The sequence below is a fragment of the Danio rerio genome, chromosome 16, assembly GCF_052040795.2.
Source record: "Danio rerio strain M-AB ecotype USA chromosome 16, GRCz13ab, whole genome shotgun sequence".
In the NCBI taxonomy this organism is placed as follows: domain Eukaryota; kingdom Metazoa; phylum Chordata; class Actinopteri; order Cypriniformes; family Danionidae; genus Danio; species Danio rerio.
Genome location: NC_141036.1, coordinates 6,776,317 through 6,848,405, shown reverse-complemented (window position 1 = coordinate 6,848,405; position 72,089 = coordinate 6,776,317). Strand labels below are relative to the sequence as shown.

The following is a 72,089-nucleotide window of genomic DNA, read 5'->3' as shown; positions in this document are numbered from 1 at the left end:
GGCGTTTCACCAGTGAATCAAACACTGGTTACAGATAGACAGACAGAGAGAGACAGATGATGAGTGAGGTTGAAATGGACTTGTTGTGCTGCTAATTACTGCAATTTTTAGGATGCGGGACATTGATGAGTGCTGTGTTCATTTGCGTTGGGGCATGTTGTGCGCGTGTGTGTGCTTGGGGGGTGATTAAGAGCAGGATTAGCCGGCTGTCCTGAAGAGGGGGGCGGCGCATCCAGAGACCAGCCTGACCTTCTCATTTCATCCTCATTAGTATCTCATGTCAACACAACAGCGGCTCCTTAATCATTTGCTATCATCATTGGCCCCAGTTCAAACACACACACACACACACACACACGCTGCTCCTTAAATTCCCTGACACAAATATAAACGTACACAAACACAGGGCAGGCATAACCAAACATCCCCAAAGAGCAAAATGATGAAAAAAAGGTACATGTGACACAGATTTAGCATTTTACACTATTTTCATGTGTTGATCATGGCTTCTTGTCTTAGAGGTGTGTTATTATTAGTGTTGTGCTGGTAAACGGGAAGACCGCCGCTCGTCTGTCTGTGTCAAAGTGTGTGCCATGGCCAGTCCCACGCAGGCCACAGCAAATGAGCTCTATTCATTTCCCCCTGTCGACATATGGCGGCCTATTGTTTGTCCTGCACATGTGATGCTATTTGTTGGCATGTTGTGTCATTTCACAAACCCCACCAGAGGAGAAATTCAAATGGTCAAGCTTATCATTACTATAGGTTTAGATTCACACTGTGATTTAGCAAAATAATAAATGTTTAGTATGATTTACCATCAGACATTTTTTTAAAAAAGGGTTATGTTCCTTTTTTTTTAGAGTTTATGTAAGCTTCTGGTTTCAACTGCCTATATACAGATATTCTAAGTCTTTCCCGAAGGTTCTGCAAATGCATAGAGACTCCCGGGTGCCCTCAAATGAATTATCATCACCCAGAAATTGTGCACCTCCCACCAACACAATTAAGCCTGGTTTATACTTCTGCGTCAAATGACCGGCATGACTCACGGCGCATGCAACGCCCATAGCTGTGCATTTATATTTCTGCGCGCTGTCTCTATTGGTCTGCATTAACACTTCCGAAACGCTAGTTGGCAGTGAGGTGTAAATTTTATTCTGTGTCTTTATTTGCTGCTGTTTTGCTTTTCCTGAACACTTCCTGGATGTACAAGTGGCTCAAACTCCCTCATTTTGAGACAGGAACCGGCGGACGTGCAACAACTTTATTTATGAAGTAAACACAAAACAAAACTTTCCATCCGGAGTTCTTCCACGGGACTCCACACTTGTAAACAATCGCTCCATTGGGCTTGCGCCATTTGCGCGGCTCTCGGTCCCGCCCAGACTCGTCAGCTCTCCCAAGCCGACCAGTCACAGAGCTTGCGCTACGCGTTGTTGCGACGTGTAGTTACATTTTTTGAGAGGTGCACGTCAGTGACGCCAACGGCCACGGAGAAGGGCTATGCGTCAACGCCGTAGCATACGCGTGCGTTTGACGCAGAAGTATAAATCAGCCTTTAGACACGCTGATAGCAGCCAATGCACAGAATCTCCAAATTTATAAATATTTTTTAAATATATATTTTTATTTAATTTTTATGTGTAAACTACGCAGTTGAGATCTGCGCAGGACTGAAATTTTAATCCCCCTCCCGTGGGGGTGGGTGGTTGTGGGGTTTGTACAAAACCAAAAAACAATTGACAGTTGACTATAAAGCTGACTTTGACTTTGACATACAAAAGCAAGCTCGCTCACTATGGAGTAGGGATTGATATTGTTAGACCGCCCGCTCCCGTTCAATTTACACAAGAGTTATCGACCGCTCCCGTTCTTTATTCGGAAATTTATTTCCGTGGCGCAAGAAATCTGGTCGGGTCCCGCGGCTCCTGCAGTACAGGTGCGGGAAAGCAAACCTCTACTGCGCAGTTGCAATCTAAACAGCTACAATCTCTCCTCAAAAAGCCTCAAAAGTACATTATGTTGTCCAACAGCAGCAATATTTGTCAAACTGGTGTCCTCTGCTTGTCGCTGTATGTGGACAGAGTAATACACAAGGGTGAAGGGGCTGTATTAGTTTGAGTTTCTGGACACTCAAAGCCCTTTACACATTTTTAGGGGGAATCTCCTCATCCACCACCAGTGTGCAGCATTCACCTGCATGACACAACGGCAACCATATTGCGCCAAACCGCACAAAACACAGCAGTTGATTGGTGGAGAGGAGACAAAGTGATGAAGCTTATTATGATATGCGGAGGGTTAGGAGATCCTGATGGACAAAGGCCAGTGAGCAAATTTGGCCAGGATGCCGGGGATAAACCCCTAACCTTTTTCGAAGGAAATCCTGGGATTTATAACGAACACTGAGAGTCAGGTCCCCGCTTTAACATCTCATCTGAAAGACAGAGCTCACTGAGCAGTATAGAGAGCGCATCAATATACTAGGGCATTAGGACCCACTCAGACCGCAGGTTGAGCACCCTTCTGCTGGCCTCACTAACACAATATAAAAGGATCCAAGTTTAGTACCTTAGTGTACAAGCTAAGTAAAAAACAAAAGTTAACATGCATTTCAATAGAACTATTATTATTATTATTATTATAAAAAAACAATAATGATAAAAAGAAGGAATAAAGGATGTTTTGAAGCATTTATTAAGCGTTAGCAAATAGTGAATTCATTATTTGTTGAGCATTAATTCTACATTAATAAATGTTAGTGAGCAGTTTATAATTGTATTTTCATACTTTGTTAATGATTCATTTTTCATTACTAATTTAAGTATTGCATTATTTACAAACCAGTTATTTAAGTGTAGATGTTGTTCTTTTAAGACCATTCAAAATAGGTTAGTAAATGAATATTAGTAAAGTTAGTAAATTTCCTTATTAACCAGGCATATATTAATAGTTAATTTTTATGTTAATAAATGTTTTTATAAGTCAACTTCAGCCAGTTTTGTGACCTAATCTAAAGTGAAGACTATTTATGCTTTATAAATCCCTTTATTATTCTTATAAAATCCCTTATGAATGACAATTAAAGGCTCAGTTATATTCCAAGCAGGAAAAAATAAATAAAATAAAGGACTTTATTCATTTCTATTCATTTGAAGATGCACAAATGAAACTGTATCAAATAAAAATGTATATTTGCAACCTTAACTAAAATAAGATTACTGTACAGTTTAAACATTGCATCCTATTATATTGTTAAACTGTTATATTGTTGTTGTTTTAGCCAATTTTATGTTGTATTTGACACTTCTGTTATTCAGCAATGTTTAAACTTTACAGTAATTTTACTTTTAAGATAAGATTGCAAAGATTATTGTCCATTTGATACCAAGCCTTTAATTGCCTACGATAAGGGATTTATAAAGCATAAATAGTCCTCATTTACTAATCATTTACTAATCTTTTCTGAATGGTTGTACTTTCATAATTTGTGACTTTTTTATCTTTTATTATATATATATATATATATATATATATATATATATATATATATATATATATATATATATATATATAATAAAAAATAAAAAAGTCACAAATTATGAAAGTACAACTATTAAGCACAATATAAATGTGCTTATAAGTCAAGAACACAGCATTTGTAGCTGCAGTTATAAACTGCTTACTAACATTTATTAATGTGGAGTTAATGCTTAATAAATAATGATTTAACTAGATGCTAACACTTAATAAATTATTCATAGTGTGTAGTTATTATAAAGTATTAGCTACCAATTTTTTTATGATTTACTGCAGCAGAAATTCTCTTTCTGTCTGCTACATTAAACAGGAAGCAAAAAAAGTTCAACTTCCTTGAACACAGAACTTTCACCAGGTTTTAGACACTAACAAGCAGAAAAAAAAAGAGGCTGTCTAGACATAAAGAGGAAGTCTGATCAGACGTCTGTTCGAGATATCACTTATGACTGACAATTTTGGAAACTCTCTATTTCTAAAAATAAGTAGTAAAAATAAGTTAAAGGAAAAAAAAACAGAACTTAGATATGTTTTAGACTGCTTTCTGCTGATTGCAGTTTTTCTTTGATGCTGGCCTGGTTATGCAATGATATAGATAGATAGATAGATAGATAGATAGATAGATAGATAGATAGATAGATAGATAGATAGATAGATAGATAGATAGATAGATAGATAGATAGATAGATAATATCAGCAAAGTATTAGCTTTTGCCAATGTGTCTATAATCAACTGAACTATTCATTCATTAATTTTTCTTAAGCTTAGTTGCTTTATTCATCAGGGGTCGCCACAGCGTAATGAACCGCCAACTTATTCAGCATGTATTTTTACACAGGGGATGCCCTTCCAGCTGCAACCCAGTACTGGGAAACACCCATACACACTCATTCACACACACACACACGCACGCAAGCACACACACACACACACACACACACACACACACACTCGTACACAACAGACAATTTAGCTGTTCAATTCACCAATAGAGTATGTCTTTGACTGTGGCGGAAACTGGAGGAAACCCACAACAACACGGGGAGAACATGCAAACTCTACACTGTAATGCCAACTGACCCAGCCGGAACTCGAACCAGCGACCTTCTTGCTGTGAGGATAACAGTTCTAGCCACTGACCCACTGTGTCACCCCTCAACTGAAATATTCACATATAAACCATATGTTTTTAAAACAGTGGGTCCCATATGTCCTATCCCATCTCTGACGCTCTGCTCTGTCACTCTTCAGCTTCTCATGCCAATCACTGAGTGATGTATGAGGTTAGAGGTCGCCAGATCCTCTCCCAAGAGTCCACATCTCTGACCTCCAGAGACAATGTCTTCCAATGGCTCCTTCAAAGCATGAAATCAAAGTCTCGCTGTTCAAGCAGGCATGCTAAATCTACCTAAATATCTACATGAAGAGTGGGGTGCAAAAACATTAACAGAACAGTTCACTTCAGATACAGAGCTGAGTCTTTTACAATGAATAACACATTTCTTGTTACAAGTTCACTACTTTAAACAACATAGGCTCAATCAGAAAACATTGCCCTATATACATTTCTGGAGATCGTGAATTATGTAGCCAGAAGTATGTATGGCTGCATTTCATCTTTAAAGCAAACGAAATGGGGCAGTATGACGCCGTTCCTTTTAACGCTTACATGATGATCACTTACCTCCGGCTTCCCTGCTGTTGCCAGATTGTCCAGTGGCTCACCATGTACGTCGGTGGATGCAGAGAGGAGATGAGCAAGACGACAGGGTTCGAGTCTAGCAAAGAATGGTTCCAGAAAGCGGGTAAGACAAAAACAAAAGGCAAAAAATTAAATAAACAAGTAAACAGCAGGGTGAGAAAGTGGTTAAATTTGAAAAAGGTGGTTAAATTCAGGCGAGGGCTTTTATTTTTCTGGGTTGCTTTTTAAAAAAGTGTTTGTGTTTAGAGAAGTGAGTGGGTGGGTCAATCTGTGCTTTTGAAAACACTATTGGTTGGGTTTAGAGAAGAAGGAGGGTGGGTCAGTCAATCAGTCAGTCAGTCAGTCAGTTAGTCAGTCAGTCAACTGATGGCAGAGAACAGGCGCGAATGGCACTCACGAGAGAAATTTGAAGTCTCAAAAACAGTGGTCTCTGGTAGATTCACACAAAATAAAAAACTGCAAAACAAATGTAGCTCCTGGGACATATTTGGCACTCTCCAGAAATATGTATATTAGTAAGTTTTCTTAATGAGCCTGGGTTGACTTCAAAGATTTTTGTGTATTTGTATAATGTTTTAGTTTGTTTGTTTGTGTTGTTTGACAGACCCTATATCATTTTATTTCAATTATATAAAGAAGAGTGTTCAAGATATAAAATGTTTTAAGAATAAATTTTTAAGAATCTAAGAAAGTAAAACAAGATTGAAAATGAAAGTGTGTACATGTTGATTATAATTGTTTACCTATTCTGTTATAGACCATTTGAGGAATGTAAACAATAACAATGATCCTATTCTATTTCATGTTTTAAATTTTTAATTTTCATAGCTTCTGAGAATCCAAAATGGTCCCCGTATTGATAAATAATGTCATAATAGCTGTTAGTATGTTAAGATAGGATTAAATTGCCTCTTGTTACAGTTGTAAAATAGTTTGACAGCAAGCAGGAAGCGTTGGTGGCATCGTCACATTGAAATGGTATATAATAGTGTAGGTCATTTAGGTTTTATAACCTAAAACTCTACACATTTTATATATCTCTCATATCAGAGACATCCTCTCATATCATCTCATAAAGTACAGATCATAAAGTCAATAAGCTAATGATTAATGCTAATAAAGAGTATTAAAGGGTTAGTTCATAAAAAATACTGCTATTAATTGCAGGGTATCAGAACAACATTCACTCGAATGTTGTTCTGATACTCTGAAACCCTTTCAGAACACAAATGAAAAATTTTAGATTAAATCCGAAAGCTCTCTCATCCTCCAAAGACGGCAACTGTCCAACATAGACTCATTCTGAAGACATAGCCCTATATAAATTTCTGGAGATCGCAAATTATGTAGCCAGAGGAATGTATGGCTGCATTTTGTCTTAAAAATGAATGCTAACGCCCCATTCACACGGGTCTTCAGCATCAACGCTTGACTGAAATTGGGGCTGAAGCTATCGTCATAGAAGTGGCGCCTACAGATCCACAATGCAGTTTGGCAATGCTTGACGTCACCCATTCAAAGTGAATGGGAAGCGTTGATGCTGATGCCCCGTGTGAATGGGGCGTAAGGGGCGGTATGGCTCTGTTCCTTTTCTCGCTAACAGCTTACCGCTTGCCTCAATATGGACAGCTTTACCGCTTTTTTGTTTGTTCAGTTAGCTCGCCATGTACATCAGCCGTCTTGAGACGCAGAGTGGAGTTGACCACGATGATGGGGTTCGAGTCTAGTGAAGACCAGACAAGTAAATAACAATGAGAATGTGGTAAAATCTGAAAACATGGTAAAAATCAGCTGAGGTTTTTTTTCCTGGATTGCTTTTGAAAACACTATTAGTTGGGTTTAGGGAAGTAGGTGGTAAAGTTGATTGGTCAGTCGGTCGACAGTGACCTCGGGTGGATTTACGCGAGACGGACAGGTGCAAATAACATTCGCAAGAGAAATTCGAAATATTAAAAAGCATACACAGCAGCCTCCGGTGGATTCCAAAAACAAAAACTGCAAAAAATGGGATGTATTTGACACCCTCCAAAAATGTATACAGAGGTACATTTTCAGAACGAGTCTGGGTTGTACTTGTCTGTTGCACTGCTGAATGTAAATATGACTTATTACCTCTTTTAAATGTGTACCTTGATGACATGACGAACACAATAAGTAATTTTTAAAGCTATTTTAGTGCACAAAAGTGTTCTTGAAACTTTGTGTGTTACAGTTGAACCACTAAAGTCACGTCAACGTTTTTGACAATCTTTTGGTTTCTTTTTCTAGACTTGTATTTGGACTCTACGGAGTATTTGGACTCTTGACATCTATGGAGGATAAGGGAGCTCTCAATTATTTTTTTAAAATTTGTGTTCCAAAGATAAACGGAGAGCTGAGAAGATTGGACCAGCATAAGGGTGACTAATTAATGAAATCATTTTCATTTTTGGGTGAACTGACCCTTTAAATGAGGTAGATTTATTAAGCGTTGTGTTATCAGGACTGGAGATTAGCATGTTTAGCTAAACTACCTGACCAAATAAACAGTTTTTATATAATCCAGACATGAACTAAAGCACAATCAGCCTCACACACACAAAGAAATCATCTTATTGAATCATCTTATCTCATTTTGAGCAACAGGATATTCAGTCTCACACTACCCACTGCGCAAGACACGTCCAAATGATGTCCAAACAACATTTATTACACTGAGCGCAATATAGACATGATATGCATGTAATAGCCAAGTAAGCAAGCTAAATTATTTACCGTTAATCTCTGAAAGAGTTCTAAAATACACAGTTCTGAGTATAAAATACAGAGTAACTAAAATCTCCACAGCATATTTTGCCTCAATATGACAGGTTAACAAAACACATTGATCTATGACAAATATGCTGCTTTTGCATTGCTACCTGAGACCCTGTAGTTACCTTAGAGATGACATTAAACTGTGTGAAATTGCCTTATTATAAGCCATAAAAGCGTAGAATTATGATGTGCTGCACCCAGTAAGGATATCTAAGAAATGAAAAGGAAATGTCAAGTATGTCAACAGTCCCTGAAGACTGTGCTTATAGGGGAACATAACACGTCTCTGACTGGTTGCAGGACTAAAGATGAATGATATGTTGGCATGGTCACTCAGTGCGCGCGCGTGTGTGTGCGTGTGTGTGTGTGTTGGCATGGTCACTCAGCATCAACTCCAGGCATGCAGATACCTACTGGTTTCACTTTATTTTGATGATCACTTTAACACCTATTGTTGATTTTAAGTTACATTGCATCTACTTGCATACTAATTCATTCATTCATTTTCCTTCAGCTTAGTCTCTATTTCAGAGGTCACCACAGTGGAATGAACCACCCGCTATTCCAGCGTATGTTTTGAGCGCCTTTCCAGCTGCAACCCAGTACTGGGAAACACCCACACACACTCATCCACATACACACACAATCATACACTATGGACAATTTAGTTTATTCAATTCACCTACAGCGCATGTCTTTGGACTGTGGGGGAAACCGGAGCACCCGGAGGAAACACACACCAACACAGGGAGAACATGCAAACTCCACACAGAAATGCCAACTGGCCCAGTCGGGACTCGAACCAGCAGCCTTCTTGCTGTGAGTTGAATGTGCTAACCACTAAGCCATTATGCAACCCCTTCTAATTATCATTAAAGTATTAATAGACTGTAAGGTGAGGGTTAGTGTAAGTCAACATGTACTAGCAAAGTTTCCTATTGTCAGGGGAATGCATTGGTGGAGCAGCATATTAAGCAGTCAGTCTATAAAGAATCTAATCAGAATTAATTTGCACATAGTTATAACTATATAACTTAATATAAATATAACTTAAAGTCAACAAAATGTGTTGTTCGAACCATTAAAATAAAGTGATACCCTTACTTTTACTTACTAAGTTTATTTTGTAAAGAGCCCTGATACAGTTTCAGTCCGTGAAGTTGGAAACTGAAACCAGAGATGTCTCTAAGCTAATTTATGCTTAGCTTAGCATAAATCATTAAATCATATAAGACCATTAACACTCAAAAATGACTAAAAAGGCTTAATATTTTTCCTATTTATGCCTTGATTCTTCCATAATTGCATCATGTTACTCAGACCGATAGAAAGGCATACTGATATTGTACATTTTTTGGTCAGTTCTGAGCAATGATCTAATCCACAGGCGCCCAAACTCGGTACTGTAGGGCCGGTGTCCTGCGTAGTTTAGCTCCAACTTGCTTTGACACACCTGCCTGGACGTTTCTCATATAAATATAAAGAGCTTGATTAGCTGGTTCAGGTGTATTTGAATGCGCTTGGAACTGAAATATGCAGGACATCGGCCCCCCAGGACCGAGTTTGCACACCCCTGGTCTAATCTGATTCAATAAAGCTTAAAAGTGCTCCTGACAGAACTGAAAACTGCCTGAATGGATTGAAAATGTGTAAAACTCAACTGTTTAACTCTAGAAAAATCAATAAAATCAATCAATTTTAAAATTAGTGAAGTGCTTCTTTAATATCAGTATGAAAGACCATTGAAAATATAAGGTATGCAGGGTTTCAATTGATGTTTGTTCATCTTTATTCCTATAGCGCTTTAACAATGTAGATTGTGTCAAAGCAGCTTAACATAGAAGTTCTAATAAATTGAAACTGCGTCAGTGTCAAAATGCGACCAATTGAATAATGATTGACAGAGAGGTGGAGAGTGGACCTGGAGGCTGTGTGTGCTAGAGAGCATCGGAAGGAAACACTCCGCCACGTCCAAACACACTTATAATGTTTTTATATTTTTCATAGTTGGCCTACTACACTGCAGCTGAAACATTAGAAGCACTCGTTCGGAGCATCACACATTTAATAGCTTGGGTTCAAAATCCCTTGGGTACATTTTCACATTTGCTCTTAATTGAGAGTGTTCTGGAAAAATCATTACTATATTAATGATTTAACACAAAGTAAGTAGCTGCTGTTTTCTGAGCAGAGGGGAGATTTGTTTCAGATCAATAATCACGTATTATAAAGTTACTGTAATTAGGCAGAAACTGATAACTTTAAATTATCTTTGGTTGGAATTGCATGTGGACGAGATCCATTTTTACCAGGGAAAAAATGCTTTGTTCGGTTATTTCACACTTTTTAGTACCATCTCCCATTCTCATAAGTAAATAATTGCGTATGGGTAAAGATATCAGTTACCTCATTAATTATTCTCCCTCATTTGTTTTTAAACCTTTATGATTTTCTTTCCTCTGCTGAACAAAAAATACGATATTTTGAAGATTATCGTATGGCCTATGGGCTGCACAATATTGGTAAAGTCTGACATATTTTATATTGCTGTATTTTTTCAGCGATTTATACTGTATTGTGATATGAATACAATTTCACCAGAGGGCTTGAATAGTTCTGTTTGGAAATAATTAATTAATTTAGATTAGCTGAAAGGATCTAGTTTTTTTTTAATGCAGTGTATCGGCAAATTATATAATTCATTAAATAAGCATATATACTCACTGGACACTTTATTAGGCACACTTATCCAACTGCTCACTAATGCAAATTTCTAATCAGCCAATCACATGGCAGCAGCTCAATTCATTTAGGCATGTAGATATGGTCAAGACGATCTGCTGCAGTTCAAACCGAGCATCAGAATGGGGAAGAAAGGTGATTTAAGTGACTTGTAGCATGGTTGTTAGTGCCAGACAAGCTGCTCTGATTATTTTAGAAACTGCTGATCTACTGGGATTTTCATGCACAAAAATCTCTAGGGTTTACAGAGAATGATCTGAAAAACTTAAATATCCTGTGAGAGGCAGTGCTGTAGGTGCACATTTTTTGTTGATGCCAGAGGTCAGAGGAGAATACATAACTCTTTCAACCTTGAGACGGATGGGCTACAGCAGCAGAAGACCACACCGGGTGCCACTCCTGTCAGCTAAGAACAGGAAACTGAGGCTACTATTCACACAGGCTCACCAAAATTGAACAATAAACGACTGGAAAAACATTGACTGGTCTGATGAGTCTCGATTTCAGCTGTGACTTCGGGCCCATTGTGCATCGTGTTAACGCTACAGCCTATTGAGCATTGTTGATAACCATATCCATCCTATTACGACCACAGTGTACCCATCTTCTGATGGCTATCTCCAGCAATATAACGCACCATGTCATAAAGCACGAATCATCTCAGACTGGTTTCTTGAACATGACAACACATGGTTCACTTTACTCAAATGGCCTCCACAGTCACCAGTCCTCAATCAAATAGAGGACCTACGGGATGTGACGAAACTGGAGATTCACATCATGGATGTGCAGCCAACAAATCTGCAGCAACTGCGTCATGCTATCATGTCAATATGGACAAAAATCTCTAAAGAATATTTCCAGTATCTTGTTGAATGTATGCCATGAAGAATTAAGGCAGTTCTGAAAGCAAAAAGGGGTCCAAACTGGTAATAGTAAGGTGTACCTAATAAAGTGGCCGGTGAGTTTATAGCAATGATAAAAAAAGAATAAACAGTGATTTATTGTTTTGACAAATATCTAATTATATTTGTATAAATGATAATAAAAATAAGTCTTCATTAAAGTTGCAAATGGTATGATTTTTTTGTGTCTGAATGCTTTACACCAGGGGTCACCAAACTTGTTCCTGGAGGGCCTGTGTCTTACAGATTTTAGCTCCAACCCTAATCAAACGCACCTGAGCAAGCTAATCAAGGTCCTACGAAGTATACTTGAAACATCCAGGCAGGTGTGTTGAAGCAAGTTGGAGCTAAACCCTGCAGAGACACCGGCCCTCCAGGACCGAGATTGGTTACCCCTGCTTTAAACTATGCTATGTTAGACAGATCACGCTATCATGTTTTTTCTTCTTTTTTCATTTATTTATAACCTGTTATAACACATTTTATCTGTTTTAATCAGTTTTTTTTAATTTATTTATTTATTTATTTTTTAGCATTTTTATTATTTTTTTTTCTCTTATACTCGTCTCTTTTTTTTTCCTGTTTATGTAAAGCACTTTGAATTGCCACTGTGTGTGAAATGTGCTATATAAATAAACTTGCCTTGCTTAGCCTAAACTCCTGAAGGGACTCACGCTGTCAAAAAGTCTGGTCAACTATAATCCAGACTCAGCACTGAACATCATGTGATGTGACTAATGCTGATGCACACATTGTGATATCCATGAAGAAACAATCTATTGTGCAGCGCTACTTCAAAATAGCTTCCTTTGTGCTTAACAGACAATAGATAACTCATATAGGTTTTAAACAACTGGTGAAATATCCCTTTAATGGTGGCACGGTAGCTCAGTGGTTAACATTGTTGCCTCACAGCAAGAAGATTGCTGGTTCAAGTCCTGGCAAGGCCAGTTGTCAATTCTTTGTGGAGTTTGCATGTTCTCCCTGTGTTTGCGTGGGTTTTCTGTCCAAAGACATACGATAAAGGTAATTCTGGTGAACTAAATTGGCCGTGGTGTATGTGTGAATGAGTGTTTCCCAGTACTGGGTTGCAGCTAAACGGGAATCTCCCTTTAATGTGAATACAAGCTGTTTAAATAATCATTTTGATAAGACTGAGGAAGAGAATAAATAATAAAACCTTTATAAAAATTGTGATCACAGCCTCAATGACCTAAACACTTCAATAATGACTGTTAAAAGCGACCATCTGTTAGCTTTGTGGAGAAGTGACCCCTCTCCGAAACACACAGAGAGACAGACAGCCAGACAGACGGAGGGGTTGATGCTCAGGAATGCGTGGTTGGCACTTTTGCTTGGCGTTGAGAGCGTGTCAGCCAAGAGTGCCGCCCGGTTATTCGACTACATCCTCCAGGGCTCTCGAGGACGCTGTGGCAGATTGCAGACTCAATTATTCCCCTGTCAGGTGATTATCGGGGGGTCTTAATGTAATCTTCTGTTCACACACGTAGGACATTTCAATTACGCCCGCCGCCGCCAAACAAGCTGCTTATTCAAATGGCCAGTCACCTCATCGCCACAGAACAATGTCAACTGTAAAAGAACGGCAGCTGAAGGCAATTACACATGTGTTCAGAGCCAATTATGATCACTCTCACGGCGGCATTTATGCCATGAACAAGGGGGTGTTTGAAAAAAAAAAATATTTAATGACAATATGCTTGCTGTACAAATCCCGGTGCCCCTTTAACCGCCCCCTCCCTGCTGCTGTTGTCTGTTCGTCCAAGCTGAGGATCATTAAACCTGATAGGAGCCCATTATCAGCCTGGCGAAGGGTTGTACTGGGCCCGTGGAGAAAGTCAAATCTCCTTGTGCTTTTACTAATGCTGCCAACTGAAGCATTGTTGTGCTGCAGCGCCACTCGAAGTGCCGAGCGGCCAGTGCCCATTCATATGGTGTGCGGATCCTTTGGGGAGAACAGGGATGTTTTATTTCCCCCCTCCAGTTGGATGTAATACCCCCACTTAAATTAAGCATAAGTTAATTAGTGTGTTGATGTCTGCAGTGAGTTTTTAGCAGGGAAGGTAGGGGGGGTAAATATCTACCTGGAAACAAGAATTGAGCCATGTCCCCATAAAACACAATAAACCAACATTTGTGTGTGTGTGTGTGTGTTGTCGCTCAGTCCCCACTCAAAACACACTTGCTGTGATTTTTGATACATGCGCACTGTCACAAGAGTATGACCAAAAGCCAATGTGGTGCAGGTGCTAGAATCACTGACAACATGCTGCTTTGAAAATTAATAGGGAGAGTCGTGTCAGATGTTGTGATGTCATATAATGATATGCTGCATGCCGATAATGACTGTAATACAAATAACATAATAGTATTTATTGTAAATTCATGTTCTGTGCTGGTACACTTACTGGGGTGATAATCCGTTTCAAATGACCTGCTATTATGATGACTTTTGGTGAAGATACAATTTTAGACTGACCAGCTCATTGTAATCTTTTACCACTGCGATATGTTCAAGGCTGGAAATTTTTCAGATTTAACATAATTGATTAGAAATATGGACACAATCAGTTTATACATTTAAGCTCTTTGATCGTTAGGACTTCAGGTACTCAATCTATTTTGTGTTCATACACTGAATAAGTATGAGGATTCATTTGTTTGCATTTTTTCTGTGATATTACAGCTTGATCCTTGCGTAAAAGAAGCAGGGAGGGGGTTAGGGGGGTGATTGGCACATTACAGCACCTGCGAGACCTGGCGAGTGAAAGGGAGATGGAAAAATTAGGAGAGACATGGAGAGAGGAAAAAAAAAGAGAGGGGGTTGGTTCTCAACACACGCTGCCTCTTGGTCTTCTACTAGCTGAGAGATCCTGAATGGCGGTGGCCTTTGTATGTGCTGGAAGCCCTGCAGTGGAATTTATCCTGGAATATGTGGCAGATGACGGTGACTTCCCTGGCATTGTCCATAGTGGTAATCCCTCCATCTCCTACTCTTCTCCATGCGGGTGGATGGTTGTAGGCTCCGGCCCTCACGGACAGAGTGTTCCTCCTTCTCCTGGATTTTTGCACCACTGTAACAAGTCTGATGACCCCCTGGCCATTGGAAAGAAGGAGACGGAATGGAGAAACAATGGCTCAGTGGTTAGCACTCACAGCAAGAAGGTTGCTAGTTTGAGTCCCAGCTGGGACAGTTGGTATCTCTGTATGGAGTTTGCATGTTCTCCTCGTGTACATATGGGTTTCCTCCATGTGCTCCGGTTTCCTCCTCAGTCCAAAGACATGCGGAATAAGTGAATTGGAGGAATTAAATTGCCTGTAGTGTATGAGTGTGAGTAAATGAGAGTGTATGGGTGTTTCCCAGTATTGGGTTGTGGCTTGAACTACTCTGGCTGCAAAGAACATATGTAATTGGGGATTTATTCTGCTTTGGTAACACCTGTTAATAAATCAGGGAATTCATGATTGGCAGCTCCTCATGGTGACTAACACCAAACTGAATACCAAGGGTGTCAAACTGGTGTAAATGTAGGTTTAAAACAAGCACTCAATTCAAACAAGGACTCAGTTACTTTATTCAGGCGTGTTTAATGAGGGTTAAATCATCTGTGTTGAGGAGGACCTCAATAGTAACACTATGGACCCAGTGCCCAGTACACCATCTTTCCGCTGTGCAAAGAAGTGCCCTGAGCCCGTGACTGATGAAGAGCCTGGTTCAGTATTAGCTCCAGTCCAGCATCAGCTTCAGTCCCTGAGCCTGGTCTAGCGTTGTCTCTAGTCCCTGAGCCTGGCCCACCATTGGATACAGTCTTTAATTTCATTCAATAGTTTCAGTCATTAGTTTTAATTTCATGTGTCTAAGGGTGCACTCACACTAGACTATACGAACCGTGCGTTTCCCAGTTCGTTTGGCAAGTGTGAGTGCTCCAAATCATGCCCAGGCATGGTTCAGTTGGCCGGCCCTGGCCTGGTTGGTGTGCCAGAGTGTGGTTCAGTTTGGCTTTAGTGCAGTACTATTACAGTGTGAGTGAAAAGCATGCCTGAGCCTGAAACTGAAGATGCAACATAACTTTTAAGGGACTGTTTGATATGTTACTTTTCAATGAAGACAAACTGTCATAGTTTATTAAATGCAAACCCCTCGCTGCACATCAGCTGCACCTTCAGCAAACCTCCCAATACATGCAGCATGAGGACTTTTATGATAATTTGTAACAGTTTTTCTTGTCACTATTTGAGTAAGTTTCTAGCTCAACCATTAGGGGGTGATCTAGGTATTGAGTCCTCAACCTGCTTAAAAGGAGGTAGAGAAGAAGCAGTGGACAGGAAGTATTGTGCTCAGCACATGGAATGGCTTCTTCACTTCGCTGTGCTTTGTTCTGGGTCTCGTTTGAGAAACATTTTTGTTCTTATACTCAGATGTAAGTAGGCCTGTTATTTGTATATATTTTGGTTTTGTATATATGTTTTGTAAGGTGTTGGCAAGGTGTTGATTGTATGTTTGTTTATATGCGGAGGGTTTTTGTATGATGCAGTTTAAGACCTCAAAACAGGACCTGGACAAAAAAGGGACAATCCATCTTCTTATCTGCACACTTTCATCCAATGGCCAACCCTTGACGAACTGTTTTGCTGAAATCAACGTTTCATGTGTTTCACTTAAGGACTGATGGTATCTGTTTTGTTTGTTTATTAGTTTCTTTTTTTTGTTTTTTTTTTTGCTTGCTTTAAAGACTGGTTTACATCAGAAGGACTGTTATCAAATGCTCATATCTATTGTAAAATGAATTTTTAAAAGTGAACTCTGCTGATTGTCATATTCCTAGTGTGTTCCAGAATTATTTATATCCTGTTGTCATATGCACTTTTTTTAAATACACATGACTCTCTGAAAGTTATTTTGTGGTCCCTCAATTTCTTAAATGTAGCTTCAAAAAGGTAGTTGTTACAAATTTATGAGCGTTAAAAGTGGATCTGCTCTGCAAAATATAATACTGCATGTCACTGCATCCCAAACAACTAAAATAGTACTAAACGATATAACTAAAGCAATCTCTACTGTGCTTAACGAGAGCGCTTCTTTTCCTGTAAAACTGAACAGTTGCATCACCAATGACATAAACATGATCCGGCTCGGAAGGTAAAAAATGAATTCACGTGCAGGAAATAGCCAATCCCTCCAGTAAACAAACCGGCATATACAAAATGTCGCGATAAATGTCGAATGGAGGTACGACAGCACTAACTAATTGTACGACAGCACTGCACTAACACCTGCCCAAACGAACCGCACCAAGAGGGAGAACGAACTCTAGTGCAATTCAACTGAACTAAATAAGGCAGGTGTGAAAGCACCCTAAAGGCTGATTTATACTTCTGCGTCAAGCACACGTGTATGCTACGGAGCAGCCTACGCATCGAAGCATAGCCCCTCATCGTGGCTATCGGCGGCGCTGATGCGCACCACTTAAAAATGTAACGTGTAGTGCAAGCTCTGTGATTGGTAGCGCTGATGAGTGTGGGCGGAGGTGAGAGCTGCAGGAGTGTGATGCAGCAGGTGTTTACAAGTTTGGAGTCCCGTGAAGGAGCTCCTGATGGAAACTACTGTTTTGTGTTTACCTTATGATTAAAGTTGTTGCATGTCCGCCGGTTCCTGAGCCAATTTGAGCCACTTGTACACTAAGGAAGCATTCAGATAAAACAAAACACCAGCGAAGGAACTCAACACAGAGGAACAAACACCTACTGCCAGCTAGCGTTTTGGAAGTGTATTGCAGAGCAACAGAAACAGCGAGCAGAAGTATAAATGCACGGCTACGCGCAAGGCTTGCGCCGTGGGTCACGTCAATCACTTGACGCAGAAGTATAAACCAGGTTTTAGCCTCAAGCCACTGCTGTAAGGCTTTGATCCCAGGTTGTTCCTCAGTTAAAGAGTCTGATGTATGTCACATGCCTTCTTTTTGTGGAATTCAGCCCTGATCTAGCTAGTTTATTAATGACAATTTACATTTGTTTAAAGTTGCCATTATTTGTATAATTTATTTGTTGCATATTTTTATAATCTATTTTTTATCATAGAGATGTATGCATCCCCATTCGAACAGGCTCTTCGTGCTTTTGCACACAGACTGTCGAGACTTTTTAGACTGTAAGACTGCTGGGTTTCACTTTTCATTTGTTGTTCCAACCCAAATCAATTAAGTTAGCTTGGATGTTTTGACAAATATAAGTGTATCAAATTAAGTGTAAAAAAAATCTAAAATTGTGTTGATTCCGATCATTGCAAATAAGTAGTTTGAACGAGCATCAAAAATATTTTGTTTTATTGATGTTGATCAATTAAATAAAGGAATTTGATTAGCGGTATTTCTTAATATCTATATTATCAGGAAGTGTGTCAAAGTTTGCTATCTGGGGCTTTTCCACCTTGCCTTCATTTTTGACAAACACACAATCAAAACAAGTAATAATGTGTTGTTGCTCATCTGAGGTTTTATTTTGCAAATTTTAAGGCCTACTATGGACCCCATGGGATTCAACATTGTGTTCTTTTTTTTCATAAGTGTATATTTTAAATATTAAATAATAAATTAAGCTAAATCACAGTTTTAGATCTAGTTAAATAGTTTTAGGTAAATAGCGAACAACAAATTACAGTCATTTTCTGATTCCTCAAAGAGCAAATATAAAGCAGCACAGATGTGTAAAGGAGATTTTGCCAGTCGCTATGATGTATGGTATGGTATTGCCTGTCGAGCTAGCCTGCCGAATTACAACCCTTACATTGAGAAATGAAGGATGGGTGCCTTGTAAACAAGTGGCAAGTGTCCTGAATGACAGTTCCTAATCCATCATTGTGCTGTCAGAGTTGTTGGTCCGGGTGCCTGACGTCCCTGAAAGAGACGCTGAGAGACATCTGCTACATGTCAGTCAACATCATGGACTATCAAAAATCATACAAGCACCAAATATGCAGTCAGCTGCCTTAGAGGTGATTACAAAGATCTGTCCTGCATGACAAGAGTGTTATGTCGCTGCCTCCTGACTTGCTAGGAAGTAATGGCATTGCTGATTTGGTTGTACAACCCATTGTGATTACATGTGCTTTATTTTGCTTCATGTCAGTATGTCTCACTCTATTTTAATATGTATAAATGCATTTTACATGTACAAATGTTCATTTTGAAATTAAAAAATGCAGTCAGCGATTGTAAACGGCTAGTCAAGGATTGTAAATGCAATTGTTCTCACTCTCAGCACACCATTCATTCTTTATATATACAACGTCATGTAGCTGTGAACCATATGGCAACCATGTCTCTTGTTGCATGATTGATGCGTGTAAATAGTAATTGCAACCCTGAAATAAATCATTGTGTTTCCGCCATTTATCCTGAGCTCATTAAAAATAAAATTGTATTTTATTTATTTTATTAAACAATACAATTTAGAAATATCTACCTATTTATCAGCATCCCATGATATTATATCAATGGTAACATACCAGTGTATATGTGACAAACAGACAAACAGTGACCTCATGTTTATATAAAACAGAGCATGTATACCAAGCTTTGGTGGTATTGTATTACTCTAATGCTAATATATCTGAATTGAGAGAGAGAGAGAGAGAGAGAGAGAGAGCATGCATGGGATTAAAAAAGAGAGCAGTTATGTATGTGTGCGTGTGTGAGGGAGAGGTTTGTGACATTTTGTTTGATGATGAATTGCACCCCAGTATCAAACTGAGAGTCAAAAGCATAGGAAGATCCACTGCTCTCAGTCGAGGTCAATATGACCCATGGCATCACTTGTGTGTAGTCGTGTCATTGCATTATTATTAATGGCATTACATGATACAATTTTTTTTTTCAATACTTAAAGAGGGTCTAGGGTCACGCAAACCCCCAATGAGAATGTCGATGAGAATATCAGATTAAATTTAGAATGATCTGTCAATGTTTTAAAGTTTTGCAATGTATAAAGACAATTACTGCTGTTTATAAAATTCTATTTTATTTAAGATCCACAAAATAATATACAAGGCTCCCTATTTACTAATCTATTTACATATGCATTTTTATTACAAACACCCACACTAGTGTTTTGTCATTATAAATATTGCAATAAAATTTATTGGTCCGATGTAAAGGTGTAACATTTTGTAGTGTCTATTTAGGCTAAGTGCAAATAGCGCACCTTGTTGGAATGAGCTATTTGAGGGATTGTTGTGAGACAACAAAACTAAAGAGCGCAGCATACAGCAGCATGAGTGGCGTAGCTCGTAAAGTGCAATGCAACATGTTTTGACATGTTTGGTCATGAACTTGGTTCGAAGTCTGGTGAACACATTCTTCCTTCCCTCACTACATATCAGATTTTGCCTACTCTTCATCACGAGGAAGACAAGTAGGAATCATTAATAAGTGTGTGTATTTTGTTAAGCGCATTTTGAGCATCACATATTATTTGCACATTTATTAAATGGAAATGTTTCCGATTGTTTGGAGTCTCAACCCTGGTCCTGTCTTCTCCAGTTTTGTCAAACAGAGTTGAGCCAGAGGAACAGTCCAGGGTGGCAGAGGGACACACCAGGAAGGAGCAGGAGAGATGACCCAGGGAGGATCCAGGGACAACCCAGATGCAATCCTTAGAACTCAAAGTCAAAAGTAAGACCAAAGACCAAAGGGAGTGGGAGATTGAACAAGAATTCTGGAGACTTTGAGCTGGATGGAACTGGCAGGGCGATGTTGCTGGCTCATACACCTGGTCAGACAAAATATCAAGGTTGGTTGGTTCAAATGGTCAAATGCTAGCTGGCTGGGGGGTGGGGATTTGGGGTATGGTGGTTGTCTAGTGTCAGGATTCTTGTTGTGAGTCCAGACCCTTGTCCTGTCTTTTCCAGTTTTGTGTTCGTCTCGAGATTTCATCTTGGTCACACTCGGGCTATGTGTTTTATTCTCAGTACCTCAGTGTAGTTGGTTTTGGTTTCAGTTGGTGCGGGGATGGAACATGCATGTTGCATATGTGGGTACACGGTTAGTGTTTTCATTTTTCGTGTGCTCCTGTCTTGCGTCTTTGTTGTCAATGTTTCTTGCACCTGTGTTTACACTCGGCCTTGTGCTGTTATGTGTGAACACATGGTTAAGAGCTCTCATTGGCTGCATGTTCTAGCACATAGCTTATGTTGTGTCTTGGTACCATGTGCTCTCCTGTCTATTGTCTTGTCCCACTCACCTTGTGATAATTTGATCATTATGCTCATCTGCCCGCTTGTCAGTTTATTGGTTTTCTTTTCCTATTTATTCTCTCAGTGTGCTCTGTCCTGTGCTGGTCCATCGATGAGCCCTACCCAAGACAAGTCAGTTGTGTTATGTTGCTGTGTTTTTCCCCCATGGGGTTGTTTTAGTGGTTTTTGTTTCTTTTTATAATAAAATCCTTAGTTATTTGCATTTTGGTCCTCACCTCATCCTTCCCAACACCTAAGCCTGACAGTAAACAATAGGTCTTATAATCTGACTAACAGTTTAGATGTTGTATTCATAAAATAAGGTATTTGGTAGAGCCATTGAATGCATAATTTGACTGGTTACTCATTGCTTACTTAATCTGTTCCCACAGGATCAAATTATTGAGAACACCGAACAGCTCTGACCTTTCTACCGTAATCCAAGTGGTTTACATGTAGGAACAGTACGTTTGTTGAAAGTTTGAGAGAAATCAATCTGGACCATTAGAATCTGTTTTTTTTTTTTTATACATCGAAAATGGTTTATTTTGTATTTAATGAAAAAAAGGTCAATTTATTTTGTTTTGTTTCATTTGTTTGGTGGCCATGGCTTTAAGATCATCTTAATTTAAATATTTTTGCGTTTGGATACAAAATACAAACATTTTATTTGTAATTGACAAATTAATAACTTTAAAACGGAATACAACTGTACTTACCTCAACTTTTCTAGGATTAAATCACATACACTGAGCCCTCGGATATTTTAATTTTGCTCAGGATGAATCGTCAACTAACACTGCTAGGTCAGCCGTGCGTGTCCAGTAAAATCTGTCACATCACTCTGTTCATCAGAAAGCAGGTTTACAAATGGAAAATGGAAACAGGACAGCCCTCGCACCCATTTCCACCAGTCTGAAGGTCAAGGCAAAAGCCGGAACAGAAAGCAAAAGGCAGAATGAAAGCAAAATGTTTTGATGTATTGTTTTATGTATGTATGAGGGAGCTCAGAGGAGAGCAGGGCAGAAAAATCAATAGCAGCATAAAACTGATTTAGTGCGTGTCATAAAACATAAGTAAGTGTTCCGAGATGGAGTAAAGCAAAGTCTCAATTTAATCTACACAAAAGCTGCACTGTACTGATGAACTGATACGTTAGAGAGAGAGAGAGAGAGAGAGAGAGAGAGAGAGGCACAATAAAATCTATAGACAGACACATAATTGTCATATTAAGACTTTCGCCGTGTGCTGTCAGGGGTTGCTAGTGCTCATTTATCATCTGGCTAATGGCCAGGGGAATCAAATCACAATTAAAATGTGCTCAATATTGTCCCTGAGATGTTTGGCAAGCGTTCTTTTTTTTTCTTTTTCTTTTTATCGATACTCCGCCCCATAAATCAGAAATGTTGTGACGCATGTAATGGTTTATGGGGAATGGATTATGGTTTTATGGAGCTAATGCCGCAGAACCACTCATTTACACAGATCAGCAGTGGGCCACATCAGGCTTTTCTCGCTTGCATGCTCTTAGCTGTTTGCGCCACACACATTTATCTGCTGTGGAGCTGTTCCTGTATGCTGCCTAAAAGGGAAATGTGTCATTGTCCATTCTGGTCTCACACTTCACTCACAATTACCGCCATACCTTCCATGAAAAGGGCAAATTAGGAAACTCTTTTGACAACATTTTGTTGTCAGATATTTCAATCAAGTAATTATGATTAAATGATGATATACTACAAAAAGTCCTCTTGATTTGAGAACCATTCAGACAGTTGCGTGGCTATTTTTTATTTTGATAATACCTTAATTGCCTTCTATATCTGAGTAAAAGTTCAAATTTGTGATGGAGAAAAGTTTAATATTATAATGTTACATGCAATAACGCATTATTAGTACTAGCGTTATTGTAACGGCATTACTCTTGACAGTAATTAATACTCAGTGTAAGGCAAGCTACTTGAAAAATGTAGTGAGCTAATTAGCCTAATTAGCTTAAGCTATTAGCTACTGTACTTAAAATGTAGCTTAACTACACTAAAAGCTACCCTCTGGGAAATGTAGCAAGCTAAGCTAAAAGCTACATGGCAAAAGTAGCTAAGCTACCTCTAAGCTATTTTTGCAATTTTCATCCAAGTCAATCATATCTTAGTGATCAATAAAACTGTCAATGAAACAAATGAGGCATTACAGTTCAGTTCAATTATTCTCAGCAAATAATATTCTGTACACAAAAAATCCAATAAAACCAGGTGTTACACATTTAAAATGGTATAGTAATTTATAGTAAAGGGAAATATTTAAGAATAAGCATTATATTGTGTATATATATATATTTACAACTCTTCATTAATGTATAAATACCACAACAAATTCAAGGACTTCACTATTTTGCAGTTCACAAACATTATAGTACATACTATAAACAGTGTTGCCAGATTGGGTTTGGTTTTAAATTGGATTGTGCAGGTAAAAAATGACATGGGCGGGTAGTGTAAATTTGGGCAGTTTTGCAACGGCGTGCCCACCAGCCCTGGGGCCTCATGTACGAAGACTTGCGTGGAAATCATAAAAAAAATTACGATGTATGAAACACTGCGTACGCCAAATCTCACGCATATTCTTTTGTGCATCCGAATGAACATGAAACTGAGCGCAACATGCACGAGCACAAAACCCCTCCCTGCCTCCTCCCCCGTATGAATATGCTAATGACTCTACTTTGGCAAAACCCAACGAAAAAGCAAAGGCAAAAGCAAGCAAAAAGAGAAACTTTGAACAGAATGTGAATTGGAGGTGCTCCTTTCAGAGGTAGACCGGAGAAAAGCGGTGTTATTTGCAAGTTTGTTCTCCGGACTTAACATTAAAAGAAAAAAATAGAGTGGAGAGAGTCTAGCTGATGCGGTTAACACAGTTGGGTCTGAACATCGCACTGAGTGAATTAAAAAAGAAATAGTGTGATTTATAGGATTTAAATGTTGCAGCAACCATAATAGTCTCAGTGGCGCAGCTTATAAGACGCATGTCAACATGTTTTGACACGTTCGAGCATGAACTCGGATCGAATACAGTGTCTGATGAACTCTTTCTTCTTTTTTCCCCCGCTACATATCAGATTTTGCCAACTATTTATCACGAGAAATACAAGTAGGAATCATTAATAAGTTTGTGCATCATATCTTATTTGCACATTAATTGAATGGAAATGTTTCTGATTCACGCATGCAAATTTATCTTTAGATAGTGTCTTTATAGCAATGTGCGTGCAGTAGATAGCTCAGATTACATTGGGAAAACAGGCGACCGCTGCAAATTGTGCTTTAATGTTTAGCGGGTCAACTGTATGGTATGGAAACCTTATATACCTGCTAGATGAACCCGTCTCATACAGCTGCCAGTGCAAGGCTCAGACACTTTGTAAAGAGCAATTTAACACAACTGCCTCTAGGAGTCGCCAATGGAAATAAAACAGACACGCACAAAAAATGTGCGTACGCCAGCCATAAAGCTGCCGTGGAGCTGCGCACATTCCCACGTTCAGTCTATCGTTAGTAAATCCAAACGTGAGCGATTCTGAGCGTGAAACCTGGCGTACGCAAAGTTACCCCTGGTCTTCACTTACAAACGCTTAGAACGATTGTGATCACCCAAGGACACAACATCTTCATCTTCTCAGCCCCAACTTCTTAGCCCCAACCCCAGCTTCTCAGCCACTCAGCCCTAGCCCCCACCCCCATATAGTTAAAGTTAAGCTAGTAGCGTCACTACTTTTAGCAATGCTACTGCTCAACACTGCTAATATTGTAACCAGGGGTGTAGCAACTGGGGACGGGGAGGGGGTGGATCCCCCTCACTTTTAGAGACAAACCATTTAGAAACAGTTGTTTAATAATTATATGAACGTAAACTATTGGATCTCATTCAAGTGTCCCCCCATTTTTAAAATGTCGGCTACACCCCTGACTGTAATGCATTACTTTTTAAATTATTAACTCGTTTTCGTTACAATATGATGCGTTTGTCCATTACTTGGTAAATTCATTCAGTTTTACATCTTCTTGTATGCATCAGAGACACATTAGTCAGAGTTTTTCCTTGGAGAATCGTCAGTCTAAATCGACCAATGATTGGCTCCTGTACTAGTAGGCGGGGCTTCATTCGCCATATTGAACGTTACACTTTTCCGCATTAAAAACTATACAAGTGACACGTCTTGTACACTGTCAGAAATAAAGGTACATGAGCTGTGACTGGGGTGGTACCTTTTCAAAAAGTACACATTTGTACTTAAAGGGTACATACTGGTACCTCAAAAGTACATATTATTACCTAAAAATTTAAGAGGAACACTGTTGTACTTTTTAGGAACTAATATGTACCCTTGAGGTATTAATATGGATCTTATAGGTACAAATTTGTACCTTTTTAAAAAGTTAAAAATTAGGCCCGATAGGGCCCGAGCCCGACAGAATTCGGCCTGAACCCGAACCCGTTTCATAGCCTGACATTATTCAAATCTGCACTTGCACACAGCTCTTTTGCCTTTTTTTCAAGAATGAGTCATTTATATGTTTTAACATAATTTATTCGTAAAAAAAACGTAGGCTATAGGCCACTTGGAAGTTGGAACAAAGAAATAAAAGTCCTCTGTAACATCAAAACATGTCAGCACTCTAAATAGGCCGAGGTACATACACGTGGCCTTTAAATTGGCCAACATACCAATGAAAAGAAGTCTTAACAAATTAAATTATTTAATTTAATTAATTTTTTTTTTAAATAAATTATAAATTATGACGGGTATTCTGCCGGATTTGTTTTGCCACGTCTCTTCACAATCTGGCCTTAAGGTGATGGTGAGGCTGAATATTAGCCTAATGCCAACATTAGCATGTATACTCTGTCTAGATTATGATTTTATGGTTTAATTAATATTTATTTATAATTTAAAAACCCTTTAATCACCAAGATTAGGCTACGTGTTTTTGTGGAGGAACATTATTAAATACACTGTAGATGGATTTAGCGCAGTCCTGTGCTCAGGATGGTTCGTTCAGCAGCACCGAACAACCTTTCACTGCTGCTATAGGCTGAGATATATAGTTCTGATCTGGCTAATTTTGCAAGTTTTGGGTAGGATTGTTTGTTCATCTTCTACCAACCAAGAACATCCATTTAATTTTCCACGACAGCAGTTTCAATGTAGCTTGTGACCTCGTCATCTTCCCTGTCAGCTTGCTGTACATACATTGCTGTTTAGCGCTCTACCGTAATACGCAGTGTAGAGTGACCGCCGAAATACCTTGGTGGCTAGAATGATCGTTTTTTTTTTGGACTGGCATCTGTCCTGATCGCAGTCAAAATTCGCTCTTTTTGACTTCTCCGTCACCTTTTGTTTTAGCTTTGCAGGAAGGATTTTAATGTTGTAACAAACGATTTGATTACTTTCTCGCGCTAATCAAAATGCATCACATGACTGTTCATTTACTGCGTAAGCCAAGCCTGGCCCCACCCCAACTAACATGATAGAATTTGAACCCGAACCCTTTGGTACCCGTCGGGTTCAGGCAAATTTCTGCAGCTCTAACGTCTTGTGTATTCTATAGTCTTTGTCCTAACGTAACATTCAAATGATTTTTGACATAAAAGAAAAAATCAATCATTTTAACTGGCACAATGTATTTAAGGCTATTCCCAAAAATATATCTTCACAACTAAGACTTAAGATTTTGTGGTCCAGGGATACACATAGGGTCTCTAATCCACCTGAATGTCTTTTTATTGTGTGATAAGCTCACAACACCCAGAGGAAATACATGACAGCAAGGGAAGCACATGCAAATCAACAATAAGGTCTCCTAGCTCGGATGGAACTTGAACCAGTAACCTTACTGTGTGGCAGCCCTGCTAATATACTAAAGATGTGTGTGTGTGTAAATAAGACAGTTGCATTGTGTCAGTCTCGCGTGTGCATGTTGATCATGATAAAGCTGTAAGCTGTGACATCCTCCAGCTCGGGCCTGTAATTCAATCTGCACTTGAGATTTCTCTGCGCGAATTCTGGCTTTCAGCATCAGCATCAGATAGCCTTGCATCTGCCTAATAAATTCACATGACAGTTCATGAAACGCTCCCATAACCAGCGACACCAGATGATTTTCCGCTTCTGACAAGCTCTTGTATTGAGTATCATAACAGTTACTTTGTCTTCATCCAGAGAAGGAGAGTAATATCAATCCATTTGATGATCCAGCAAAGCGAGTCAAGCACTTCTGTATCAATCTTCATACACTGCTGCCGGTTGTCTAACAAAAAGCCCAGAAATGGGATCATTCAATCAGGGGCCACTGGCTGCCTGACTGCCTCTCTCTGCGGCTCAAGTGCTTATAGCTTGCTGTCAGGTTTGCTCTTGTGTTCCTTTCCTGTCTGTCTGCCTCTCTTTCTCTCTTTTTCTATCTGTCAGCTTATGTTTGGGAAGACCCGAATACAGCTGTTCATTCAAAAAACATGAAAACACTATACTTGTTTCAATGCCTGAAATTAAATCCAGTTTTAAATCCAGCACTTTGCATTTATTAAACATATTGTTGACTTACAGGTCAAACATGACTAAATTTTGTTTTATTTTAATGAAGTTTAATCACTTTCTAAAATGGTTGTCGTAGAGGGGTCAGTTTTGACAACTATTGCCAGCTATAAAACCATTTATTCCAACAATCTCATGCCGTTTCTTAAATTTTTCATTTAGTGGCTAACTCGTATGAATTCGTACGATCTAATTCGTACAATTTGCTCATCCCCCAATGAAAGTTGGGTTTAGGGGTGGGGTTAGGTGCCACGCCTTCTTTTTAAAATTGTAACATTTCGTACGACTGAACTTGTACGAATTCGTACGAATTAGCCACTAAACTGGCAAAACGTAAAATACTAACGTTTTCTTGTGAGATCAGGCTGTTAATTCTGTGTGGAGTTTGCATGTTCTCCCTGCCTTCGCGTGGGTTTTCTCCGGGTGCTCCGGTTTCCCCCACAGTCCAAAGACATGCGGTACAGGTGAATTGGGTAGGCTAAATTGTCCGTAGTGTATGAGTGTGAATGTGTGTGTGGATGTTTCCCAGAGATGGGTTGCGGCTGGAAAGGCATCCGCTGTGTAAAAAACTTGCTGGATAAGTTGGCGGTTTATTCCGCTGTGGCGACCCCGGATTAATAAAGGGACTAAGCCGACAAGAAAATGAATGAATGAATGAAGTTTCATAAACTAATTTCGAGAGGAGCATGTGATATGATTGAACACGACTGGCTGGTCATCTGTAATCAGTATGAATCCGATCAGAGTGATCCTAGTTTACAATAAATGGATCGGTTTCTCCATACTGCTCTATTTTTGTTTTGGAAGAATCCCCCCTTCCACCCCATCTCCTCCTTTTTCCAAGAGGAAGCTCTTGAGATCTACCTGATCTCGGATCTCCCGAGATCCTTATTTGACCGGGCGGGGGTGTATATTCCTTTATTTCTTATTTTCACATCCCAATGTTGAGAGGTATGGCTGAAGGTTAATACTGTATATCAAGCTGTAGGGATGCAACAATACAGTTAGCCCACGGTTCAATACATACCTCGTTTTTTTAACACGGTTTTCGGTTTGGTTCGGTTCTCATGGCTTGACACGTGTGTTTTTTTATTCTATAGGCAATAGGAACAGTAAGAGGTTAAGGAGAAAAAATAAAAATGATTTATTGCAATACTCATTTTGTTTTACTTAAAAGCCAAGAAAAGTAGAAAAAAGTAGTTCCTAGTGTATTGTATAAAAAAATTAACACTGAAATCTCACAGCTGCTGGTGGTAGCCCATGTACAAACTGGGGAACACATAAAATCCTACTCTTTGAAAATAAACATACATGTGAAGCTAATAAATATAACTTGGCCGTCTCAAAGAAACATATTTGTACTTAAGTAAACGTAAATAAACCATCTTAATTATCTCGGTGCTGAAAAAATGCGAGACTGTAGTCTGTAATGCGGATCGAGTGCTTTTATAAAATGACAAAAGCCCACCTCCAATCCCCGAAAACGGTTGCAAATTTTTAGCAAAAATCACCTGCACTGCCTTTGTTATTTTTGTGTCTCTCAGAACTAGTTGGGTATGTTTGCTTATTGACATTATACTTACCGGCAAAACCGAAATGTCCTCATACCGCAGATTTGAAAGACGTCTGCGCTTTCTCGTACTGTTGCCTCACTTTGCAGGCACTTCCTTGTACTTTTGCCTCGGCCTCACTTCACCGCCGCTCGCAATGTTGAAGTGTGGAATGAGGATCAAGCGCCCCCTAACTTTAGAGTATAGTGATTGGATATTTACTTGGGGGGAGGAGTTTCCTCATCTCAGCTCATGGATTTAAAGGCACACACAGTCAATTCGGGGAGATATAAAACGCACATAAATTATTTAAACACAAAACTGAGAAAACCGCAATTCACAAGCATGTATTGAACCGTGGAGGTCGTACCTTATGGTTCAATATTATATTGAGAACCGTGGCATCCCTATCAAGCTGTATAACAAAGTTGCCATGGATAATGTCCTCGTTTATTTCAAAATTAATAGAAAACATGACTTTATTCAGATTAAGGAATGCTTTTTATATATTTTTTTACACTTTATAATTAACCTATTCTATTGAAAACATAGGAATTTTATTAAAGCACATTGTAGTTTAATGCCGAATACACTAATCAAGCTGCACCTACCTTTGCCTTGATTTGCTCACTGAGGATTTCTGAGTTGTGGCATCTCCGTTGAGCAACAGGATGTTCATTACAAAATAATAATAACAATTTACAACATCCCCGGAGGCACACAACATCATAAGATGTTAACATTAGATTAGATTTAGATCATGACGTCAGGTGACCAAAATTCAATGTCCAGCCAGCGTCTAAGGACAATATTATTTTGACTTCAAATAACCGGGTCAAATTACGCTGATATTTGGTTGATTTTAGGTCATGTTGGAAAGTGTCATAGTGGTAACGTCCACACAACGTCAAGGTGTAACATGATTAGACATTGATATTTGGTTGATTTTAGGTTGATTTCAGGTTGGACATTGACGTCGGCCTGATGTTGGGTTCTGATGTTCAAACAAAGTCCAACATCCCCATGACGTTGGGATACAGGGATGTAACTGAAACATTTAATCAAAGTTAGTTTTTTTGTGCCTTAAAACAAACAAACAAATTTACGTTTAATTATAAATAACAATGTGTATTAAAGGTATTAACCCCAACCCTCCCTAAAATTCTCCCTCTCTTCTCTGATGGGATGGCGGGCCAAATCAAAGGTTGCCATGGGTCAACTTTGGTCTGTGGGCCCTAGTTTAGGCTTCTCTCTTTTAGAGGTTTAATGATGGCAGGTAATTTTTTACCTGTCGGACAAAGGGAATACACAGAATTCCAAGACCACACAAGGGTTAATACATGATTGTTGTAAATTCTTATACAATTTTAAGTTTTTCCAATCGAATTTCACAGCAATTCGTAAGTTTTTGATTTAGTGGCAAAATCGTATAAATTCGTACGATCTCATCCATACAATTTAGTACGATTTTCTCATCCCCCAATTACGGTTAGGTTTAGGGGTGGGGTTGGGTGCCACGCCTCCATATTAAAATCATACATTTTCATACGACTGAACTTGTACTAATTCATACGAATTAAGTGACAAAACGTAAAATAGTTTTGTTTCCTCGTGAGATCAGGCTCTTTTTAGAGTTTTCCTGCTTCATGGAATGATTGTTTCTGGTTTCCCTATCCTTTGTGCATTGTACAGGAAAACTGTGCAAAGATGTGTCCGGGTAAAATACGACTCAATCAACAACAACAACAATCAAGTTTAACCCTTCACTGTAGATAGATCTAATCATGACCTAATGTTCTGTGAAGATGGGCCTCTCATATTCTCTAATGTTGGTCTCTTTTCCACAAATCACTGGATTATTTTTTTTGCTGTTGAAACCACAGGCTAAAAGAATAGATGGGATTTGATGGAAAAACTGAAATTGAAACCCCTCTAATACATAAAAAGCGCTTTAACGCACTCCGTCATTTGTTGGCGGGACCTGAGGGCTGCACTCACATCAGCAGAGCAGTAATTGGTTCCTCTAAATCTGCTGACTGCAAAAAAAGCTAACTATTTTTCATCAGAGCCTAAGTAAAAGAAACATCAAAAAAGAAGCTGTTGTCTTTATGGTTGTCTTTGCGCTAAGCGGACACATAGCACAGGCCCGTGTTGGTAATTGCACGAAGCCCTCATGGTCATCCGGAGAGATTTAATATCTGGTTTAGATGGAGAGCACCACAGTCGCTCGGCATTTTTCACTTCATAGAAACTCTCAATGATATGACCCCTGCGATCAGTCAAATATCCAGGGCTTTTTAAATTGCAATGTCTTCTTAGACTTTTAAGTACTTGTGGATTTTTTTTTTCTCCGCCAGTCTGCGCTGGCCTTTGAAAATCTCTGATTTAGCACTGTGGTATTAGCTCATTTTTCATATCTATTGTTGGCTTGTCATGGTGTCATAGCCGCTCCGCCAGCCTGTTAGATCAGTCCAAATGTATAAATCACTGCAGATCTGACACACTCATTTAATTTGTGCGGCTCTGCTGTGGTGGCGCAGTCTTTAATTGAAAAATCCCTGCTCCACCCGCTGAGTGAAAATATTCCCTCCTTTTTATTTTATTTTTATTAACAGATATTCAGCATGATTTCCCTCAGTAGCCTATCGACTGCCCGCTGGGCACTTTGTCATCTATCATTGTATATTGTATTAGTCAATTGCCTTGACTTTCTTTGAGCTCAAAAGTTCTTAGGAAAATCACTTTCCATATAAAGACTTCATGGATATTTATAGAAATCTACATTCATGCAATCTTCTATGCTATGCTGGTTCCGAACCCCAGAGCCTGCATTATTTTTTTCCATCTGTGAAATAAAGTAACAGGTACTTAATGTAGCAAAAACAATTTGTCCAGTGGTTATTTTCCCCACTGAAGGCGTGCGTCACTCGCTAAGGGCTCTCCTTATCACAGCGAGGCTAATACATTTTCTCACTGTGCTCCGCTGCTTTCATTTTACAGCTGAGGAACTCAGTGGCTTCACGCTGCGGCTGAAATAGGACCCCAGTTACCACAGCAGCCCCACAGAGTGTTTAGGTAAGTGTGCAGAACAAATGCTGAAGTCTTTCAAAAAGTTTTCAATCGTTTCGATCACTGTTCTTTGCTGGCTTTATAAGCTGCATGCACCTACACTGCAATACGAACTTTCATAACACGGGTAAAGGAAAGCAAACCTAAGTCAACCTCCTGACACAAAACTAAAAGTACATACAGCTGAGGAAATAAGAGACTACTTGAGAAATCTTCCTTGAATAAAAAATGAAAAATAATGTCATGATTATGAAAAAAAAAAAAACATTTTACATAAACTCTTACATACACACAAACATTCATTAAACATAACAATGGAGGTTTTTAATATTTAAAGAGAAAACTAAATCCAAAACTACATAGCGCTGGGTGAAAAAGGTGTTTGCCCCCACAACAACCCAGAGTGTAATAGTCTGGGGCTGTTTTTCTGCTTTAGGACCTGGAAGATTTGCTGTCATAAATAAAACCATGAATTCTGCTGTACACCAAAATATCCTGAAGGAGAATGTCCAGCCATCTGTTAGTAACCTCAAAGTTCTGCAGTAGGACAATGATGCAAAGCACTCCAGCAAGTCCATTTTGGAATCTCTGAAGAAAAAAAGAAGACTTTGGTGTGGCCTGGTCAAAGTCCTGACCTGAATCCAATTGAGATGCTGTGACATAAGCTTAAAAAGGTGCTCAAAAACCCTCCGATGTGGCTAAATTACAACAATTCTGTAAAGATGTTTGAGCCACAGTTCCTCCAGAGCGCTGTATCAGACTCATTGCAAGTTATCAAAAATGCTTGATTACAGTTGTTGCTGCTAAGGGTGGCAGAGCCAGTAATTAGGTGTAGGGGCAAACACTTTTTCACGCAGGCCTTTTTTTTTGGTTTTGTATTTTGTTTTCTCTTAATAATAAAAACTGAATGTCTTCGATTAATGTTTACATTTGTTTGATAGTATGAAATTTTAAAATGTGAAAGACATGCACAAAAATTCAAGGGACAAACACTTTTTCACACCACTGGATGCATATATATCTTGGTCATATTTTATTTTAACGGTCCGTTTGTTGAGTTTAAGTTACATTGCATCTACATGCCAACAAATTCTCATTAGATTATATGTAGACTGTTATATTGAGGTTAGTGTAAGTTGACATGTACTTGCAAAGTTTCTTATGGTCAGTTACATGTTTGTTATAGGAGCAGTATCAACAGATATTAAGTAGACAGTCTACTAATACTTAAAAGGACCATTAAAATAAAGTGTTACCTATATCTTTAAAATAAAAAATTTCATTTGTCCTATTTTGACTGCTATGCCATTATAAATAGTAAAAAATAACCCATCGAAAAAGGCTTTAAGACCAAGCGGAATTCAGGTGTGACTTCAGTTAATCAGTTTTCTCAAATGCAATAATGACGTAAGTGACATCTTTCGCTAATGTATTGTTTTAAAATAGAGAAAATATTTGACAAGTAACTTTTATTCTAAATTGTGGACCTTATTATTGAAAGAAACATGACCAAAATAGTATGAAGCACATTTACAAGAGAGGCTAGAAAAGTTGTGTAGCCCAAAATTATTATTATTGTTATTATTATTATTATTATATTATTTAGAATTGTATTATTTATTATATTATTTTTTTTTATTTTCTTTTATTCACATGGCCAAATTCTGACTGAGAAAAGTTGAATGTGCTGGCCAGTTTGTTATTTGCCTAATAAATTACAACATTTTTTTTTTTTATTTAAAACTTTTTTTCTAATGATTTATGATGTAATACATTTGTATTTTAAAAAATAAATATTCGTCATTTCTTTATTCTAAATATTTAGTAAATATTTTTGGTACATCAAAAACTGTGGTTATGATGACAAGCTAATTCAGCTAAAAGGGAGGCTTAAAATGTCACCTAAATACAGTATTTAAATCTCATAATTAAATAGAAAAGGAGGCGAATAACGGCAAAAAGGTCCACTTTTTGAGAAAAAAGAACCACCCCTTTCACCAAGCTGACTACAGGCCTGCTATTAATCTATGTCTTTATGTAAGAAGAATACAAGAGATGCAGGTACAGTATGAGTACAGTAGGTTTTAATTAGCACAATTAATTATGCCCATAACATTATTTAATCAGTAGTTTTCATAACGATGTTTTAAAATTATCACATAAAAGCTTCATAAGCCTTAATTAGCAGACTATTTGAGAGTAAAGGCATGTCATGGTGGACAACTTTTTATTTATTTATTTATTTATATAGCACATTTATTGTGTATGGCCAAACACCCTAAGCACTTCACAATCATGAGGGGGTCTCTCCACACCACAACCAATGTGCAGCATCCACTTGGATGATGTGACGGCAGCCACAGGACAACAGCGCCAGTGCTCTCACCACACACCAGCCAGCTATAGGCCAGTTGGGTGGATGGGGATGATTGGGATGCCATGATGGGTAAGGGCCGATGGGGGGAACACCAGTGTTACACCCCTACTCTTTACAAGTGCCAAGGGATTTTAATGACCACAGAGAGTCAGGACCTCGGTTTAACGTCTTATCCGAGAGATGGTTTGATCTCTTTATTAATCTGGGGTCACCACAGCGGAATAAACCGCCAACTTATCCAGCATATGTTTTACGCAGCGGACGCCCTTCGTTGACTCTACGGTCAACTTAGCTTATCCAATTTACCTATAACGCATGTCTTTGGACTTGTGTGGGAAATCGGAGCACCTGGAGGAAACCCCGCACGAACACTGTAAGAACATGCAAACTCCACACAGAAATGCTAACTGACCCAGCCGATACTCGAACCAGCTACCCATGGCACCAACGTGACATCTCATTTGATCTTATTTGAATTAAATAAAAATCTTAAGGTGCATCCTTTTTCCTTTATTCTCAGCGTGTATTCACACATGATCCCAAGAAATCCCACGTCTCTCTTCTCTCCACAAGGCATTTGGTCTGTCCAGAGTTTCTCAGTCTATTTTTTTTTTCTTCTCTCTGCTGTTAAGGTGTTCTTGGATGGACGATTTATTTTGGAATGGAGCTCCCCTCTCTCATCATGTCAACTAATTTCTGGCAATTTCTGGCATCTGTGTCCTTCCTCAGTGAAGTGGAGGGCTGCTGGCAGCTGTGTTTTACACCACACTGCCCTGAATACTCTATCAACCTCCTGCTGTGCCACACATCATCACATGATCACAAAGACCCGAGACCTGAGACTCTTCATCTCTCGGTGTCTCTTTCACCTATGAACACAATATGATAAATCTCGTAGTAAATACTACATTTACTAAAAGAAAGTCAAGAAGTGCCCCTAGATAGATGTGTTTACCCATTGTAAGGACCACCCATTGGCCCAAAAACAAAACCCAACGGTTAAGGTTAAGGTACACTGTAAGGTTTAAGGTTTAAATTCACTCCTTTTGTTTATTAAGGATCAATTTAATTTCATGATTTATTTGACTCCATTTTTAAATTATTCTCAAATTTAAGTTGGAATATTAGTTTTGTTGCGATTTTATTAAGATTTGCCTGGTGGTTATGCATGCACTGCAAAAAATGCTTTTCTTACTTAGATTTTTTGTCTAGTTTCTAGTCCAAATATCTAAAAACTCTTATATCAAGAAGAATTTTCTAGACAAGCAAAACATACTGTCTTGTTTTAAGATATAATATGCCAAAATTAGATGAGTTTTTCCTTAAAACAAGCTAAATAATCTGCCAATGGTGTAGGCAAAATAATCCTATGTCAAAAGGAAAAACAAGATTATTTTGCTTACCCCATTGGCAGATTATTTAGCTTGTTTTAAGGAAAAACTCCCTTAATTGGCATACTATTTCTGAAAACAGGACAATATATTTTGCTTGCCTAGAAAATGCTTCTTGATATAAGAATTTTTGATATTTGTACTAGAAACAAGACAAAAAATATCTAAGTAAGAAAAGCATTTTTTGCAGTGTGGTGCTGAATTATTTCTAGGAGCATATTACAGAAATATTTTTAAAAAGTCATATAATATCTTCTCTGTGGCTATTCTATTTTATTTCTTTCACATTTTAATAAATGAAATAACCTGTCTCCCAGTGTGTCAGTTTCTTTAGGGATCATTAACTTGTGTGTTTTTTCATTAACTGTATCCCTTTATGTGTTGTAATTAGCTCAGAGGTGGCCACAAATTAATTATCATCTCTTATAGCTTCTGCGTAACCGCAGTCTGTTTATATATTTAACCAGTGTTTAGGTAGCAATTAACACTTTACAAAATAAATAAATAAAAAAATACAATTAGGGAGCTATTAGTATTTAATCAGAACTTCATGCAACAAGCCAGGTTTCACATAGAACTGTACCTAATGATCTCCAACCAGGAAACACACTTTCATGCAAGATGTGCTGATGGTTGTTGAACTATGCCACAACCGTAGACCATAGTTTATTTAGATTGACGTTGTAGGCATTTTGAAGCAGATATTTCAGAGCCCCTATTATACATTAAATAGGGTCATATTTTGGTTGTAAGGGTCTCCAACAACAGGCTGATGCAACCCGGGCTTATTGTGGAAACGTAGCCCCGCGGACTTTTCTGCGGACCGCGATTTATGTCCCGGGAGGTACGTATTCGAGCGTTTTTTGTTTTCGCCGACCCGCGAGAGGCCGCTGTGCGTGCTTTTTCGCCTCTCGGGCGCCTCTCGGGAGCGCGCGCCGTTCGCGCCCGCGCCGTTCTCACGGGAAAAGCCACCGGATCTGCCGACTCGGCCGCCCTCCTCTTCCTCCTCCTCCTCCTCCTTCCCTAAACCCGAGCGACGGTTCGCAAAAGCCGTCCAGAAAAAAAAAAAAAAAAGCAAAAGCCCTCATCTTCGATTTCGACCGCGTTTTCGGATCCCGCCGCGTTCTCGCCCTTATTTTTCATATTCCGTTTTTTGTGTAACCTGATTACCGGAACCGCTGTTCCCCGGACTCGATCCCGGTCGTCGTCCACCGCGGCCAGGCACCTCCTCCGGGGCCTCCGCTGTGAGCTAAGCGGACAAACTGGTTGCATCGGGAAAGCCCTCCACTCGGAGGTGAGCCTTCGGCCGGCGAGCGCGAAGAGGAGGGGCGGAGCAGCACCACACCGCCCCGCAGCATTCGCTCGAAAAAAACTAAACGCGGCCTTACGTACCTCCGGCCACGTAAATCGCAATCTCCAGAAACGTCCGCGGGGCTACGTTTCCAGAATGAGCTTGGGTTGGGCTGATATGCATGCAAGGTTGTTTGGCGTGCTGTCCCGGGAGAGAGCCCTGAGCTTATAAGATCCTCGAGCTCATATGCGTTGAAGGCATATGGTCTAACAGTAAACATGCTTCTGACCAGGGTACAATACTGCAACTACAATGGTTATGAATGGATATAATGGTTACGAGCCATGCAGGAAAGGACAATGTTCTGTAATTAAGCAATTAATTGGTGTGGGTCATGTTTTTTATTATGATTATCATTTTATTTTTGTTACATTATTTGTAAATGATAGATAGATTGTATTTACATGAGCCAGGGAAAGGGAATCTGCCTCATTAGAGCATTGATTCATTAATGCAGTGAACGCAACCGTGACAAAACCAGGCAATAGTGATGATAAGTGCTGCGTGGCTCTGGTTCGTGTTAAAGTGCAAGGGGGCCTATCTCCTCTGATGAAGAAACCCATTTATACACTGTCACACACAAGAGGTCATCCCTCTCTGTATTCCTCTATTGACCCAGGTTGTTCGTTTATTATGGGCAGCTTTTTTATTGAAGGATGATTACCCTGAGTGATGTCAGGCTGGAGGAGAAAAGATCGACCAGAATAATGGCATTCCAACGCGGGGGAGTCAATGCACGCTCTTTCCTTCTGTGCTGCTCACAAATTGAGTCACATCCTCCCCTCATCCATTATTTACAGCTGATCAGCCTTTCCTGGCATCTATGGATTTGATAATCATCCCCATGTCCATATTAAATATGTGACATAAATTTCACCACAGGGGCCTGTCAATAGAAGGCCACAGGAGAACAAAGACCACAGGTGAAAGACTAAAGCAGTGAACATGGTTTCCATGTATAGAGATGACAGTGTGATTAGCAGAGGTCAGTAAGTTTTACAATCATGGTCATAGAAAGTGGGAACTTTTTTATTGGCCTAAAATGACTTGAAATTTTAAGCTGCCTAAGACTCAAATGTCAAATCTTTATTTCTTTTAAGTTTCAATGCAAATGTCTATTCACTGGAGTCTTAAACTAATGTCAGAACATAACAAACACTTGCCAAACATGTTAATATAGAATTTAAAGAGCAAATGTATATTAAGTGGCCTTAAATAATATGTATTTACACTGAATGTCAGGGTTCGGCCACTCTGGTCATGTAAATTCTTGTTTTGGTGGCAGAATCTGGACACTAGTCATGTCTAGTCCTGTCCTGTTGTGCTCGGCTCGAGTTTTCTTGGGTCGAGCACTTGTTTCTGTCATTGTGTGTGTCTCCATGTGTGTGCGCGCCTTCATGTGTGTGCGCAGAGCATGCGCGCTCCCGCTTGATTCGGCCGCGCGGGCTTTGCGTGCCTCCGACGCGCGCGCTCTTGTACTCTTGCTTGTGTTTTCGTCTGTCTGCAGCGTGGTGTTTCATTCCCAGCATCTCAGTCTAGTTGGTTTCGGTTTTGGTCGGCGCTGGGACGAAGCATGCACGCTGCGTGTGTGAGCGCACGGTGAGTGTTTTCATTCATCGTGTGCTCGTGTCTTGCGTCTGTGGTCAAAGCACGTGGCTATGTGTTTGCATTGTGGTCACGCGCTTTTGTCGTGTACTTCAGTGTTGTGCTTGTGTTGTCATGAACATGCGGTAATGAGTTCTCTCATTGGCTGCATGTTCTTGTCCTGTTTTATGTGAGCGCATGGCTCTGTCTCTGTCATGCGCTCTCCCGTCTATTGTCTAGTCCCACCCCGCTTGTTAACCCATTATTAGTTAATTGTGTTCACCTGTTTGTGTGTTAATTTTCTCCTGCTTATAATCTCCTCATGTCTTCTGTTCTGTGCCAGTTTGTCATCTACACTCCCCCTGTGTTCCTGCTCCAGTCTTGCCTTGCCTTGCCTTGTCTTGCCAGCCCAGCCAAGTTTGTGTGTTTTTGTTTTCCCCCTCGGGGTAGTTTTGTTTTGCCTTTTATTTTTATTTTATTATTAATAAATACCCATTATTTCTTTGCACTTGAGTCCTCGCTCCTTTTCCCCTCACCGACCGTGACACTGAAATGAATCATTTGTTACCATATACTTATTGTATAAATACACATTACATTTACATTGCTAAATTTCGCGACCTATTATTCATAATAATAACTCCTGTACAGCAGTATCACAGCATTCTGACACTCGGTGACACTCAAATACCCTGTCAATAATGTCTAGTGGCTGAGAATGAGCTTTTTACAGTGTTTGCTATAATGTTAATGTTGTTTTTGGTGTGTTTACATTGATGAACATGGCCACTGTGTAAATGTGCAGTACAGTTCCGATCTTATTGCCACATTAGATCGTTATGACAACATATCATTTGCCTTCAGTGATTTCCTGAAGGAAATACCAAAAAATAACACAACTGGAATAACTACAGCAGCCGCGATCGTCTGATCTCATATGAAGCAAGAGATCGCGATGACATGTGATGATGTGTGCAGGTGCGGTAGTGCTGTCCCAATTCTTAGGGGTAAATTTTGAAGCCATTCCCCTTCAACCTCGGTTTTAGGGGCCAAGGGAAAGGGGAAGGAGACTGGGCCGAATTCTCCTCAGAGAAGCAAACAAGCTCCTTAAAAAGTAAACATTCTTTAACTCTTTAAGCATGATGTCAGAAATTGGATAGATACCTATATACTAGATCTTTGAGCACCACTGCAACTTGGTTAGTACTTAAGTCTAGAGATCAGTTCTTGGTCTAGAGATTTTTGAGAGTTTGAGTTATTTAAGAATAGAATTACATATCTGATATTTTGTGTATTAAGTATTTTAAATACAAAATAAAGGATGAAAAGATAAAACACTGACAGTCTACTACAAAGTCCAGACGTATTTAAATGTGTTACATTTAATAATGTAATGCTTTTCTGTAATTAAAAGCTGAATTTTTAGCAGCCATTTTCCAGCCATGTAAGTTAACCTTGATCCCTTTCCATTAATTCATGCTTGTCTGTCAAATAATGGAAATACAAAACACTGTATCATAATGTAGAAGTTTCATGAAAAGATTTTCAAGTATTACATTACCATGGCCTTCACCAAAAAAAAAAAAAAAAAGGAAAAAAAAAGGTGTTTGTGTGTTTTGGAGCTTTCTGTGTGAATAAGGGCATCTAGGCCTGGACCTGCTATGGCTGTCAGATGGTTGTAAAGTAATATCAGGCCTTCCTTAGAGTACCCTCTGCGCTGGCAGAACCAATCAGGCTCAGCCGGCCAGGCTGATTGGACTGACATACTCTATCAAAGACAGAGCTGAGCGATTTTCACATGGCCTGCAATGTCCCAAATGTCTCCCACACTCATGGGACTGCAGCACTCAAACAGCGAAATCTGCTGTTCCATTTCCTGTTTTAGTTTCTATGCTGGAAGCAGCAATGAATTTTGGAAACAAAACTGCAATTGTGTATATTTATTTAATGAGATCATATAATTTGAATTTATTTTAATTCCTGTCACATGTGAAAATCAGAAAAGTATACCCATGGTTAAAACTACTAATCAAGCATTTTATATATTATATATTATAATAACAACAACAATTATATATATATATATATATATATATATATATATATATATATATATATATATATATATATATATATATATATATATATATATATATATATATTATATTTTACATCGATGAATAATATTACAGCATAACCCTTACGAAACAAAAATATATTGCAATATACTAGAATTTATATTGCAATAAATTAGAAAATATATTTCAATGTATCGGAAACTTCCTCATATATTTGAAAATATATAGAAATATATTAATAGACATCTTATTGCTATGTATTGATAAATACATTGATTTACAAACAAAACTGTATTACATTATTGCATTTTTGCAGGTTGATCAACAATAGTCCAAATCAGATTTTTGCATGTCTTTCATTATATTTTACATTATATAGCCATATTGATGCCCCATATATCGCTATGTATCGATTCATATATTGTAAAATGTAGATGAGAGTATTACAAATTAAATTATCATTAACAGCAGCAATTAAATTGTTTGTTTTGGTTTTTTTAGTCCACATTTTATTCCTCCTTGTCAGACATTTCATCATCAAGACATTTCACTGCAACGTGGAGGTATACATGCATAAGGTTGGAATAATGTGGCAGATCAACTAACTAAATTTCCTGTTGAATTGCAAAACCTTTTTTATGTACTGCAACATTCTTTTCAAGCCAACTAAATTTTCTAAATTTAGCACTGAACTTCTCCTTCTAGTTTAATATTCTACAATATTTAATATAACAATTATATATAATATATCATGTAATATAAATCATTATATTTTTCAACATATTTAAGACATGTTCTTATAGAAATCTGATCATATTATGAAGTACATTGAGGTATGTTATTTTATATAACTTTACATGTTTACATATATTGCAATATTACTTAAATATAGAGTTAAAACCAGAAGTTTACATACACTGTATAAAAAGGCACATAACCATTTAAAAAAAAGTCAGATGTTCATGTGACTAAACTTTTTCTCTTTAAGGTAAGTTAGGATTATCAAATTTGTTTCTGTTATGCTTAATTGCTGAATAATGAGAGGGAGATTTTTTTGAGAAATTGTTATAACTTTTCATGAAAGTCAAGTTTACATATAAGATTATTCTGAAAAAGCTCAGATGATGGTGTCAAGGTTTTGGAAGCTTCTGTTTGGCTAATTGGCCACATTTGAGTTAATTGGAGGCACAACTGTAGAATAATATTTAAGGAAAACCTCAAACACACTGCTTCCTTGTGTGACAACATGGGAAAATCAACAATCCAGAATCATCAAAAAAGCCAGATTACAATTTGCTAAATTACACTGGGACAAATAATAATTTTTGGAGACATGTCCTGTGGTCTGATGGAACTAAGATTGAACTGTTTGGCCATAATGACCAGTGTTACATTTGGAGAACAAAGGGGAAAGCTTACAAGCCTAAGAACACCATCCCAACTGTGAAGTATGGGGTGGCAGCATCATGTTGTGGAGCTGTTTTGCTGCAGGAGGGACTGGTCTACTTCACAGCATAGATGGCATCATGAAGAAAGAACATTATGTAGAAATACTGAAGCAACATCTCAAGACATCGGCCAGGAAATTAAAACTTGGCCACAAATGGTCTTCCAAACAGAGCATGACCCTAAGCATACTGCCAAATAAGTTAAAATGTGCTTTAAGGACAAGAGTGAACGTTTTGAAGTGGCCACCACAAAGTCCTGAGCTCAATCCTATAGAACATTTGTGGGCAGAGTTGAAAAAGCTTGTGCGAGCAAGACAGCCTACAATTCTGACTCAGTTACACCAACTCTTTCTGGAGGAATGGGCCAAAATTCCTTCAAACTATTGTGAGAAGCTTGTGGAAGGATATCCAAAACATTTGGTCAAAGTTATACAGTATAAAAGCAATGCTAAAAAAAATGCCAGAGAAATGTATCTCAACGTTTGACTGTCTAGAAATTAATAAAAAATTCTCAAACAAAAATGTAGTTAAACCTAACAGACCTAAAATAGTAAATGTTTAGTAAGATTTACCATCAGACATTAAAAAAAAAAAGGTTATGTTCCTTTTTAGAGTATATGTAAACTTTATAAACTGTATATACAGTTGAAGTCAAAGTTATTGGCCACTTAAGCGAATTTTTTTCAGAACAAACCATCGTTAAAATAACTTGTCTAATTACCCTAACCTGCCTAGTTAACCCAATTAACTCGCCTTTAAATGTCACTTTAAGCTGTATAGAAGTGTCTTGAAAAAATATCTAGTCTAATATTATTTACTGTCTTCATGGTAATGTGGAAATAAATCAATCAGTTATTAGAAATAAATAAAACAATTTTTTTAGAAATGTATTGAAAAACTCTGCTCTCCATAAACAGAAATTAGGGGGGAAAATAAACGGGGGGCGGGCGGGGGGTGGCTAATAATTCAGGGGGGCTAATAATTATGACTTATACTGTATATTTCAATATTACTTACATATAAATAATATACGGGTGATGCAGTGGCGTAGTAGGTAGTGCTGTCGCCTCACAGCAAGAAAACCACTGGTTTGATCCTCGGGTCAGTTGGCATTTCTGTGTGGAGTTTGCATGTTCTCTCTGCATTCGCGTGGGTTTCCTCCGGGTGCTCCGGTTTCCCCCACAGTCCAAAGACATGCTGTACAGGTGAATTGGGTAGGCTAAATTGTCCGTAGTGTATGAATGTGTGTGTGTGGATGTTTCCCAGAGATGGGTTGCGGCTGGAAGGACATCCTTTGTGTAAAAATGTGCTGGATAAGTTGGTGGTTCATTCCGCTGTGGCGACCCTGGATTAATAAAGGGACTAAGCCGACAAGAAAATGAATGATTAAATAATATATTATTATATAATATATGATATATTACTATTTCAATTCCACATTATATGCAGATACATGAAATAGATTGTCGCTTAATGTATTGATAAATTTATTTATTTTTTTGCGTAAGGGAATTTTGAGTAAATTCAATTTTTTTGTCAAATTAGTTGATCACACAGACACATGTAAACATGACAGATACTTATCATCAGTAGATTATCAGTTGGGGGACCCAAAAGAAGATGGAAAAAACAGCAGATATAAAATATGTTTTCCTGGCTCTCTCATTTTATTACATCCCTTCATTTAAGCACCATCTGTTCACTGCTGTTGAGGGAACAGTAATATTAAATTTTTTTCGTCTTTTGCTTGTTTTCTACTGACGAACATAAAAGTGTTGAGCTGCTTCTGTCACTTACTTTTGTCATATGCTCACGTTTGCATATCTCTACATAACAACATCGACACAAAGATGTTGCTAGTGCCTTTAAAATGGCAAGGAACAAACATAATTAGATCTATGGATTCTCTCGAGGGTCTCATCTTCTCCTCTTCCTCCAGCTTCATGCTGCACAAGCTAATCTTTTCAGTCGCCATATGGGAATTTGAGCTCAGTCCTTTATGGGCACTTTCCCACTTATTGTCACTGCTATGCTTTTTTTTTCTTCAATGAAGAATAATCAAATGTTGATAGCACAGTTCAAATGGACCATTAAATATGGAAGAGTGTTGGAAAAGTTTTCCATGATGTGTCTGCGTTGAGGAGCCCGGCAGTCTGCCGCAAACAGCCCAGCCATGTGCTGAAGCTAATTTGATTATAATATAGTCATCTAAGCTATTCAATTAAATATTCTAATTAACCTGAAGTATTCAGCAAATGATGCTAATTACAAATATTCTCTAGAGAGCTAGTGTGATGAAAGCCAGAGCCTGAGAGTGATTCTTCAACTCAGTGTTTCGTATCATGATGTCCTATATCATAGGTTCAGCTAATATCAGATTGCCAACTAATTTGCCTAAACCTCATTTGTTTAATTCCATTAGCATTTTGTTTGAAATCATAATAAACACACATCTTGCTCTTTAGTGCACACTTGAGGTAGTTTAATGCTGCTGTTTACTAATGTAGCGCTTCCTCTACCCCCCAAAAACAACGATCTTTATCTTTATTTGTCTATTTCTCTCCCTTATTTCACTGCACATTGCATTTACTAGTAAGAAAAAAAACGAATTTTACATATTTGATGACAGTTTTTTTCTAATATGTTTAATTTAGTAGTAGTAGTGGTAGCAGTAGTAGTATAAGATTTTGTATTATACAATTTAAGTCAGAATTATTAGGCCACCTTTATGAATTGTATTCTTTTTTAAATATTTCCCAAATGATGTTTAACAGAGCAAGGAAATTTTCACAGTATGTCTGATAATATTTTTTCTTTTAGAGAAAGTCTTATTTGTTTTATTTCGACTAGAATAAAAGCAATTATTAATTTTTTAAAATACAATTTTAAGGTCAAAATTATTAGCCCTTTTAAGCTATTTTTTTCTATTAGTCTTCTGAACAAACCATCATTATACAACAACTTGTCTAATTACCCTAACCTGCCTAGTTAACCTTAAGTTCAGTCTTTAAATGTCACTTTAAGCTGTATAGAAACGTCTTGAACAATATCTAATTAAATATTATTTAGTGTCATCTCGACAAATATAAAATAAATCAGTTGTTAGAAATGAGTTATTAAAACTATTATGTTTAGAAATGTGCTGAAATAATCCTCTCTCCGTTAAACAGAAATTGGTGTAAAAATAAACAGAGGGGCTAATAATTCAGGGGGGCTAATATTTCTGACTTCAACTGTATATATTTTTATTTTCTTACTTGAACTATTGAAGTAATCAATTAGTTAAAACTTGAAAGCATAACACACAGTCCTTATGAAGAAAACTGATTTTGTCTCTGACCAAAATTATTCCTTTATATTCATAGTCTTCTTATGCCTATAACACATCATGTGCATTATGTCTGAACTTGGCATTGTAGTCACACGAGCAATGCGTTTCAGTAAGGTAATTTTCTTTCTGCCTGGAAGCATCAGCGGGATGTCATTCAGAACAAAACCATCCTATGACACTTTTTAAGCATCCATTTACAGGACATATCTATACTTTATTAAAGGAAAATTGAATTGTTTAGACAAAACACTCAGGGCTTCGTTTGGGAAATATAAAAATACTAAAGCTTTTATTAAATGGGGCTAAAATACTCTGATATTAATGACAACAATATAAACTCGGTCCTGGAGGGCCGGTGTTCTGCCAACACAATCTCATGGCAATTCGTAACTTTTTGATTTAGTGGCTAATTCGTATGAATTCGTACAATCTAATTCGTACAATTAGGTACGACTTGCTCATCCCCCAATGACGGTTAGGTTTAGGGGTGGGGTTAGGTGCCACGCCTCCTTTTTAAATTCACACAATTTCGTATGACTGAACTCGTACGAATTCGTATGAATTAGCCACTTAACTGGCAAAACGTAAAATACTTACGTTTTCTCGTGAGATCAGGCTGGTCCTGCACAGTTTAGCTCCAACTCTAATCAAACACACCTGCTTATATAGATTTCAAGTAATCTTGAAGACACTGATTGGCATGTTCAGGTGTTTTTGATTAGAGTTAGAGCAAAACTATGCAGGACACAATGCATACACAGGACGCCCTCCAGGACCGAGTTTGCCCCCTGATATAAACAATAAAATGGCAATAGTTAATTAATACCAGTAAAAAAAATGCTAAGGAAAGCACAACAACAGTGTAAAGTTTGAATTGATATCAATAATACATTTTATACTGCATATAGTATTCAGGCAATGAAATATAATCAATTAAAATTGCATTAATTACACGACAGATGCACTTTTATCAAATTCATATGATTTTATCATGGGATGATCATCAATTCATTCATTTTCCTTTGGCTTAGTCCCTTTATACATCAGGGGTCACCACAGCGGAAAGAACCACCAACTTATCAGCATATGTTTAACACAGCGAGTGCCCTTCCAGCTGCAACCCAGGAAAGGGAAACACCCATACACACTAATTACCTGGTGGTTCCAAACATCTTCCAGTTATGGATGATGGAGGCCACTGTGCTCATTAGAACTTTCAGAGCAGCAGAAGTGTTTCTGTAACCTTCCCTAGCTTTGTGCCTCAAGACTATCCTCTCTCAGAGGTCTACAGACAATTCCTTTGTCTTCATGCATGCTTCATACTTTCCGGAAGCACTGTATAATATTCTTTCGCCTTGTCATTATAGGGCATTGTTTTGAAAAAAGGTTTTAATCCTTATTGTAGAAAAAGGCTGAGAAAAGTGAAGCACTGTGAATACTTTTCACATACACTGTAGCTACACAGCCATACATGTTACGATAACCAGCGATCGTTCTCCAGAGATCGCTGGTTCTCACACTATAACCATGGACTACACTTCTGCCTTTTCCTGGACTACATATTCATACATGCACTTCGCCCAGACACCCATGCACACTCATCTAGACTGATTACACTCGCAACACCTGAGGACTATGAGAGACTGATTGCATTCATTACATAAGCCACACTTTCACCCTTTCCGTTGGCCGAGTCTTGTTGATCAGTAGATGACATTACAACGTGTTTTATCATTTAGTCAGTAGATGACATTACAACGCATATGTCTTGTTTTCCGTGTTTCGACCCAGTCTTGTTTATCCTTGTCCTCCTGTTTAGCCGCCTGCCTTACGACCTATAGCCTGTTTACTGACTTCGATTCTGGCAGCCTGATCTCACGAGAAAAAGTAAGTATTTTACGTTTTGCCAATTTAGTGGCTAATTCGTACGAATTCGTACAAGTTCAGTCGTACGAAATGGTACGATTTTAAAAAGGAGGCGTGGCATCTAACCCCACCCCTAACCCCAACCGTCATTGGGGGATAAGCAAATCGTACTAAATTGTACGAATTAGATCGTACAAATTTATACGAATTAGCCACTAAATGAAAAAGTTACGAATTGCCATGAGACTGTGTTGATTCTGGACTGCCTGTACATACCCGTTTGCACCTGTATTGATCATTGCTTGCCTGACCACGATTAAACCTGCATATTGGATCCAAACCTCAGTTGTCTGTGTCATCCCCCGACGTTACAATACACAACAGTTAATAATAATAATCTAAAAGTTTCACATCATAAGAAAGAAGCTATGGCTACCAATTTTTTGCATTCCCTAATGTTATTTTATTTTTTTCCGATAGTGATAGTAACCACTAACTTGCAGAATATGAATCGTCAAGGACCAGAAAACTCAAAGTTAAAATTCATTCATTCATATTAGTTGTTTACAATGTTACAAGTAAAATTAATGATTCATTCAAATGAAATTGTATAGCCACACTATTGTCGAGAAAACCACACATCAACGCTACCACGCTCAATCTTTATCCCCGTCTTTCTCTCTCTCTCTCCCCTTTTCCTTCTTTTGCCTAGACATCTGCTGCAAATGTCCTCTGAAATGTTAAAAATTTAATTTGTCGACATGTCTACATCATATCCTCAATCACTGTCCACGCAATAACGGAGGCCAGGGCTCTGGGGACAGAAGTCAGGCATGCCCAGCTACCACATTTAGATGGGGAAACAGAGCTCTGATTAGGCCCTCACACTGACTGGAATTATCTCAGACAGCTTAGAAATCAGATTATTAACTCTGATACCAGACACCAGAACAGCTCTTCATGATTAGCATGAAAATTTTGATATGGATCAATAAGCAATTTTTCCCCCTCCTGTCAGATAAAGACGTCCTCCATTAATCTATTGCTTACGTTTAGGTCAGGAAATGAAGGCACACTATTTTCCTCCTGCTCTTTAAGAAGCCACTGTTTCATAAGTGGCTTTCACACATACTGCCTTTGCTAGAAAATTACTAGTAAATTAGCATTTAGAGACATGGGATTAATCGAGGGGAGGCAATGCACCACTACACTTTTTTGAGCCACCTTTTCCCCTCATAAAAGGATACTCAAAATGACAAGATATGTATAAGATGCATGTGTGAGTGTGTTATATAATATAAGATAAAAAAAAAATAATATATATATATATATATATGATGCCTAAAAATTACCAATTAAATTAACCCCATGATTATTTACATCATTTATTTAGGGGCGGCATGGTGGCTCAGTGGTTAGCACAGTCACCTCACTGCAAGAAGGTCACTAGTTTGAGTCCTGGCTGGGCTAGTTGGCATTTTTGTGTGCAGATTGCATGTTCACCTTGTGTTAGTGTGGGTTCCCTTCAGGTGCTCCGGTTTCCCCCACAGTCCAAAGACATGTGGTATAAGAAAATGGAAAAAACTAAATTGTCTGAAGTGTATGAATGTGTTTATGGGTGTTTCCCAATACCAGGTTACGGCTAGAAGGGCATCCGCCGCGTAAAACGTATGCTGGAATAATTCCGCTGTGGCAACCTCAGAACTTGAAACTAAAGGCTCGTACACACTGGGACACTTTTCGTTTGCGTTTATCGTCAGCGTTTTTCGAGACGTTTTTTCCGGATTCAAACCCAAGCGATTTCAGCAGCTCCAGCTCCAGCTCCAGCGATTAAGAAGATTATTGTTCACCAGTCGCCTTTGGGCATCTTCTTCAATGTGCGCTCAAATTGACAGTTTTGCTCTTGAGCGCCTCCAAGTGATGTTTATTGTAACTTCAGCAGCTCCAGGCAGGTGAACAAAAGTACTAATCTGATTGGTGGAGAAGGTTTTGTCGCGGCACGTCTAAAAAAAAAATAATAATAAAAAACGAGCATGAGGCATTTCCTAAAAAATTATGCTTAGGAGGTTTGCTGAAGATGGCAGCTGATGTGCAGCGAGGGATTTGCATATTTGATAAACTATGACAGCACACATTCATTGAAAAGTAAGAATGATTAATAAATCGATATAAAAATAGTAAGGCTGGGCCATTTGGCCTAAAATCAAAATCTCAATTAATTGAACATTTTAACTCGATTACGATTTATAAACAATTATTTTATTTATTTATTTTTTTTCCCCAGTTTTATTTAGATTTTTGTAAAGTAAATATGCTGACATATTATTGTGCATCGATAGATTTGCTCTTCAGTGTTTGGACTGTATTGAACAGTATTGGACAGTATTGAATATTAAACCACTCTGAACTGAGCTAAACTGAAACTAAACTCTGACAACTGAACTGACACTGTTTCAATTTACTATAATATTCTATGTGAAGCTGCTTTGACACAATCTACATTGTAAAAGCGCCATAGAAATAAAGGTGAATTGAATTGAATTACAAGTGAGAAATGTTAAAATAATAGAGGAAACACACACTATCTATCATCTATGATTAGTTATTGAGCATCAATGTTGAACAGCTGAAATTAAAACACACATTGCCTAAAAACAACCATTTTTCTTATAAAAAAAATAATTAATAGCTTACACTGTTGGAAACAAAGTAAATTATTTTCAGTGTTTTTAATATTAAAAGTAGGAAATAAGCAGCATCTCTTCTAAATAAAATAACCCTTGTATATCCTGTAAATAATACTTTAAACAGTGCATTTCTTGCATCTTTTGTAAATAAATATTTTATGGTAAATGATCATTTTAATATAATGGCGAATATGACCTTTCAAGACATCTTTGGCGCAGCTTACAATCATCGTCAATGTACTGCAAAGTAAATCTCAAGAACGGGTCCATCATCCTACTTGACCAGAGATCAGATGTGGCTGCAAAGCGACCTGTAATGGAGCATGGTCACGTGACTCCACATGCGGTAGGGAAATTAATTGAAAAAAACGTTCTCGAAAAATTTGATCGATAATAGTTTCTGAATGTCGATTTCGATTACTTTTCAAATAATCGCCTAGACCTATGAAATCGTCCCTTAAAAGTGAGGTTGGGTATTCAGTTTCGTGCACAGGTTTTGCACTCATGTTTTGCCCAATTCAGAGAACTCACACTTGTAAAACGAACTGGGAAAAGCGGGTCAAACATACTAGTGATGGTGAAATTAAGCTTTCTGAACCAGTGAAGCGCTCGACTCAATTGTATCGGAAAAAAGTTCGTTACTCGAAGCTTTCTAAATCAGAGCTCGATGAGGACCTCTTCTGGTTAAAGTGTGGGAAAGCACTGTGTTGCAATAATGTCAAATGTTCACAACTGACCAACTCATTCATGTAGTAATACAACAACAGTAATATAAACAAATTACTCAATTACTGTAGCTTTTACACATAAGGTATGTTACAGTACACCACCAATGACTGTAGTAAAATCTAAGGTATTCAAAAGAATTTACTGTTATCATAATTCAACTAGAACCGTTCTGAACCAGCTACACACGCCAGCTGGTCTCGGTTAAACACTATAACTTACTTTGATATGTGGTTTTTATTTAAAAGATAGTTGTAAAAAATATGCTAATACACTCTATTATGGTTCAAAAAGTTTTTACTATAAATAACTATTATATTTTAGTTTAATTACTGGTGCGCAGGACCGGTGCAGTGCTTTGAAACAGTAGAAATGTATGTAATCGACGCCTAATCTCTCGCTATACACTTTACTAACCCATAAGGGTGTTTAAACCTTTGAATCAAAATTCGAAGCAGTCATGTGGGTATAGGCAAAAACGAAGCTTCGGACGTCACTGATCACGTGATGATAGCAAAACGAATCAAGCTCCAGTACACCGCTTCACTGCGAGATGTATCGTTTTTTTGATACATGCTTCGAAGCCTCTGCGCACAACGTCACATCACTAAAACGTACCTGGGCACGGTTCAGATAGCCTAGTGTGAATACTCCAGAATGTTTATTTATTTATTTATTGAGAATTTCAGAATGGACACTGTCACAATTTACACATTAAATGACAGCTCAAAATTGCACTCTAATATCTAGTGATTTATGATAACATTATGATAATGCAATATAAATATCAAATGTTGCTGTTGTTATAATGTTTGTTCCACTTAAATGTTTCCTTAAAATACTTGGTAATCGTCACCACATTTAGCTTCCAATCAACATCCCAATAAAAACCTGCCTGGCTGAATCTGTTCAGCGATATAAAAGTCAAGGTTTGTGCCCTTAGACTCCCCTATACACCCCTGATGACAGTTAAAAGATAATTATTAAAACATTTGTTGTTACATGGATCATAGCATCAGCTGCATGTTAATCTTAAACCTCTTAAAGACCAGGATTCAGACCAAGAGGTTATACTGTATGAATATAAAGAAGCTTATAACAGATCTTTTTGGACAATGTAGGGCAGAATTACACCAGATTATCATATAATCTACGGTATATATTTAACTTAAAAATATGGTATTAAAAGATCCATTACATGCTGGCTGCACATTAATATTTCATTAGTCTGGGATCGGACCAGACCGGGGGGGGAAAAAAAATAAACTACTACTTTGTCTCATTTCCAGAAAGAGGTGAACAGTTAATACGTGCCTGAATGCACCGTGATGACATATATGTACATTGATTTATGAGCTGAGAACCAGATCATGGTGAGTGCATGGATAATTATGACTCGTTATTGTATAATTAATCTAGCCTGTGTCATTATGGGAACTTGAGTCCCCAAAAATCATTATATTTCACTAATTCATTTGCCTCTCTCACCTACACCATTCTCTCTGCCCTCTGTACGCTCAGTTGTGCTTTACTGGAGGAACTCGGATAGGCTAGAGAGTGCTTCACAGATTTGATTAGCGTCCAGTGTGAATGGATTATGCAATATGATTTGATTGAGGTTCAATTGAATTCGTTGACCTGATGTACTATTTTATTATTTATTATCTCATGAAGCCATATGGGAAAGGGAGATATTAATTAAATATGCTGTGTGTGTTATTATTGACTGATGTTGTTGTGAATGATTCCATAATTAGTATACAAACTGAAGGAAAGTATCTTGCCTATTCTACTGTTTATTTACACTCAATGCTATAGACTCAATGGAATCATAACTAATTACAGCAATAATAATAATAGTAATGTTAAAACTTTTTGCCTGAGCCTGTGTATCATTTCATTATGACTGTTAAAGATACATCATGCCATTACCTAAAAGGACTGGTGGTGTAAGAATCTATTTTCAGTGTTTCCTCTTTGGAGTGCAGCCACGACTCTATGCTTGTCAATCAGCCTGTAAATGGATCCAGTTGAGTGAGTGGCTGTGGTTTGTGAAAGAGGGCTTTTATGTTTTCACATGTGCAAGTATTGGACTTTGGATCAGGTTCAAATTAATTAAAGCTCCATAACTGTAAGTGCTTGCTAATGACCTCAATTTTACCAGCCCAATATTTAATATATGATCATTTAAGAGTTAAGTGACCTAATATGATCCCAGTGCATTGGCTATTAAAATACATTGATCAAAGCAACCTTTCAATGTAGAGAATGGCCCTATCATACGCCCAGCACAATAAGTCGCAAGACATGTTTGGCGGGATTTGTTGCTATTTTCTGACTAGCGCAACCCTAATTTTCACGTATTGCGCCACGTTGTTTAAATAGTAAATACATTGGGGCCACTTTCTGGACTCATGGACATGCTGGTCTAAAATAGAGGTGTGTTAAGGCACATCATTGGCCAATTTTAAAGAATTGAAATAGACGTCGCCATTGACCATATAAAAGCAGGTTTAAAGTCCAGCGTAGAGAGCGTTAGTTATGCACCAGTGTCAAACGCTTATACACTGCTTAATACACTCATGATGTACACAAATATCTTTACATATGAAAAAAAATTTAATTAAAATGTTTTAACAATTTTTCATTTTAATTTAAAAATTACATTTTAATGGGGGGGGAGATAAAATTTCAGTTTATTCATGACAATTTGCATTTGTATAAGGTTATTATTAGAGACAATATTGTTTATTCATTCATTTATTTTCTTGTCAGCTTAGTCCCTTTATTAATCTGGGGTCGCCACAGCGGAATGAACTGCCAACTTATCCAGCACATGTTTAACGCAGCTTATGCCCTTCCAGCTGCAACACATCTCTGGGAAACATCCATACTCATTCACACTCATATGTTTTACAACAATTTAGCCTATACCACTTCACCTGTACCACATGTCTTTGGACTGTGGGGGAAACCGGGAAACCACACGAAGGCAGGGAGAACATACAAACTCCATACAGAAACGCCAACTGAGCCAAGGTTCGAACCAGCGACCTTCTTGCTGTGAGGCGAACGTGCTACCCACTGCGCTACTGCCTCGCCCTTCAAGTTTAATTATTTTAACTATTTTGTTTAATTAACAGACAGGATTATATAATAAATGTTTGTGAAATTATGTTTTAACTTTAAAAAGGTTTCATGTAAAATGTTTTATCTAAACATAAAATAAATTTTAAAACACAGTTATTGATATTGTTATAATTCAGACTGTAAAAAAGACACAGCAGAACAACTAACAAATGAAATCTGTCAACAGAACTATGTTTTAGTCATTTGTTCAGTACTGTCCTTGCTGTCTTTGACGGCAAAACTGTGTTGTTACACTCCCAGCTGGTCCGGTTTCTGTGTTCTTTATTGAACAGGAACCATCAGCTCTGAGGTGAAAGAGCTGACTACCTCATCACTTTCATGACAGCACTGCAGAAATCAGCCATGGCAGTTTAATATGAGCTCAAATACTGCAATCTTAAATGTCTTTGAGCCAGTTACCATTTCATACAGTCCACAAATTCACAATGACACCTGGTTAAGGCAGCCGTGTCCCTGCTGATGGATGTGTGCTTTTGTCTGAGCACCACACATCTCCAACCCTTCACAAAACAAGCCTGCACAAATATACATTTCACTTTGGAGCTATATTAATAATAAATTAAAATTGATTTTACCCTTTTACCGTTTGTTTTATGTTTAGTGGTTATGACAGGTGATTTGGAAAATGGGTAGATATTTAATGTTTAGAACTTGTGATTGTTAACTAATAGGTTATACATAAATTTAGAAATTGTAAGCACTAACAAAATTAGATATCCAGGCAAGTGAAATTACTGTTATTACTATTATTATTATTATTATTATTATTATTATTATTATTATTATTATTATTATTATTATTAGAAGTAGTAGTTGTACAATTAAAATTCCGTCTTTGTTAGATTTGTTTTTTTTTACAAGGAAGTGTCACATTTGTATTATCTCATTTTTAATTCAGGTCTAATTTTAATTTCAGCTTAAAGTATGATTTAAATGCTATATACATTCTTCATGTTAACTAGGCAAGTTAGATTACTTAGGCAAGTCATTGAACAGCAGTGGTTTGTTCTGTAGCAAATTTAAAATATCTTCAAAAATATTTATTTTTTTAACTTTTTTTATTCCAGCCAAAGTAAAAGTACCAAGACTTTTATTGAAACAAAAAAGTGATAGTAAATCCTGAAAATGTTCTTGCTGTTATTGTTACACAGCAATATGGAATAGTTGATTGTCCATGGGAGGCGAGGCAGTGGCGCAGTAGGTAGTGCTGTCGCCTCACAGCAAGAAGGTCGCTGGTTCGAGCCTCAGCTCAGTTGGCGTTTCTGTGTGGAGTTTGCATGTTTTCCCTGCGTTCGCGTGGGTTTCCTCTGGGTGCTCCGGTTTCCCCCACAGTCCAAAGACATGTGGTACAGGTGAATTGGGTAGGCTAAATTGTCCGTAGTGTATGAGTGTGTGTGAATGTGTGTGTGGACGTCTCCCAGAGATGGGTTGTGGCTGGAAGGGCATCCGCTGTGTAAAAACTTGCTGGATAAGTTGGCGGTTCATTCTGCTGTGGCAACCCCGGATTAATAAAGGGACTAAGCTGACAAGAAAATGAGTGTGTATGTGTGGATGTTTCCCAGAGATGGGTTGCAGCTGGAAGGGCATCCGCTGTGTAAAAAACTTGCTGGATAAGTTGGCGGTTCATTCTGCTGTGGCGACCGCAGATTACATTTACATTTACATTTACATTTAGTCATTTAGCAGACGCTTTTATCCAAAGCGACTTACAAATGAGGACAAGGAAGCAATTTACACCACTAAGAGCAACAATGAATAAGTACTAAAGGCAAGTTTCAGGTCTGTAAAGTCTAAGAAGGGAAGTGTTAGTAATTTTTTTTTTTTTTTTTTTTTTTTTTGTACAGTTAGTGTGATATTCAAATAGGCAATTGCAGATTAGGAAGTGAAGTGGAGACTAAATAGTTGAGTTTTTAGTCGTTTCTTGAACTGTAGATCTGCAGAAGTGAGTGCAGATAAGAAGGTGCTAGGCCAGAAGTCACTTTGTAGGCAAACATCAGAGTTTTGAATTTGATGCGAGCAGCAACTGGCAGCCAGTGCAAACGGACTAGCAGCGGAGTGACATGTGCTCGTTTAGGTTCATTGAAGACAACTCGTGCTGCTGCATTCTGGAGCAGTTGAAGAGGCTTGATAGAGTTAGCTGGAAGCCCAGCTAGTAGAGAGTTGCAGTAATCCAGTTTGGAGAGAACAAGAGCTTGAACAAGGAGTTGAGCTGCATGTTCAGATAAGAAGGGTCGGATCTTTCTGATGTTATAGAGTGCAAATCTGCACGATCGAGCAGTTCTAGAAATGTGGTCAGAGAAGTTTAGTTGGTCATCAATCGTTACTCCAAGGCTTTTCACCATTTTGGATGCAGTAATGGTTGCCCCATCCATCTGGATTGAAAAGTTATGGTGTAGAGTCGGGTTGGCAGAAACTACAAGCATTTCCGTTTTTGCGAGGTTCAGCTGAAGATGATGATCTTTCATCCAGTGTGAAATATCCAACAGGCAGGCTGAGATACGAGCTGGAACCGAGGGATCATCAGGATGAAAAGAGAGGTATAGCTGGGTATCATCAGCATAGCAGTGGTAGGAGAATCCATGTCTCTGGATGACTGGTCCTAGAGATGATGTGTAGATGGAGAAGAGAAGTGGCCCAAGAACAGAGCCTTGAGGTACCCCAGTGTTTAGATGCTGTAGGTTGGACACCTCTCCCCTCCAAGACACCCTGAATGACCTGTCAGAGAGGTAAGATCTGAACCATTGTATAACAGTGCCCGCAACGCCCAGTGACTCAAGCGTAGATAGCAGGATCTGGTGGTTGACAGTGTCAAAAGCAGCTGACAAGTCCAGCAAAATGAGGACTGATGATTTAGAGTCTGCTTTAGCCAGTCTGAGATCCTCCACGACCGAGAGGAGGGCAGTCTCAGTTGAGTGGCCTTTCTTAAAGCCGGATTGCTTGTTGTCCATGAGATTGTTTTGAGTAAGAAAGTCCAGGACTTGATTGAACACTACTTTCTCCAGAATCTTGGCCATGAATGGAAGCAGGGATACTGGTCTGTAGTTTTCAAGTAGCGTATGGTCCAGGTTGGGTTTCTTTAGCAGTGGGGTTACCCTAGCCTGCTTAAATGTAGTGGGGAATAAACCAGAGTCAAGAGATGTGTTAATTATGTGAGTCAGTGTTGGTATGACTGCAGGAGAGATGGCTTGCAAGAGATGAGAGGGAATGGGATCGAGTGGACAGGTGGTAGCATGGCTAGATAGCACAAGTTTGGACACCTCAGACTCAGAGAGCTGAGAAAAAGAGGTGAGTGTGTGTGGTGTTGGTGTTGTATCTTGCGTGTTTGTTGTAGGTGCAGCAAATTGAGCACTGATTTTTGCAGTTTTGGTGCAGAAGAATGTAGCAAAGTCATCAGTAGTAAGTGTGGAGGATGTGGGTGGAGGAGGAGGATAGAGGAGGGAGGAAAATGTTTTAAAAAGTAGGCGAGGATTAGTGGCATTGTTGATTTTCAGACGGTAATACGTCTGCTTTGCAGAAGTAACCTCAGCTGAGAAAGAGGACAGAAGAGTTTGGTATGTTAAGAGATGTGCAGGATTTTTAGTTTTCCGCCAAATTCTCTCCGCAGCCCGAAGTTTTGAGCGATGTTCACGGAGAGCATCCGAGAGCCAGGGTGCAGGAGGACTGGCACGGGCTGGCCTGGATGCAAGAGGACATAATCGGTCTAGACATGATGCTAGTGTGGAGCAGAGTGTATTAGTGGCACTGTTCGAATCAAGTGCAGTGAGTTTGCGAGATGGAGGAAGAGAGTCTGAAACAATGGTGGATAGTCTATTGGGTGAGAGAGATCGTAGGTTTCTGCGAAAGGTAACCAGTGTAGGAGTGTGTGGCGGCTCAGGAGTAATGTGGATGTTGAGAGACAGAAGGAAATGATCAGATATTTGTAGTGGAGTTACTATTGTTTGATCAGTGAAGCAGTGTCGTGTGTAAATAAGGTCTAGCTGATTACCTGATTTGTGGGTAGCAGAAGTAGGTGCTCTTTTTAGGTCAAAAGAGGCAAGCAAAGTCTGAAAGTCTGCAGCTTGCGGTTTGTCAACGTAAATGTTGAAGTCACCTAGCACCAATAAGGGAGTGGCAAAATTAGAAAAAGATGAGAGAAGAACATCCAGTTCATCTAGGAAGTGATCTAATTTACCTGGTGGGCGGTAGATGACAACCACATTTATGTAGAAGGGGTGGATAATGGTGACTGCATGGAATTCAAAGGAGCTGATTGTTGGCAGGGACGGTATCAGAGTAAATTTCCATTCTTTGGAAATTAGTAGTCCAGTCCCACCCCCTCTCCCTGTCTGACGAGGAGTGTGGGAAAAAGAGAAATTAGCAGAAAGAGTAGCATGTGTAGCAGTGTCCTCCGGCCTCAACCAGGTCTCAGTTAGAGCCATGAGATTATAGTCAGAATATGTAGCTATGGAGGTAATAAAATCAGCCTTGTTAACAGCTGATTGACAATTCCAGAGGCCCACGGAGAGAGAGAGTTGTGAAATAGTAGATACATGTATTGAACGAAGGTTGTGAGGATTACGCCTGCAGCGCACCTCCCGTGTTTTGCGAGTGTTAGTAACAACAGGAATTAGAAAACACATAATAAAAGTGCACTGACAACAAAAAATAAGTGTAAAGTAAAACAATACAGTAAAGTACTCAAGTGCTTTGTCGGTGTCTTTGCTCGGTGGAGTCGCGCAGGTAGAGTCGATGGTCTTTACCCTCGTCGGTCTTCACACGAGGCGGTCTTCACACGAGGCTGCCGCGACCGCTGCCACGGTGAACTAGTTGTTTATATAACCCCAAAGCACTAGCTGATTGAATTCAGCTGGACACGCCTCGAGAGTCAAAACAAGGGCCGAAACTGAGGCGGACGACGCGAAACCGCGTTTGCGTTCGCTACACAAGCTCTTATAGTAACCAAGGAAACAGTGGCTAAACAACTTCTAGTATTATACACAACTGAAAGCAAGTTTAAATGTCCTACAACTTTACACAAACAGCTGGAAACAAGTCCTCAAACCATACACAACAACTGAAACAAATCTTAAATGTACTTACAGGCTGCTGGTCTAGATGCTGATAAAGTGCTTCTCCTGCCGACTAATGCTAGCGTGCTCGCTATATAGTGGTTACCTGGCGTTTGGACACGCCTCCCGAGTCAAAACAAGGGCCGAAACTGAGGCGGACGACGCGAAACCGCGTTTGCGTTCGCTACACAAGCTCTTATAGTAACCAAGGAAACAGTGGCTAAACAACTTCTAGTATTATACACAACTGAAAGCAAGTTTAAATGTCCTACAACTTTACACAAACAGCTGGAAACAAGTCCTCAAACCATACACAACAACTGAAACAAATCTTAAATGTACTTACAGGCTGCTGGTCTAGATGCTGATAAAGTGCTTCTCCTGCCGACTAATGCTAGCGTGCTCGCTATATAGTGGTTACCTGGCGTTTGGACACGCCTCCCGAGTCAAAACAAGGGCCGAAACTGAGGCGGACGACGCGAAACCGCGTTTGCGTTCGCTACACAAGCTCTTATAGTAACCAAGGAAACAGTGGCTAAACAACTTCTAGTATTATACACAACTGAAAGCAAGTTTAAATGTCCTACAACTTTACACAAACAGCTGGAAACAAGTCCTCAAACCATACACAACAACTGAAACAAATCTTAAATGTACTTACAGGCTGCTGGTCTAGATGCTGATAAAGTGCTTCTCCTAATAATAAAGGGACTAAGCCAACAAGAAAATGAATGAATGAATGATTGTCAATGCTATTTTCTTCCCCAACACTGGTTTATTGTGGATATTGAGGAAACCCACACCAACACGGGGAAACATGCAAACTTCACAGAGAAATGCCAACTGGCCCAGCTCAGAATCGAACCAGCAACCTTCTTGCTATGAGGCGACAGTGCTAACCACTGAGTCACCATGCCGCCCAGTGTGAAAAACATAAGAGAATAGTTGACGTTTCATTCCACTGTGGCGACCCCTGATACATAAGGGACTAAGCTGAAGGAAAATGAATGAATGAATAAATGGGACAGTCATGATGTCAGTAATTGGAATACCACAACTAAGCTTTCCTCATTCATGTGTTAATTATTAACCTCTTCTGTTTTCTTCCGACGGTGCTGATCCCATTTAGTTTTGGAGTGGTCCAATCCATGGAGTACACCAGAACATCAACAGACCAATTTGTGGTGCTAGCTGTGGACTCCACATCCCATCTTCAAGGTCATCAATCTGGAGACGATGCAGCTTTGGACGGACGATTTTTTCCATCATGTCTACCCTGTCTTTCATGTTTCACATATTAAACCTGTCTTGTGTTCTCCCCCACTATTCCCTCACAAGAAGAAATGAGGAAGCAAACATACAATCCACTATTGACAGACTGATGTTATCTAATAAACAAAGGCTCCCATATTTATTTTTTAGACCCAGTGTCCATCAGTCCGAGGAAATAGTGTGCTGCTACTTTATAATAAACTATATGATGTATTATAATCTAGGACATGATGTTTTTTTTCAGTACTGTGGAGCACTATGATAGTAATAGTACCTGCTTTAAAGTGCATCTGCTTTAAAATCTGTCTATACCATCTTCTTGAGAAAAATAGAAAAGACAAGATAATATGATAATATCAAGACAATAGACTCACATACAAGATTTAGACTTGAGTTGAGTGCTGATGATTGTTTCAAGAGTTCACACTTAGCTGATAACTGATTATAAAGCTTGTTTGGTTCATAAGATCCTCGAGCCAGGGGCTCCCTCCCGTTTGCAAAGCTAGAGGGGAGTTTGAGCTCAGGTAGATCTCGAGAACTCCCCTGCTGTAGTAGCTAACGAACAGATAGTGATTGCTCTAAGAGATAGCTACTTGTCTATGTTGCTGATTAGGATTAGTCAGTTAACTTAAGTTGCATGTTTTTGGATGGTGGGAGGAAACCGGGGAACCCAGGGGAAACACACTTCAGCACAGGGAGAATGTGTAAACTCCGCACAGAAACGTCGGCTGGCTTGGTAAGGGCTAGAACCAGTGACGATCTTGCTGTAAGGCAACAGTGCTAACCACTGGGCCACCGTGCCACCCGTCTAGAAAAGGAGGAGGAGTGAAAGGGGGGATTCTTTAAAACAAATGTGGCTGTTATATAGAAATTAGGGTATTTGTAGTGGCTTAGGAATCGTCTGATTGGTGAATAATAAATTGAATAATGCGGGACCGGCTGCAAGCAATCATAAGCACATGATAGTCTCGAAATTAGTTTATAAATAAACTTCACTTAAGTTAATGAATTAGTAAACATCATAAGAATATAATGACAAACTAGCATTTAATTAAAAAATAATAATAAAGTCAGGCAACAATACAGTATTTTTAAGGTGTCTAATAAGGCATTAAAGGTGCGTAAATTTGACTCCCAGTGGTCAAACAAGGTGGTTGAACATCCCCGAATCAAAACAAATGCAAATGCAGGTTGCCAGATTGGCCAATCTAAGTGAGACTGAGAATATTTATTACCTTTATTATGTTTGCAATAAAGTCAGTAAGACCACTTCGGAATTCTTCACCACAGCCGCATGTCCGTACATTTATAGAAGACGACGCTTCACTTTCGGTTCAGGTTTATTTTGTACATTAACATAACGTATGTCCATATGTAACCCTACGCCACCCAACCCGCTGGTATTGAACTGGCAACCTTCCGCATGGGAGTCGGTTGCTCTACCAAGGAGGCTAAAGCACATGGCCTCTAGCGTTTGTCGCTAGAGCACCTTTAGAGGTCAGAGGAGTGAAGTTTACCTGCACAGCACCTACTAGCTAGCCTCCGTTACACATACAGCATTGTATATAAACGCGTGTCTTATCACCATGGGCGTTGTTAGGCTTATTTTAGGGGGGCTATATTTCTACTTTTGTGATTAACTCATAAACTGTACACTAAACTATTGTCTCAGTCCGCATAAAATTTGATAAGAAAACAGCGGCAGAATTCGGCTGCTCCCCTTCTTTTGTTTATCATTTTATTATTAAATCACAGCTGTGGACAGCGAGAGAACGAGGTGTGTGTAATATTAGGCTTTATAGATAAAAATACACACAAACACACACACACACACACACACACACACACATACATATATATATATATATATATATATATATTTTTTTTTTCTACCCTTATAAGGAGCTGAGCCCCCTAAAATAAAAATCTTAAAATTGCCCCTGCCTGTCACATTTGCCGTGCAAAAACAGTGCAAATCTAAACTTGTGTGTATGTGCATGTGCGTCCGTGTGACCTTTATAACGATATTGTATGTGACTCATCATTGCAATAAGGCTTGAATTAACTCCACAACAAATATATCAAATACCTGTTGGGAAAGTTCTTACTGTAGCAAGGGAGATCTGCATTATTCTTGTCTGTCACTGTGCTGCAGAATGAGCAATAGCGAGCAATCGCTATGGATCTGACAGGCACGTGGGAAAGGTGAGGAGAACCAGCTCATTTGCATTAAAGGCACAGGCCACAAAAACAGCTACAATGTCATAACAGCTCAAATTTCTAATATACACAAAGGTATAATAATTCATCTGATTGTAATCTGGTTGTTTTGAGCTAAACTTTACGGACACATTCTGGAGACACAAAAGTCTTACCTTAAATCTCGAAAAAGGGGTAAAATAGGTGAAGGAATAAAAAAGAAAATAAAGACATAATAGTGTGATCTGTCAGACGTAGCACAGTGCTCATTCAGTAAAGGCACAGCTAAACAGATGTGTTTTAAGTCTTGATTTGAATGTGCCTTATTGCAACAAGACTGATAATTCCTGGGAGCTTATTCAAGCCACAGCCATATCACCCTGCAGGCCAAGACCGGTTACTCACTGAAGCTAAGCAGGGCTGAGCCTGATCAGTACCTGGATGGAAAACCACATGGGAAAACTAGGTTGCAGTTGGAGTGGTGTTAGAGAGGCCAGCAGGGGGCGCTTATCCTGTGGTCTTTGTGAGTCCTAATGCCCCAGTAAAAGTGAAGGGGACACTATACTGTCAGTGGGCGCCGTCTTTCGGATGAGATGTTAAACCGAGGTCCTGACAATCTGTGGTCATTAAAAATCCCATGGCACTTCTTGTAAGCAGTAGGGGAGTAACCCTGGTGTCCTGGCCACAGTCCCTCAATTGGCCCTTACACATCATGGCCTTCTAATCATCACCATCTACCGAATTGGCTCTATTACTGTCTCTTCACTCCACAAATAGCTGGTGTGTGGTGAGCGCACTGGCTCCAATGTCCTGTGGCTGCCGCCGCATCATCCAAGTGGGTGCTGCACACTGGTGGTGGTGTGAAGAGACTCCCGTCAGGATTGTGAACCGCTTTGGGTGTATGGCCATACACAATAAATGCGCTATATAAATACACATTACATTACAGTGGGGAGCGTTGTAGCTGAAGTCCGATTCACCCTGCTTTTGACTGAACTTCAAGAACAGTCTGAATCATGGCTGCCTCCATTATTTTCCACTTGGAGGCCAAGTTAATTTCCACAACCCTCTGATAAAAGCTTTGTGCTCTCCATATCATTATGCGCTATACATGAACATACCTCACAGGGATTCCAAAAAGATTGTCTTGTAAATACACAAAAGACACCAGAGATGGGGATTTCCTGGGAGAGTTTCTCACGATTGTCTTTATAATACTCTAACATGCCTCTAAGGGCTTCCCACTCATGGTGGTGTTTAAGTGTGTTTAATGTGGTGGCTTACTGCTTTGGTACAGGGGGCCCTCGCATGCATTGTATGAGCGCAAGAAGAGGAGAAAACCCCCTTTCTAATGTCTATTTTGGTGGGGGGCAGGGGGTTGGGGGTTGACAAACACTGAATGGGCTGTGATGCGAATTGGCTTGTGCGGAACGAATAATGCAACACTGCTGAAATGGAGCAGTCTGTGAGCAAATTGGAATGTGTAGACAAATTTGATTATTTTTATAATCCACTCTGACACACTCGTGAGGGTCTCCCGTACATCTGTATGGCTGGTTAGCGGTTGAATATACTCGTGTGGGTTGAAGCAGGAGACAGTCACACACAGTTCATGAGAAAATAAGTATTATCATTATATTGTTCCCCCGCTATTACCTGAAGTACAGTCTTTTTTTTCTTCGTTTCTGTTTTTTTACCATGTTTTACCATGGACATGCTCTTTAAATGTTTTCTCGCAAGATATCAGCACTGAACCAGGCCATTGTTTGACTGAAAGTCTGAAAAGAATTGGAGAGATGGTACAACAGCACTACATATTCATTCATTTTCCTTCAGCTTAGTCCCTTGTTTGTCAGGGACTGAACCGTCAACTATTCCAGCATATGTTGTATGTACTTCCGGCCGCAACTCAGTACTGGGAAACACCCATATACTCTCATATTCACACATACACACATACCCTGCGTCCAATTTAGTTTATCCAATTCACCTACAGCGCTTGTCTTTTGACTGTGAGGGAAACCTACACCAACACAGGGAGAACATGCAAACTCCACACAGAAATGCCAACTGGCCCAGCCAGAACTCAAACCAGCAATCTTTTTGTTGTGCGGTAACTTGAGTGCTAACTACTGAGCCCCTGTGCCGTCCAATTATCTTATAATTGCTTCATTTTATTATTAATGTGTTAAAAGAAACAGATTTCCCAAGATGGGTTGCAGCTGAAGGGGCAGCCGCTGCGTAAAAGCTTGCAGGATAAGTTGGCGGTTCATTCCGCTGTGGAAACCCTGGATTAATAAAGGAACTAAGCCAACAAGAAAATGAATAAAAGAAACAGAAAAATTTCCTACGATTAATTGTTTTGAGCTTCATAACAGCTACTCAAACCCCCAACTGGTTCACGCCAACTAAGCTTTCATTCCCTAGTTGCATAAAGCAAATCAACCTGCTAATGTAAACCTAAAGATGATTAGAGTAATAAACAATAACCAACATGTACATACCTAATGCATGATTCCTGTCAGAGTCGTACATTAGCTACGCATAAGTCCATTATTGACTCAACTATGTGTGCTCTTTGTGTATTTTTGCGTGAACACTTCATTATATTTGCTTAGTTGCCCAAATCAATGTCCTTTGAGTGGTTTATAATCGACGTTCACCCATAGAGCAGGATCTTACAGGGCGCAGTGATTGTCCAAATATGAGTATCAGTTGTGTTCTGGTGGAGCACCTATTCACTGGCCCCATCAAATGTTTTGGTTAATAAAAAGGGTTAAAAATGAAGAATTTTCTTTTTGTTGTGGAAGTTATACCTACTGTATAAGAAATACACTTGGAGGAGGCCTTGCAAAATTGACCAGAGAAGGAGGTGGGCCCTGAAGTAAAAAAAAGGATTGAGAACCACTAGCCTAGGCTTAAGCTTAATAAAAATGTTAATGGAAGGTGTTTTTTTGTAATATCTGTTCTATAATCTTCATAATTGTTAATAGTGAGATACATTTCTGAGCCATAATATAATTGAGATCAGATTAATTAATCAGCAAATCATGTAATTTATTCGATTTGTTTTTTAATCGCAGTACAGCCCAATGGGGTATATGCACAGGGACTTTTAATTTTCAGGAACGCAGCTCAAGCCCTTCCGGTGAACTGTCATGCCATTATAAAATCCAACCCAGGCTCATTATGAAAACATAGAACTTCATACATGTAACGTAAGAATGAGTACTAAAAGGATCCAATTGCAAGTAAAATATTTCATTGACTTGGTCAATATAGCGTCGGAATAAAGTCCAAAAAGACAAATAAACAAACAAAAGATACACGGTATACCGCTCAAACAGGGATTGGAGAACAGGCAGGAACAGAACAGTAGATCCGGGTAATAGACGGATCTCCACGCCAGTCCTGAACACAGACAGAGAGCACATCAAAAACAACAACGAACTGACACGAGAAAAGACACGCGCTGTTCAGATATAGTTGAGATAACGAGTCGGAGCTGGCAGGCTAATCAGGACAGCAGCGCTCTACATAGCACGTGACATACTGTAACACTGACGTAACCAACACACGTAGAACACCAAAACAAAACATATCCATGTGACCAAACAGACACTCAGAAGTGCGCACACACCTACAACCATGACACATACATTTGGAGAGTGCCAAATACATCTCAAGGGGAAAGTTTTTTTGCCATTTTTGTTTTCGTGAATCCACCAGAGATGCTGTGTACACTAGAGATCTGCGCGGGACCAAATTTTGAATCCCGCTCCCGCCCGCACCCGTCAGGTTTTAGCCCGAACCCGACCGCTCCCGCTTATATTAAGAATTTATTGTCCCGCTGCCGACCCGCCCTGTTTTCTGGTCGCCTCGCCCGATCCCGCTAAAGAGCGGAGGAGAACAAAACCGAAAATCCCCCAGCTATACAGTCCAAACAGCCAAGCTGTCTGTTTAAACACACACACACACAGCACCAAGCACACACACACAGACCAATCTCTCTCTCTCATACGCGCGCGCGCACTAACACACACACAAGTACCAAGCAGACACACAGGCGTTTGCTGTTATATCAACTCAAAGGCTTGTAATACCATGTATCAAGTACCAATGTAATACCAAAAGGTTTTATATAAAGGTATATAAAACCTGAGTTGCGCCAGCTCCGGGCCGCAGCGCACATTACTCTCGGGCCGATTCCGGCGCGGATGCGGCAGCATCGGCTCGCTTACGGCCGCCGCATCTGGCCCGGCAGTGAGTCCACAAGCATCCGGAGTCCGGCAGCCGGAGCCGGGCTGAGTGGTAAGTCTCCGGCAGACGAGAATCTAGCCGGAACTGGCCCGAGTGTATTTTGCTATCTGGGAAAGCTCTCTCTCATTCGCGCGCGCGCACTAACATACACACACACAAGCACCAAGCACACACACAGGCAAAGCTCGCTCTCTCACTCTCTCTCTCATTCGCATAGCAATATCCGCGATATTGCTAGACAGCCCGCTCCTGTCCCAAATTAAACCCGTTACCGACCGCTCCCGCGATTTATTCGCAAATTTATTCCCGCGCCGCAGAAATCTGGTCGGGAATGCAGACCTCTATTGTACACTTTTTGGGGATCTTAAATTTCTCTTGCGAGTCCCATTCGCACCTGCTGTTCTTGTGCAAAGCCACCAGTGGCCGCTGTTGACTGACTGACCCACCCTCCTCCTTCCCTAAACACAACTGACAGTTTTAAAAAGCAACCAAGAAAAAGAAAAGCCCTCGCTTTATTTTTATCACGTTTTCAGGTTTTACCACATTATCACCCTGTTATTTACTTGTTTATTTAATTTTTTGGCTTTGGTTTTTGTCTTACCTGCTTTCTGGAACCATTCTCTGCCAGACCCAATCATCGTAGTCAACCCCTCTCTGCGTCCCATGTCCGCCAACATACATGGCGAGCTACTAGACAAACTGGTAACAACAGGAAAGCCGTCAATACCGAGGTAAGCAGTCATCTGGTAAGCACAAAATGGAACGGTGTCATACCGCCCCGTAGCGATCGTTTTAAAGACGAAATGCAGCCATAAATACTTCTGGCTACATAATTCAAGAGCCCTGGAAATTTATATAGGGCTACATTTTCAGAATAAGCCTGTGTTGATCAAATCGCCCCATTTAAGATCTGGTTTATTTATAATCACTGCTCCTCACTGCCTAATTGAGATACGATATTAAGAGGATCCAAGACCAAACAAGAAGCACTGCTTTCAATTCATTGGTTCAAATTGTGCTGTACTTTACTAAAAAAAATACTTCAGTGCTTTATGTTGTCAGAAGAAGACCACTCAGGGTGCCTCTGCTGTCAGCTGAGAACAGGAAACTTTGTCTACAATACACACAAGCCCTCAAAATTGGTCAAAAGAACATCAGAAAACGGTTTTCTGGTTCTGCCGAGTCTCTGCTGTGAATTTCTGCTGCAACATTGCAATGTTATGGTGCGAATTTGCTGTAAACAACATGAATGCATTGATCCGTTCTGCCTTTCATCAATGGCTTTGCTTGGTGATGGTGGTGTAATGGTGTGTGGGATATTTTCTTGGCACACTTTGGGCCCCTTAATACCAGTTGAGTATTGTTTTAGCGCAGGGGTTGGAAACTCCAGTCCTGGGGGGCACTGTCCAGCAGAGTTCAGCTGCACACACTGTATCAGTTAGGGTTAAAAGAACTATTGGCATACATTTAACAGAACAGGAACACATTAAACAATGAAATAACAATCCAATATAGATTTATAAGTAGTTGTTCGTCTAAATCAAAACAGCAACTTTATATCTTTCAAAGCTTTTACCTTGAGAACATATGTAATGGCTAATTCCTTGTAGTTGTTGTTGTTGTTTTCAGCTGTGACAGTATGCCTCTCAAAAAAAAAATCATATGTTATTTATATAAAGAGACTGAAGACAAAGAGTATTACCAGTATAGATCTGAAATAAAACAAGGATTAGCTCCTTTGTTCTGAATACAGCATACACTCAATGTGACCAGGCAGAAATGTGCACTGGGGAAACGGAGAGCAAGGATTCACAGGTCTGAAAACAATGACTGGAGTCATAATTCAGAATGAGCCCTTTAGATTACATAAAACAGAACGAATGAATGAAAGAAAAACGTACAAACAGCAGCAATGACAACAGTAATCATTCCAGATATGAACAATCACCACACAGAAAAAGAAACATCTCTATAAATCAGGAGAGAAAATGTTGAGCTGGGGTATAAATGTTATAGGGCTCAAAATTGTATTTAGAAAAAGTTTTTTTTTTAACACTTGTGCATAGTTCAAATTTACTATCCTTTTGTATGTCAAGGATGAAAGCATCCACTGAATTAAACTGCTATAAAAATGCATCAGATAATATATTTTTAATTGTATTTGCATATGTTAAAGATCAATTTGCTAAAGTTTGCGCAAATGCCGCAAACCGTTCATAGGGCCACCATAGACCACCAGAGTGGAAAAAGCCGGAAGAATAGTACTAAGAACCGGAAAGGATAAAGTGAAAAGTGAAACTCAAGGTGCATAGCGGCCCTTAACAGAAGTTTGGAAGTGCTAAATATGAATCAAATTATCAAACGTACTGACAAACAAACAACAATTTTCTAAAAAACAATTCATTATTTATTTATTTTTTAACATGATTGAACAAAGCAAGGTAGGTCAGTAAAATCTAGAAAATATTTAAACTTGTTTAATGGATGAAATGTTGCTGGTATATAAAACAATCAAATTATTTAGCTATATGTATCAGTGGTAATGGAGAATGACTGATTCATTTTGATGATTGACATAAAATTAAAACTGCACTGTATATGTGATTGATGGTTTGGTGCACCCTAGTGGTTAGAAAATACAGGCATTTTCTTTATTTTGTCCTTTGGCAGCTACTGTAGCTCAGCAGAAAATGGCGGACGCTTCTATGGGTAAGTGTGCTTTAAACACAGAGATAAACAAATTGTGATTAAAGTGTATAACATGATTTTTTTGCGTATAAACGAGTGATTCAGTTGTTAACAAATGTATAATACTTCTGATAGATTTAAACAGCGGATCTTTATTAAGAAATGCAATATTATCTTGCTTTGTGTCTGTCATAGTAAAAATTGCATGTTGTTGCGATCATGACATTGTATTATGGGTGTCAACTTTTTCAGTATTGTTAGTTTGTGTAATACATGCTTCAGTATTTATTGAAATTACATCTAAATTATTAATAAAACATATTTAGGTGTTCAGTGTTTTGAGGTATATTTAGTGTCTGACCTACAGTATCCTCCGATTAGCTATTGTAGAGGTTACTAGAGGTCAAACTGTACAAACTATGTGAACGTTTTTAGGCGAACTTTACGAACTATGTGTCTAATTTGACTTTACTTTTAGGCTATATGTAAAAACATTTATAATTTATTTTACATTTTATTAAAATTTTAAATTTTATAAGTGCTGTACATCTGCCGGTGTCTACGGAACCCCGGAAGGGACGTAGTGGAGGAGAAAAAAATTGGCTGGGTGAAAAAAAAAATAATGGGTGAAAGAAAAAAATGGGTGGGAGGAAAATATATATTTCTAAGTTTTTGCGTTCTCTCGCAAAGATGTTTTGCGTTCCCTCGCAAAGTTTTGCGTTATCTCGCAAAGATGTTTTGCGTTCCCTCGCAAAGTTTTGCGTTATCTCGCAAAGATGTTTTGCATTCCCTCGCAAAGTTTTGCGTTATCTCGCAAAGATGTTTTGCGTTCCCTCGCAAAGTTTTGCGTTATCTCGCAAAGATGTTTTGCGTTCTCTCGCAAAACTGTTTCTCCACAAAGACTTCCAGTTCACTTCACTCACGTAAACCCTCCCGTTTTTACTGAAATTCTCCCATATTTTACCATTCTACCCCACTTTCTTTACATTACTGTGCGCTGATCGTCGCCTTTCACTTTGCAACCTCTGAACCAGTGAATGCATGTATAAGCGCTGACTGACAGACGCGCTCCATACAATAAACTGATCCCAGATCAGCGTCGCACCATTTAAAGGGACACTTCTGTTATCAAACAAGTGCGCAGCAAATGAATCTCACGTTTTGTTTAGTTTGATAACAGAGGTGTCTCTGTAAGAATGCACAGATCTATAATGAAAGCAGTCCATTACTTTAGAAACTGTTTGTGCTCATTTAAGAGAAAATAAGCTGTTTAAAATAAAACATGCAGGACGGAGATGTTTCATATTATTAGTGTATTTGTCTGTTTAAACATACACCAGCTCCTCTGTAAATAGCGTGTACAGACGCTGATCTGGGATCAGTTTATTGTATGGAGCGCGTCTGTCAGTCAGCGCTTATACATGCATTCACTGGTTCAGAGGTAGCATATGAAAGTCGACGATCGACGCACAGTAATGTAAAGAAAGTGGGGTAGAATGGTAAAATACGGGAGAATTTCGGCAAAAACGGCAGGGTTTACGTGAGTGAAGTGAACAGGAAGTGTTTGTGGAGAAACAGTTTTGCAAGAGAACGCAAAACATCTTTGCGAGGGAACGCAAAACTTTGCGAGGGAACGCAAAAACTTAGAAATATTTTCCTCCCATCCATTTTTTTCTTTCACCCATTATTTTTTTTCACTCAGCCAATTTTTTTCTCCTCCACTACGTCCCTTCCGGGGTTCCGTAGGTTTCAGACTGATGCATGAATTTAATTATTTTTTCATAAGCTGATTGGCTCAATTAAACATTTATAATGTCATGAACCGTTAAATGGGTGGTCAAATGTATATTTGTATCATCTACTTTTAAATTATTAATATTTATTAATATGTATTAATTATTAATAAATACATTTATATTTATTTTGTTTATTAAAGGGCTGACCACCCAAACCCCTTTTTAATTTGAATCCTGGTCACACTCAGTGTCCTAATGTGTAGTTATCCAAGCTCAACGATGTCCTTACCAATGCCCAAATCCGTGCACAAGACCTTCTGATGGACAACCTCGAGAGCTTGGGTGCTGATTAAGACGCAGCTTTGGTTTGAGAGAGAGAGTAATAGTGACAGTGTTGCCATTTTAGTTTGTTTAATAAATATTACATAAAAATTACTGCATCATTCTATTTTGTATATAAATTGTATTGATATATCATGCAGTTTCTGTATGCAGCCCAGCCTTAGTATAGTATAACTGTCCACAGATCACATCCGTTTTAGGCATTGTATACAGTAGAAAACAAGCCTGGTTCAAGTTTACAGAGCTTTTATCAATACCTCAGTGGAAAAGTGGATTCTCATTTTGATTTCACTCCTGTGGGGGTGTGGGGTGGCTGAGAAAAAGCTTCTCAAGTATCACATAAAGTGCTAATATTGAGCCTATGTATTGAATGTGACATAATTATATGAGGCTTGTATTGAATTGGCACCATTA

General features: G+C 38.9%; 2 long non-coding RNA genes across 4 annotated transcripts; one reads left to right on the top strand and one right to left on the bottom strand.

Annotated features, from left to right (window-relative positions):
- Positions 1–16,031: 16,031 nt before the first annotated feature.
- Positions 16,032–60,666, top strand: LOC141378153 (uncharacterized). 3 transcript variants are annotated; one of them, XR_015510887.1, is made up of 4 exons: positions 16,032–16,128; positions 20,245–20,494; positions 32,073–32,147; positions 35,151–36,219. It is a non-coding gene; the product is annotated as an uncharacterized LOC141378153 (long non-coding RNA). The 3 variants fall into 3 exon arrangements; XR_015510889.1 differs by lacking the exons at positions 32,073–32,147; positions 35,151–36,219 and adding an exon at positions 60,308–60,666; XR_015510888.1 differs by lacking the exons at positions 32,073–32,147; positions 35,151–36,219 and adding an exon at positions 21,022–23,679.
- LOC147840120 (uncharacterized) lies at positions 26,269–33,407 on the bottom strand. The gene is made up of 3 exons (XR_015510890.1): positions 33,046–33,407; positions 28,991–32,985; positions 26,269–28,815 (listed from the first exon to the last, which is right to left on the bottom strand). It is a non-coding gene; the product is annotated as an uncharacterized LOC147840120 (long non-coding RNA).
- Positions 60,667–72,089: the final 11,423 nt, after the last annotated feature.